The sequence below is a fragment of the Neofelis nebulosa genome, chromosome 9, assembly GCF_028018385.1.
Source record: "Neofelis nebulosa isolate mNeoNeb1 chromosome 9, mNeoNeb1.pri, whole genome shotgun sequence".
In the NCBI taxonomy this organism is placed as follows: domain Eukaryota; kingdom Metazoa; phylum Chordata; class Mammalia; order Carnivora; family Felidae; genus Neofelis; species Neofelis nebulosa.
The window spans coordinates 10900323-10972411 of NC_080790.1; the positions used below are offsets into that span (position 1 = coordinate 10900323).

General features: G+C 40.4%; 2 long non-coding RNA genes across 3 annotated transcripts; one reads left to right on the forward strand and one right to left on the reverse strand.

The window, feature by feature from the left end:
* Nucleotides 1-8318: 8318 nt before the first annotated feature.
* LOC131484376 (uncharacterized) lies at nucleotides 8319-16656 on the reverse strand. Its single transcript, XR_009248203.1, has 2 exons — nucleotides 15949-16656; nucleotides 8319-8513 (listed from the first exon to the last, which is right to left on the reverse strand). It is a non-coding gene; the product is annotated as an uncharacterized LOC131484376 (long non-coding RNA).
* A 1021-nt stretch (nucleotides 16657-17677) lies between these two features.
* On the forward strand, nucleotides 17678-25524 carry LOC131484377 (uncharacterized). Of its 2 annotated transcripts, XR_009248204.1 has the most exons (3): nucleotides 17678-18848; nucleotides 24296-24471; nucleotides 24761-25524. It is a non-coding gene; the product is annotated as an uncharacterized LOC131484377 (long non-coding RNA). The 2 variants fall into 2 exon arrangements; XR_009248205.1 differs by lacking the exon at nucleotides 24296-24471.
* The last annotated feature ends 46565 nt before the right edge of the window (nucleotides 25525-72089 follow it).

Below are 72089 nucleotides of genomic sequence, written 5' to 3' on the forward strand. Positions count from 1 at the left end.
ACCCTCTCTGGGCCTCATTTGACACATGCATAAAGGGGGACTTTGGATAAGATATCTGCAAGATCCCTCTGGCTCCACTACTCTTCAAGTTCATAGTGGTTTTTTTTTTTAATTTTTTTAATGTTTATTTATTTTTGAGAGTGAGGCTGGGGGCAGGAGGGAGTATGAGCAGGGGAAGGGCAGAGAGAGGGGGACAGAAGATCTGAAGCAGGTTCCACGCTGACAGCCTCAAGGCAAACGCAGGCTCCAACTCACAAACCTTGAGACCATGACCTGAGCCGAAGCGGGGATGCTCAACCGACTGAGCCACCCAGGCGCCCCTTGAGTTCCTGTTCCCTTGAGTTCCTGTTCCAACAACACTGTAGGTTGACATAAAATATTCAATTGCCTGATTCAAACAAATGGATGTAAAACAGCATGATGTGTTATTTTTGCAATAACGTTTGACCTGATTCATTGAGGATTACGGAAGTATCAGACTCGATACACGGAGTTTTATACCACAAATTGTTTCTGCTTTTGGAAGGACAAAGGTAAACATTACCTCATGTTCTACGGTTTATAAAATCCGCATATATTATGGTTATTAAATCTCCATAAGTATTTGAAGCAGACGTTAATGTTCCCAGTTAAGATCACTAAGACCCAGGAAGTATAAATGAGTCTGCCCAGAGGGACAGAACTAGTAGGTGGCAAAGCCAGGACTGAAATCCTTATCTTAACCCCAAATCTCATGTTCCTTACATATGTACACTTTTCCTTAAGATTAACAATAAATAAATGCATTTTTACCCTACAACAAATGAAAATTCAACATGTAGGGGCACCTGGTTGGCTCAGTCTGTTTAGCACTGACTTCAGTCCAGGTCATGGTCTCATTCATGGTCCGTGGGTTCCAGTGTTGGGTTCTGTGCTGACAGCTCAGAGCCTAGAGCCTACTTTGAATTCTGTGTCTCTCTCTCTGTCTCTCAAAAATAAATAAACACTAAAAGAAAAAAATTTCAACATTTACCATCAAAGGCATCACTAGATCTATTTAATGGATCTGTTTGGAATATGGCAAAATTTCTGAACAGTTTGAGGTTAATTCTTTATGACAGAACCCTAAATTTGCAGCTTTTCATTCTATAAGAACAAAGATGAGGAGAAAAACAAAAAAATGGAATATCTCCACATTTTGTCACTCAAAAGCAAATCAGTTTTTAAACTAGTGGCTCAGTAAGTGCCCAAATGCAAGCGTGACTCCATTCTGAACCGTCAAAACATGTTTTCCTGCCCAGAGCTAAGACCATTTCAAACATGGTGGCCAAATTGACAAACTTTTCAAGTTCCTCTGTTGTTTGAATAAAGCAAAATGATTTCCTGAAATCAAAACAAAAAGCATTAAAATGCTAGTAAGCCCATATGTCCCTGAGGGAAGGAGAACGAGCCCCTGGGGAGCTTTAAATGGGTACCATTTCCTACAATGGAGATAATTCTTAGTTATAGCTTTTCAACCTGTTAAGGTGCCCTCCAGGGGAGGGTAAGAGGTTGCACAGGCCCTGTGTGACAGGAGTGGGGAGCAGTGGTGCTCTCTTGGGAGCTCCTACAGCTGGCTGGAGATGGTGGCCCCATGCTGTGACAACCCAAGAGAAGGAGCAGACTGAAGTCTGGTGTTCTGAGTGGGGTCAAGCAGAATCAAGACGGACTCAGGCCTTCCCTACCCTGTGCTCCTCCACTTCCTGTAAGTTGGAGTGCACGCCCGGCCACGGAGAGAGCCTGGACCGCCTGACTCACAGGTAGGGAGAAGACCAAGGCTGGGCACGGCTCACAGCCAGAGGGTCACCAATGCCAGAGGAGAGAACTGGCCAGCTGAGCCTCCTGCAGAGACAGGGAAGCAGCACCAGGAGGAGCTGAACTTCAGGCTGGGCCTTCCGGGAGCGGGCATCTACTCCAAAGATCCTCTTGTCCCTGCCACAGACCACAACACCAACCACGACCGTGTCTGTGGGGGCTGATGCAATGAGCCTTCGGTCCTGGCTGGTGACTTCAAGCCCGGTGACATTAAACAAAGCTCTCGCTCGGGTTTCTTAACCGCGTCATGGGGAAGAGATCATGTGCTCACTTCCTTTTCTGAAATCTTATGAAAGTGCCCTGGAAATGAACTGGTGAAAATGTTTGAAACGATGCAGACAGACCAGGACCATAAACTTGAAGCTTCAAAATAAAAATACAACATGTAATTCAGTGATGCAGTCAAAGTTTATGTAAATAAGGACGCTGTTTGAAAGAAAATACAGAAACCTTGAAATCAGGGCTTCTTCTTCTTCTACTTGGGGACAAGAGTTTCAAAATGCCGGGCTGCCGACCTCACCATTATCAATTCAGAGCATAAGCTGCTTTCATAAAAGTTCCCTTTTGAGTGCAGCAGGCGCTGAAGCCCCATGAAATGTTCTTTAAAGGTTTAATAGACTGTGAGTAGGTCCCTGGGGCAGGATTAACCAGTTCTCTTAAAAAAAAAAAGAAAAAGAAAAAAGAAAAAAGAAAGGAAAGAAAGAAAAAAGAAAGTAAGAAAAAGCCAAACATGTGCATTTATAATAGAGTCTTACATCCAGTCCTGATCTCATGGAACAGTTCTGAAATTTCCCAGAGACAATGACCAGGATCATGATAATAATGTTTAAAAATAAAACCTCTGTCGTTTTCTCCTGCTCCTAATTTTATTTTCCCCTATTATGTCCCTTTAGGAATTAGCAATCAAAACTTCTAATTGTATTCCTCGGAGACAGAGGTCAGAGATCTTAATTCAATCTAACAAAAGTTGTCTGAAAGCTCTTCTGAGTGGTTTTCTCAAAACAAGAGCATACTGGATCGTTACAATCTTACTATTCTTGTGGGCTAATTAATAGCAAGTACACTGGGCTTACTGAGCTAAAATGGGAAACAGTTTCCAAACCAAATACGAAAACCATGTCGCATCCCTGACTCAGTCAAAGCCTTTTTTATGTCAGATTAAGGAGTATCTCTCAAAACAGTACGAGCTGATATTCCTGTGTGTGCCCCAAGCCTTCTGCGAATGTAAGGAAAATCTCTCTATTAAAAGACAGAGAGGGAGGGAGAGAGAAAGCCATTGCTAATAATCTGTACAATATATAAATTTACATATTTAGCTATAAACATATATTTATAACTAACGAACGAATATATATATATATATATATATATATATATATATATATATAAATGTTTCATATCCATTCCACAAAAGGTTTGAGGCCAAGAGAATGACAAAGTTAACTCAGTATTTTATAATTAACAGTGTTTAAATCTAGCTAAACTCATGTGATCTTCAAAGCAATCCTGTGCTTTATTCTCCCACATTCTATTCATGGGGAAACCAGTATTCAGAGAGGGAACTCACATCACCATATCCCACATGAGTAACTTTGAGCCAGGAAAAAAAAAAAAACTCAATGTTTCACTGAGTACGTCCCTACTCTTTTACTCTTGCTGTACTTCTTTGAGAAGACTTCATGCCTCTCGTCCCTCAGGGAACACCTGGCCCTTGCACGTAGCAGCCACAGTGCACAGAGGTACACGCTACATTTAGGGGCCCGTGAAAATATTTTTAATTTCTTTTAAAATCAGAAAATAAGTGAATACGGCGTACCCTGGATTATAGTCATCTTTATACCATTACAGTCCTCTATATGAGAGGGGAGGGGGAAGAGAGAGAGGAGGGGAGGAGGCAGGGGGAGGGCGGGAGAGAGGGAAGGAGAGAGAGTTGATGGAGGAAGGAGCCCTCTGAAGAGAAGAGTGTGTAGGATCCACAGAGGTCATAATGCAGCACAGACAGCACCTTCTACCCCTTCTTTCCCTGGTTGTCTCCTACTCATCACTTTGAGACTCAGTCAAGGGCATGGGGCACCTAGGTGGTTCAGTCAGTTACGCATCTGACTCCTGGTTTGGGCTCAGGTCCTGATCTCACAGTTTTGTGAGTTCGAGCCCCACATCAGACTCTATTCTGGCAGCGTGGAGCCCGCTTGGGATTCTCTCTCTCTCCCTCTCTGCCCCTCCCCTGCTCATGCTGTCTCTGTCTCTCTCAAAATAAATAAATGAACTTAAAAAAAAAAAAGACTCAGTAAAGGGGACAACTTCTACAGTAAGACTTCTTTGAAATAAGAGAGGGAAAGCAAGCAGAACTTAAGAACTAGTCATCAGAAGTATTAGATGACTCAAGTCAGAATCACCTGCATGGGCACCATGAAGACAGAGTGGGAAGCTTCAGCCCAGGCCAGGCTGTCAGGAGAGGAAAATACAAAATGAGCAAAGCTGTGTACCCAGGCGGAGTGAAACCCAAGTTACTTTACAAACATAATGAGGAAGGAGAGAAATCTATAGAATCTCATTTCCTCCCCCGGGTTATAGAGAAACGCTTTTTTGCCAATCAATTCTAATAATTGATTAGCTAATAAGAGACTGCATTTACAGCTGTAGGCAATAGTGGGTTCACTATCACTGGAAAAGAGCTTTCTCACAGGGAACAAGAAGCCAGCAAGGTGTGGGTGGCAGAGGGAACATCCCTCTGTCCAGAGATTCACTTGAAGAAACCAACACTCCCTATTTTGTTATGAAAAGGCTTTCAATTTTTCAGGAACTCAGACTGGTCTCTTTGCAACTCATCCCCATCAAGAACGTTGTCCTGGAAATGCAAAAATAGCACTACTTAACATTGTGAGTTCAGAATAGATTAGTTGCGTCTGTATTCAAATTTCATCTTCTCCCCAGAGATATGTACCTCCTGTCATTTTCCGTATTTGCATCAGTGTGAAGAAAGTTGATACGATCAACTGACCAGAGAAGTCCAAATGCAGATGAAGAAAATTATTTTATCTGCGTTTCTTTTCTTTTCCAGCTCAATGGAGATATAATGGACGTATAACATTGTGTAAGTTTAAGCCTTACAATGCCGTGATTTGATACATGTATACTTGTGAAATTATTATAATAAGGTTAGTTAACACGTTCACTGTCTCACATAACTACCTTTTTGGTGGTGAGAACATGTAACATTGAAGATCTATCTCCTCTTAGCGGTTATTAAGCAATAATACAATATGTTTCACTGTAGTCACCATGCTGTACATTAGATACCCAGAACTTATTCATCTTATAACTGGCAGTTTATACCTTTTAGTCACTATCTCTCTCATTTCATCTATCTGCCTGTCAGCCCCTGGCTATCACCATTCGGGGACCTGTTTCTACCAGCTTGGCTTTCCTCAATTCCAAAGGTAAGTGGGATATTACAGGAGAACTCTATTTTAAAGTTGGAGCCTTTGCAGTTGAAGAGACAAAAGCTTTGACAGTCCGTATTGATATGAACACAGCCCAAAGTAGGCTGTGTTCAGGCCACAGAAATAGACCGGTAAAGCACAAAATCCAAATGACAACAGAAGAAAATTAAAACCAGAACAGGTAAAACTCAACAGTTGTCCTCAACTAAAGTTTTCACTAAAACCCTGATGTGGAGGATTTTGAGTTGCAAGGATATCATGGATTTGTGTTATTTAATAGACTGAATAGAGCTCATTTGAGAACATGAGTTCTTTCTGCACCAATATTTAGTTGACCTTAAAGCTTTTAGTTAAAAGAACCACCCACATACTGTAGAAGACAGACAGGTATGTTTACCATCTCTTTTCTTGTTCACAATGAGTTCACAGGTAAGAAATGCTTCTTACAAAATTGGAAAAAAAAAACAGGACCAAACCTTGCTCTGTTTGAAACATCCCTAAAAATAAATACCATGAGTTTAAACACTGCATAGAGGAGAAGGAACATTTTTAGGCATACATTTCTCTGTTGGTGTTTTGACATGAGATTCCCTGCGGAACGTGCCTGTTTTCTACATGTCTGCTTTTTTTTTCCTTTTTGTTTTGTTTTGTTTTGCAGTAACTCATGTTTCAGAGGTGATTTGTTTCATCTGTGTTTACAACAGGCTACAAACTCGTTTGGTACAATGCTTTGTTTCTTATAATTTATTTGTAACAAATCAAGCTCTAAAACCCTTTTACTCCCTACCATCAAATTGGTTCAGTTTGTTTTAGGAAATATTTTGAAATCTGTGCTTGAATCTCTGCTGAAATTATGCTGCATTACAGTTTAATTAATGTCATCCAAGATTACTACTAATTTAAATGGTTTCACTCGAGGTGAGTTTTAGAAACATTGTTTCAAAATCACTGGTGCATTTTTTTTTTTAAATCAAAGTCTTGCTTAATCCCCAAAAGTAAGAAGAGTCACGTTTACTTTTTGTACACAGTTCAGTTTGGTTCTCAGTGTGATTCCTAAAAAAAGAAAAAAAGAAAAAAAAAAAAAAAAGAAAAAAACACCATTCGACAGAGCCCTCAAATCAATGTGGCTCACTTCAGGGAATGCTTTGTATTCATGTTACCTTTTGTATCCAGTTACAAAGTCCAGCTCGAATTTCTACAGTAATCATAACCCTACAGAACAATTACATTGACAGTACTGTAGATGTAATTAGGTAGTTTCAATTTCAAATGCAAAATTACAATTTGCACTAAGAACTAATAAAAACTAAAAGAACAATACTTTCAAAAAATAACCAAAGGTATTGTGTTTCACTAAAATATCTTTTTAGTTATTACTTCCCAGTCAAACAAGGGAAGCAAGGTGAGGTTTTTAAAAAGGCAGAATGACTTGGTGAGAAGGGTATTATCAAAATTCAACTTCACTTCTCTTGGGCAGTCACATATAAGGGACACAACTCTCTGAGCCTTATGTGTAGAATGATGGGCCTGGTCTAGGGGACATCCCACATTCCTTCTGTTCGTGGCATTTTGTGAAACTAATGACATTTTGTAATTTTTACTGCAAAATCAAAATCGTAAATTTCTGGAGGAGGAAGAATCTTACTTAGTCAGGTCCATATCCACTGCTTGGCATAAATATGCTGTTATGTTTTCTGAAGTTGTGATTTAAGAACATAATGTAGGGGCACCTGGGTGGCTCAGTTGGTTAAGCATTAAACTCTTGATTCTGGCTCAGGTCATGATCTCACAGTTTGTGGGATTGATCCTGGCGTCAGGGTCTATGCTGACAGTGTGGAGCCTGCTTGGGATCCTCACTCTCTATCTCTACCCCTTCCTTGCTTGTGCGCTCTCTCTCTCTCTCTCTCTCTCAAAATAAATACATAAATACATAAATAAATAAATAAGTAAATACACTTAACATAATGGAAATTTAGAGTAGATTAGGATATTTATTAAGTAAAATGCATCAGCCTGTTATGGCAAGACTTTCTCTGAAAATAATAGGGCTCCAAGCAATTTTTTGGAAGCACGCTTTCCACCTACATGTAGGATGGAGCTTCTGGAACAGCGGTCTACCATGGGGACACCGGTGAGCTCAATTAGTGAGAATGTGAAAAGCACTTCCTGCAATCCCTTCTCTGTAACTTCCATCAGCTACATAGTAAAAGCTACCAGAACTATGTTCTCCCATGGCGCCTTTGGTAGTTTAGAATGTTCCCTGGGGCAGTTCATGCCCTGCATGGCCCATGTGAAATTCACATACATGTTGCTAAAGTAACATGGTCCGTCTTTGGGGTCACTTTGCCTGTCCTCCCAAGATCTTTCTCATTGCTCTTTGTCACCGCTGCTGAATGATGGTTCCCTTGTCTTTGGCCTGCTCTTCTCCCTGGAGATTTCCTGAAAGCCCACATCCTGACTAGACTCATTTGCCCATTGCCAGGTCTGGGCTCCCCAAATCCTCCCTGACAGCCCTGTGCAATTTGTAAATAGTCGCCCTCCCTTTATCACCTTTACCCAAAGCTGTGCATGTAATAGATTAAATTCCAGTTATCTCTTCTCCTGTGCCCTTCCCCTAAGCCCTTTACTGGTCTGCATTGCCTTGGTCATATTTATTTTTACCATTATCAACTTCCTTCTCTGTACATGGGAAATGGGAACGGAAACAGTGCTCAGGTGTGGCAGAAGTGGCTTCGTACACAGGGGCACAGCAAGAGACATGGACAGGAAGTCAGGACACCTGGGATGAGGTCAGAGTTCCCCCCAACTTCCTTTGTAACACTGGACAAGTCAGATACGTGCTACCAGCCATGGTCCACTTAAAACCTGTGTTCTCTGAAAGAGGCATGACCTCGAATTCTCATCCACTAGAGAGTTTCAGATAACACATGGTGGAATGCACACACGTGGAAATCCATCTTGGGAGCTCACTGCAGCCATAGTCGTCCATCTTCAATATTTAACTTTCTTTTTAGAAACGGCCGCATCATAAATTTCTCCATATCACAGTTTGCTTGTTTATTTGGTCTGATAATTAAGGTAACTTTGGCATCAGCATGCCACTTCCTTAAGGAATGGAACGCAAGGCAGCTCACGGAATGTGGAATCATCCTCTCCATCTTGCTTAAGGCCTTCACGCCGAAGAAGGGAAACACAGAGCTCAAAAGCCGTCTTGGAAAGGTCAGTCGGCTTCTGTTTCTCAAAAAAGAAAAGAAGAAACCCTAAAGCACAATGAAAGAGAAGGGAACCGTGCTGCCTTATGGATTATTCAAGGTTGTTAACCAAAGCCTTCTTACCTGCCTCTAATCGCTGCCTCCCCCGCACACCCTCCTTTTTCCAGGCATCAGAGGAGGGCAAATTAGATCATATATTTGAAGCGCTTGGTCTCCTTGTAGGAGAGGGGTCATATAAATCTTCAGTGTTGTCACTTTCTATTCTCTCCATGCCTTTGACCTTAGCTCGCTGAAAATAATTTATAACTGGTTGTAAGGCACCTGAGAACGGCTCCATCCACCTCATGAGTAAAGAGCCTGAGGCGGGAGCGCTTGGCAGTCACACTCCCTTGACCAGAGAACCCCCTCCAGCGCTTCAGGAGACAGAAGTATACGGACAACAGCAGCTGTGACATGCCACATGGTGGCAGCAAGTAAGCCACCGGCCAACGAAGTGGGCTAGAAGTCAGAGTGCCGCCTCCCCCTGACTCAGGCAGGCCTCCCCTCACCTGCCCAAATGTACCAGGTGAAAGGAAAGTCAGCTTTGTGACAAGGACCTGTGGATACTCACGGATACCCGTGAGTCCTGCCCACAGTGAGTGTAGCAGCTCCATTGGAAAGTGTGGCTGCCATGTGTTTTCATTCACTGAGTACCAGGACTCAAGAGGGAAAACAGATGCTGACAAGTCTGAGACGACAGAGAAAATAAATAACAATAAAGAATTTTTAAAAAGCAGGTCTACTGATGCCCTGTCTCATTTAGTGTCATCATTTTCTCCCAGGGATCCAGGTCATGAAGTCCCATCTTCTTTGCAACCCACACGTAGTTACAACTGAGTGTCACTTGTGTCTCCTGAATATTCCCCATCACCCGTTCGTCTATTTCCCCAGACCCAGTTGCCTGTTTTCTGTGGCTTCTCTGAAGACTTCTGTGTAGTAGGATTTCTTCTAGTGCACCTGTCTGATCCATCCCCTTGTATACTTCGAAACCAGAGAAATTCTAAAAGGTGATGTGGGAACAGAGTGGTCTGGGGGTTCAGGCCAGCAGATGAGTTGGGGACAGTGAGGAAGAGGAGGTGAAAGCTGGAGCGCTTCCTGCTGTCACAGCTCTGGGAACTGGAGTGAGCTCTGCATCAGCCTCCTGGCAGGAGGTGTGAAGCGTAATCAGTATTCATACACCTGCCCGAAGTTTTTCCATGGCTCTGAAATGTGTCTCATGAGACGCAGTCGCACTCAGGAGCTAATCCCTAAATATATTTTCAGCCTTATCCTTTATTTCTCCCACAGAGTCACCCAACACTCAAGAAAATCGAAAGTCTATGGTCTTCATGACTTTTATGCTCACATCATCATCATTCCCAGGATTACTGATTCGCTCATCCAACTGGGAAATTCTACTTGGTCTCTAGTTTCATGAAAGGACCACTTCCTGTTTTGAAGTCTTCTTTATTATCCACAGGCACCCTCCTCTACACATCTATTTACACCTTTTCATCTACATGTTGTGTTTTTACATGACTCTATTTTAATATTTTGTCTATATTTGTTTCCTCCACCAAAGTGAGCTGTCCCTCCTAGGTTCATTGATTATTTTATTCCTGGCATCCAGCACCATGACTGGATGCTACTGGAATACTTGATTTTGCTGGAAGCAAATTACATGTCTGAAGGATTACAAAGAGGCAAGTGGAGAAGAGCGGAAGCAGGCATGAGCACTTTAAGAACAATTTCTTTTCCCCACTTTTCCATGCTGTGAGTTTATGCCGCATAGCGGGGCGCTGGGACACGTGATGTGATGTTGAGATCTCGTCCTCGGAAGTTAAGCCAAGTACCTTCAATATACGTAAATCGTAAATCGAAATGCCAACATCTTCACTACCCCCGCCCCCACACCTCGCACAGGATCTCACCAAACGAGTTTGAGCATACGTGGGTTCAAATCAGGTAATGCTGAACCCAAGGTGATTGAAAGCACCTCACCAACAGGTTCCAGGGGCAGTGTTTTATGGGGAAGACCTGGAAGCAAAGCAAATAAATTTTACGACTGGTTGAAGCATAAGCAGCTGTCTTACCTGGGAAAGTTTAGTTGGTTATTTGTGGTTGCCTGTTCTTAAGTTTCTTTATCAGCTTTGAGTGCATTGACTCAGTCTCAGGTGTCAGTTTGCTTATATAAGCTGCCAAGGTATTAGAGCCACCCCAGTCTAATGGCTCCCTGTTTAACGACTGAGAGTGCTCTGTCCTACATTCAGTCTAGAATTATCTCTCCTTTTACTTCATTTAATGGATTCACCGCAATAGAATTATCTTAAGTTTATAAGGTACTTTATAATTTGCCAGAATTCAAAAGATCGTGGGAATAAAAATTTCCCAAGGCCAGTATTTAAGCTGGGTGGCTTTAGTTGGCTTTACCATCCAATCGTATTCTTTGACCCTCATCTCCACTATTTGAAGTATCCGCCACAAGTTGAAAGCATTACGCTTAATTTATGTGAAATATTTAACACAAAAACTTTAAATAATGACAATCTCAGTCTTCAAGAAAACCAAAATGCAGAAATCACTTGCCCAGTTTTGCACAACCAGTAGCAAAACGCGGACTCAAACTCAGATCGTTCCCAGCCCAAACCACGTGTTCCTGTCCTTTCCTTCTGCTGCCTTTCCATAACCAATGTCGATGCCAGGCCTTATGTCTTCAGACTTCCAAAATCACAATCATTGCCATGGTTCGATTCTGAAGTACTTCATTATTTTTAAAAAATGCAGTTTCCATGGGAAAAAACTTTCCTCCCACCTACTCCAGGATTATAATCCAGCTTTCAGTGCCACAGCACATTCTTTCTTTTTAGGCAAATTAATTACGAGCTTTGATTAAGAGCCTATGAAGACTTCCTATGCCAATCTGCACAGCAGAGGTTGCTGAAAGACTATGTGGTTGAAAGACCAGATCAAGTAAATAGTTCAGAGGTTTTAAACTACTCATCCCTTAGCCCAACTCTAAAAAGATGGAGATTTTAGTGCCTTTGCACATTTCCAAGTACTCTCTCTGCACGTTTGAGTCTGTTTTATTCACTGAGCATATATTTGAGCTATATGGACATAATTTCATTGCCAAAGTCAGTGGACTCTAACTTCCCCTATCTCCATCGCTGTGGACTTAGTTCAGGGCCTCATCTCTTGCACAGGCAACTGCATTTATCAATCATTAATGTAGATGGCACCCACAATTATAAGCCGGCTTCGTGTCAGAAATTTTCATACAGGCTCTCCCATTTTGCTTTCAAACCATCGTGGGAGATGTTCCCCGCTCCCACCCACATTTTACAAGCCCATCAGAGCCAGAAAATAACTTATCCATCATCACTCGACCTGGCAGAGGCAGAGCAAGATATGAAAATGAACATTTTCTCCTGCCTTATTTTCATACCATGCAGCAGGGGGCCCTGAGCTTCTGGCTGGGGGGAGAATCCATGCAGTGATGAAGGGGAAGAAGGGCTAAGACACACCCTTTGCTGTTGACCATAGGCCGTAACCAGCCACCACTTTCTTAGGTGGTCTCCATATTCACCCTCACAGGCACCGACCGTCAGAGACCAAAATGGGAAAGATTTCTGAGGGCAGGGAAGCCGAGGCCATGAAGGGAGGATAAGACTCAGAAAGGTGCAGAGAACCTCAGAAGGGAATACGGTTTGATGGGTGTTGACAGAGGGCAGGTGACATTACTGTGTTTGTGATCTTCAGAGGCATTGTGCTAGACACTTCCACTTGCATTACTCACAGATCTACTATGTTATCTGTCCCACTTCACGGATGAGGTAACTCAAGATAGGAGAGAATAACTATCTTGCTTCAAATTATACAGCTCATAAGTAGGAAAAGCAGAAGCAAATCTGAATAATTGAGTGCCTACAGTGAGTCAGTTTCTGGGTACTCAGGAGAAAAAGACAGTGCTATGAAGCTTTGTGTAGGTGTTGGGGGTTGGAGGAAGCAAACAAACACTCTCAAAGAAGCACACAGAGTTTGTTAAGAAAACACGGAACGGGGACTCCATCAGACTGAAGAGTCATGAAAAGCTCCTTTGAAAGCGTCCGTGAAAAGAAAGAGGTGTCTGAGCCCAGCTGAACACAACACATACAGTAAGTATGCTGGCTTGGGTGAGGCAATCACACAGATGCCCCAGGAGCATTAGCAAACTAGTTGGAGCAGTTTCTAGAGTTTTTAATCTCTAACCAGGAAGTCTGGGTGTCATTCCATAGGCAGTGTGGTGGCCCAGACAATCATAAGGTAGGAGAGGGCCTGCATCCATCAGGTTTGCCAATTCAGTATCTTAAGGGGCAATGTCACTCTTGCAAAATGGAGGCAGGATTCTAGGATGCAGAATTCAGTGACACATTTCGGACTCTGATTATAGGGCAGGGGTACATGCGGTGACCAGGATGGGGCTGGACGTGTATTTTTTTTTAACGTGCCTCTATATACAGCACCAGTGCATAATTGGTGCTTTATACATATTAAGATGATTTGGGGGGGCCTGGGTGGCTCAGTTGGTTAAGCGTCCGACTTCAGCTCAGGTCACATTCTCGCGGTCCGCGAGTTCGAGCCCTGCGTCGGGCTCTGGGCTGACAGCTCAGAGCCTGGAGCTTGCTTCCGATTCTGTGTCTCCCTCTCTCTCTGCCCCTCCCCCGTTCATGCTGTGTCTCTCTGTGTCTCAAAAATAAATAAATAAATAAATAAATAAATAAACGTTAAAAAAATTAAAAAAAAAGATGATTTGGACAAAAATATGAATAGGATTCATCTTAGGTTGGATTCTCTAGGAGCAGAGGAAGAAAATAGCGTTCTTGTTAAGTGATTGTGGGGAGAGGCTCTGAGGAGAAGGGAGTGAGGGAAGCAGGGCAGGAGAAACAGCTCAGCAACGATATGGGTTCCATGGGAGATGGGCTTTGGTCTGGCTCCACATGGAAGCACCTGACCACAAACCACAACAGGTATTCCACCCACCTGGAGGTAGGTGTTTGTGTTAGGCTAAGGGCAACAGAAGGGTCAGCCATGACTTGTTGGCACCTAGGAGAGCAGAGCAGCTGGTAAAGGATCTGAAAGGCAGGAAGAGCTTCCCCTAGAGCAGGGATGTTCAGGGCGCACCACACTGGGAATATCTTAGAAATGCGTATTTCTCAGATATGCATCTCAGGCCCCACTCACACGTGATGAACTTGAAACTCTGGGAGCAAGGTCCAGGCAATTGTTTTCCCATGCCCTCTAAACGACGGGGATCCCTGTAAAGTTGGAGGAATACCACACTGCAGGATCCTGGACTAGGTTCTCTCAGACTCCTCCTCCCCGCTTGGTGATCAGACAACTTCCTGGTCATGGAGCCCTTGAAAGAACAGAATCTGACCTTGACCTAACATGGCAAGGGAGGAATGTAAAGGAAAGGAAATGTCACTGTAGCACTGGGTATACTCAATGCTTATGAATTTCTGGATTTCTTCCATAATAAAATCATTATAGAATTCAGTCAGATTTAGGAGCCTAAACTTTACTGGTAAGAGAGAATAGCTTATTCTGTATAACTTAGAGAACAGCATAAAGTTTAGGGGATAAAACTTTGGCTTTATATAAGAAAGACTTTTTTTTTAATTGAGGTAACTATATATAGTAAAATCAATGCAGTTGCCATGTATTGAGGACCTACTATACATCAGGAACCTAATTACATGACACATTGAAATCAGGGCCTCAGCTGGATTAGAGAAAGGAATTCATTTACCTACAGTTTTAAGTAGGTGTCAGACCGTGGTATGAAGTTTTTATTTTTTTTTTTATTTATTGTTTTTAAAATGTTTACTTATTTTGAGAGAGAGAGAGAGACAGTGAGAGAGCGCAAGTATGAGTGGGGGAGGAGCAGAGAGAAAGGGAGAGAGAGAATCCCAAGCAGGCTCCATGGTGTCAGCACAGAGCCTGATGCAGGGCTTGATCCCACAAACCATGAGGTCATGACTTGAGCTGAAATCAAGAGGTGGCTGCTTAGCCAACTGAGCCACCCAGGCGTCCCTCTGGTATCAGGTTTTTAAAAGACTGGATTCGGGGCGCCTGGGTGGCTCAGTCGGTTGGGCGTCCGACTTCAGCTTGGGTCACGATCTCGCGGTCTGTGGGTTCGAGCCCCGCGTCGGGCTCTGGCCTGATGGCTCAGAGCCTGGAGCCTGCTTCTGATTCTGTGTCTCCCTCTCTCTCTGCCCCTGCCCCGTTCATGCTCTGTCTCTCTCTGTCTCAAAAATAAATAAAACGTTAAAAAAAAAAAAATTAAAAGACTGGATTCATATGAGCAGAAGAATTTGCCAGGAATATGCACTGTATCACATTTGGGGTGCAGAAATTTACAAACAGGTCTTTGGTCTCAAAAGAAGATCCTTATGATATTGGGCCACAGGGATGATGTGCCAGGCCTCTAGAGAGAAATAAACAATGGGCAGAAATAACCTGGGCAGAAATAACAAAACCCTGCAAAATTAAAAGGGAATTTTCTACCTAGAACAGTCTGAAAACACCCATAAAAAGACCCGGATTCCAACCAGTGATAGACAGCAGCTCAGGGCCAAGGTCCAGAATGAATGCTGGGCAATGAGAATCCAGAGCTGGGAGCTATATCCAGGAGAGATGGGCCACTAAGGGAAGCATATCAAAAACCCAGGAAGGTCTCCGTGGCAGAGTCAGTGGTGATAAAAAATTCCCAGGGGACTTGAGGGGTTAACAGGAGACTGGGTCCACCAAATGGGCAGGGGCTAATCTCAGCAGCTCTTCTGATGGCATTGGTCAGAGTTTCTGCCCAAGCTGACCGACAGCAAACAATGATGGGGAAGGCTCATGACACTGGACCACAGAAGAGAACTGCACAGGTGCTTAAAATAGCCCAAGTTAGGGGTGCCTGGGTGGCTCAGTCGGTTGCACGGCCGACTTCGGCTCAGGTCACGATCTCACGGTCCGTGAGTTCGAGCCCCGCGTCGGGCTCTGTGCTGACGGCTCAGAGCCTGGAGCCTGCTTCAGGTTCTGTGCCTCCCTCTCTCTCTACCCCACCCTACTCATGCTCTGTCTCTCTCAAAAATAAAGGCTAAAAAAAAATTTAAAAATACCCCAGGTTACACAGGAAACAGCCCCAGGACTCACAGGCAGACTCCAGGAAGGAGGAGGACACCTCTGAATGAGGCCAGACAAGGCTCTCTATTCTCCCCCATGAAACTGTGGGGCTGTAGTTACCTGGGTATACCAAAGTATCTCTAATTCTTAAAATAGTCATCTACAGTATGTGTTGTTAATCATCTCTCCAGATTAAGGAGGGAAAAGCCAAGGCTTTAACAGCTTTATTTCTGCTCACAGCCATACAGCTAGTCAGGATTTAGCTCACTCAAAATTCAAATTAAATTTACCTGGACTCTTCTCTGTGTAAGTGTTTCTCAAAATATAGCCACTTGAACACCTATGATTGAATGGCCAACAGCATCTCTAGAGCTTGAGTCCCAGGAATCTGAACCTGCAGCAAGTTGGGTGATTTGTGTCATGCACACATTTCTGAGGACACCTCCTCTCTCCATGTTGCCTCTCTATCTCCCACAACAAAACTAGGATCCTGCAGAAGTACGTGCACCACGGAGAAGCATTCCAACCTGGGATGGATGACCACAGTTCGCAGATGTCTGGGAGTGGGCTGCTGCAGGGCAGGTGCAGAGCAGGAAGTGCTTGATTCGATGACCTCACAATGGCCAGCTGCCATTGACTTTCATAAGTCCAACCTCTCAAACTTCCTAGAGAGCTACCATGGATAGAATTTTGTGTTCCAGAAAGATATGTTGGGTTCTAACCCCCTGTGTCTCAGAAAGTGACCTTATTTGGAAATAAGGTCATTGCAGGTACAGTTAGTTAAGATGAGGTCATAGTAGAGAAAGGTGGCCCTTAACCCAATATGACCCATGCACTTATAAGAAAAGGGACGATATGAAGACATACACACAGGGAGGACACCATGGAAGGACAGAGCAGAGATATAAATGATACAGCTGCAAGCCAAGGAGCACCCACGATTGCCGGCTACCATCAGAAACTAGGCAGAAGCAAGGAAAGATTCTACCTAGAGTCTCAGAGGGAGCATGGCCCCACTAACTTAACTTAGGACTTCTAGCCTCCAGAACAGGAAGAGAATAAATTTCTGTTGTTTTTACAGCAGCCCTTGGAAATTAATTCCTTATAGCAGCCCTAGGATATTAGTATGACAGCTAATGACAGGGAAATTTAGTGCTTCCTCGCCTCCTCTTTTGGAGCTAAAATTAGATTTATTTATTTTGAGAGGATGGGGGAAGGGCGGAGGTAGAGGGAGAAAGAGAATCCCAAGCAGGTTCTACATTATCAGCGCAGAGCCCAACGCAGGGCTCAGTCCCAGGGACCATGAGATCATGACCTGAGCCAAAGTCAAGAGTAGGGATGTTTAACCTAATGAGCCACCCAGGTGCCCCAAACTCTTTTTGTTTCCTGACTAAGAGAGCCTAGACTTGAAATCTCTGAGACTGAACATACGCTATGAAATCAAAAGTGTCTGTCTTCAGAGAATGTTGATGAAACGTTTGAATCCTCTGGCTTCCCCTCTTCTGCTGTCACCACACGAAATCTCTTCCAAGGATGATCTCTCTCTCTCTCTCCTACTTCTGTTACTGTGAAGAGAAGTTCCAAGGCACAAATGCCCCTGCTGTAATCTCCTTCCAACGGTGCTGCAGACCATACCAAATTGCATCAAATCTAGCAATTTTTGGTACAAGAAAGGTTATCAGTTGTTGGGGGAAAGAAAAAATATATATAAATATATATACATTTTATACAACATTTTAAAAGCACTGCCTCTGAGTCGTTCCTGCCAGTTGGAAGGGCCAAATCTCAAGGCCAGCAGCCTTTTGATGTTGAAATGTTTGTGTTGCCTGACAGGACCCAAACATTTGTAAATCGGGGACTAAAGCTAATACTGATCGCAGGGGGAAGGCAAGGCCAATCTCCCACTTCCGTCAGCTCAAAATAAATGTTACTTCTTCTAAAGGCACATTTAGAGCCTGAATCCAGGATGAATCAGACCGAGTGTTCTTATTTAGATAATAGTGAAATCAGGCCTTAGAGAATTGTTAGTCAGCAAAACTTAATTTTGGTAAACCCATGCTGCGGGAAAGGAAATGAAGGGAGATGGAACCGGATTTAGACCTGCCGGAGACCAAAAACAGCGAGGTACAGAGGAGAAAGATCAATCTGATGTTCCTCTTGCTTGAGGAGAAGCTGGGGTGAGCTGCAGGAAAAGGAGTCGCTCACTTTGCAAAGTTGGTGAGCTCCTTCCAGCTACGAGATCAGCCTGGGAACACTGTCCTACAGTGGCTTCTCACGGATACCGCTCCACTCAATGGCCTTCCTCCTCCTTGGCCACAGCTCCTCCAGCAAGGCTCCTGCTCATCCCCGTGGCTGTCGCCCCTCCCTGCATGGTCTCAGAAGCTGCGGCCCATCATGTCTGGACAACCCTCTGGGACCTCGGGTGCAGAGGTATTTCCCCAGCAGAGCCCTTGCGAGGTGGGGGCTGTCACTTCTCATTCTGAAGCGTCTTCAATATGATGATGGATTAAAATGGCTCTGGGCAAGAAAGACAGTCTGCCCATCCTGTCCTTGTCAGTCACCAGATGTGGGACAAAAGAAAGTTATAGCAAGAAGTGTTCCTCTGCTTTTCTCTCTCACACTTCTCTCAGTCTTCTAGAGTAATTCCAGGAAGGAATGAGAGACATTAATAGCCAGCGGATGGGAGCACTAATCTGCTTTTAAAAGTACTTCATTTAAATTCTTCCTGGTCCTATGACAGATTTCTTTCAATCTGGCCTCATTTCGTCTGGTGCTGTCCTCAGCTTAAAAACTCACAGAACTCACTAAGCAAACCACAGGAACCTCGGAAGTTAAGTACATTCACCGTGGAAGGGTATAGCACATCTCGTTCTCTCAAGGAATTGAGGTAGTCTATATCCCACTTTACTGAATACATCTGAAAAAAGAGAGGAACCATAAAAGATCTAAAATGATTTTCATTCTGTTATTCTCCAATCAGGGTGCACCAGTCTATGGGAATAAAGCCATGGAAAATACCCTCCATTTTCCCTTAATGTGCAAATATTCGTGGAAGAGAAATACAGCAAAGAGAAAAGGCTATTACAGAAAGAACCATAATAGACGTGAGGAGAGCACGCAGGGAGGATAAACAACGCTGCCCAAAGATTTGCAAAGACGTGTTCTTGCAGGAAGACTGAAGGTTCGCCAGGTATTGGCACATAAGAGGAGGAAAGTGGTGGGTGGTGCCTGTTGGGTGGTGGGGGGCTGGGGGGAGACAGGGAATGGCAAGGAGAGAGGTTAGGTCCTTAGGGAGCAAAACCTATGATGTTTGTGGAAGGCAATAAGGAGTTCAATGGGGATGAGCAAAGATACAGACAAGAAGGAAAAAGAGATTGGATGAGTGCTGGAACATAAAGACTATTGCAGAATAAAAGTAAGTTTTCTCTGGCAATGGAAAGTCATTGATGGGTTTTAAACACAGGACTGAGGATTGGATAAAGTTTTGACAATTTCTCTGGCAGTAATGTGGAAAATGTTTTAGAGGGAACAAACCTAGGAGTGGGGTAGGAGGCTTGTTAAAATACTGTTGCCACTACCTAAAGAGCAGAGAATACACGTTTGGGATATAGGGTCAGGGTCTGAAGAGGCAGTGCCATAAGCCTGGCTCTCTGCAAACTATGTACACAGTGAACTAATCTGGAATCAATCTGTTAGACAGACAAAAAAAAAAAAAAAAGAACCAAAAATAAAGATATCTTAAGAAAAATAATTTTCTCACCCCCTACTCCTATCTAAGGAAGCAACAACACCATCATGAAAAGAAGCTAGAATTTAAATATATATATATCTTGGGGCGCCTGAGTGGCTCAGTCGGTTAAGCGACTGGCTCTTGATTTTGGCTCAGGTTATGATCTCATGGTTGGTGAGTTTGAGCCCCACGTCGGGCTCTGTGCTGACCGCTCAGAACCTGGAGCCTGCTTCGGATTCTGTGTCTCCCTCTCTCTCTGCCCCTCCCACATGCTCGCTCTCTCTCTCTCAGAATAAATAAAGAAAACTCAAAAAAAAAAATCTTGATAGCATCCAGACCATTTTTCCCATAGAGGGGAAAGATTGTTTTAAATATTAACTGATATATTTTCCTGCGTTGTAATTTTTCCTTACCTGCCACCATTCTACCATTAAACTGTTTGAGGGTAAGACTAACAACCATAAAAAAGGGAGGTCGCAAAAGACTCCGGCGAGAACCACCTTTTAAACCCTTGATCTCCTAACCCGGTCTTGGCACAGAGGCAGTAACTAACTCAGTAACTCACTCACTGTTGCTCAGCCTGTAGGAAAATGTTGTATTCCTTTCCAGATGTATTTCTGGCTCTTTGATGACAACTCAAGCAGATCTATGACTTTATGGCCACTCTTGGTTTTAAGAGCAGGTCCTGTTTTCAAGACTAGTGCTCCCTTTTTGGTACTACAGATGTCCCTTCGAGCATACAGCAAAAGGTACTTTGTCTCATCCAGAGAAAGCTTTATACTCAGGCCATCCCTAACCCAGCCTGGAGACCTAGACACCTTGGACACCTCCCTCTTCCCATTGAGGCTCTTACTGAAAGAAGAGTAGGAATATACAGGAAAGGGGCAAACATTCTTCTCACGTATTAGGTTTGGTTCTAGTGGCCCTCTGTAGTTATGCTGACTAGTGATGTCCTCCATGCGACAGGTATCACATGCTGATTCTTCCAACGGGTCCAGAATCCATTGTGTGAATTTCATCCCTGCACAAATTCCTGACATTGACAACTGGACCATTAGCCAATCACTCCCTTTTCAATTTCTGTCCCTGGGAACACTCCCACAGATGTTGGCTTCCCCTTGCCCCTGAAAAATACCCTATTGGATAGCTAAGAGATGGTTCAAGTTTAGCTACTTTCTGCACCATCCATTTGGGCCATTCTCAAACACCCTGCTGCACTAAACACTAGGAGCGCAAGCAGTCTGCCACTGGATGCCCTGTTTCCCCACCCTGCTGTCACAGGGGCTCCAGTGACCTGTTGCTTCTGGGCTAGAAGCAGGCACGCATTTCTATGTTTACCAGGACGCGCGTATTAAGCTCCCTTAAGAGTAACCTGTGAGTGCTACACTCTGATGGGCTTCGTTGCAGTGACCTGTGACTTTTGCAACTCGGCAATATCCACCTGGGGAGGGTGGTCCCAGTCCCTTTCTTTCTGACCTCAAAGAACTCTCTGGATGATTCTCTTGGAGAACCCCTTCCCACTCCCAACCCAAGGAAAAGGTAAAAGCTTCAGACATGACTGCTACTGTAAAGTTTTCTTGTCCTGTAACCAATTCCCTTGGAATTGCCAGTCTCCTGTTTGCATAGGTTGTTTGGGGAGGGGAGGGTGGGGGATCAGGAGCCTGGTTTGGCAACCTTTTCACTAGCACTGGAAGTACTAACTGGCAGCAACTTGGTGCTCTATTTAGAATGTCACAGTACTTACTGTTCCAGGTTTGGGGCTTCAGCCAAAATTCCAGGACAATAGGAAAAGCCTCATTCAATATCCTATTTTAACAACTTTGAAAACTGAAGAGGACTTTTGTCATTGTCATTGTTGTTGATTTTAGCTCTTCAAGAACTACAGTGCTCGGAATGTAGAGTTCAGCTTCAACTATGGAGAAAGGAAGAGGCAAGGCTGACCTAAGAGCTGTGTAGCAACTAGACAAGGAAATAAGAAAGTAAAGTTGTGTACTGAACATGGGTAATGGGGAAAGCTTTGGGACGAGATAGAAACGTGTCTGCACGTGTGAAGGCTGGTTGGGAAACCACTTCTTGATCCGCTTTTGGGGTCAAAACCTTGGGAGGGAAGGGTGGTTGACAACTTCAAATAACTTTGGAGGCTCTCAAAGCAGAGAGGGTTTATCTCTCTTGCTGTGGGGGAGAGCTCTTTGCTTTATAAAAAGCCAGAGGGTGGAACAGAAACAGCTATAAGGAGACCCAGAGAAGGCCCTGTGGAGAGTCCTACAGCCCTGTCATGGAAGCATCTAAGAGTATCTGAGAGTGCTAGCCAATAGGAAGAGCCCTCCAGGCTGGAACAAGGAGGAGACAAGGTGTGTTACATCTATAGGCACCTATAGGTGAGTCCGCAAGCAGATGATACAGTCCCAGCAGGGACAGGGGTGCGACCAAGACCTGGAAGAATGAGATAACCTCAGCGGCGGCCTGTAAGAACACATAATGGGTTGAGGTTCTATGCTCACCCCACCCCACCCCAACCTGGAGCTAGCACAGACTTTTGCACCTTGATTCTTCCCCAGTGGAAGAGAAGGAAAGGGGAGGGACTGGGAGAAATGGAATTGATGTAGTAGCTACCTAAATGAGATTGGATTTTATTTTTTATTCATTTTTTTAAAGTTTTATTTGAGAGAGAGAGAGAGAGTGTGCGCTAGTGGGGGGTGGGGGCAGAGAGAGAGGCTCTGCACTGTCAGTGTGCATCAGCTGGAGCTCAAATGGTGAGATCATGACCTGAGCTGAAACCAAGAGCCAGATACTCAGCCAACGGAGCCATCCAGGCACCCCTGAGTTTTAAATAAAAATGACTGACTTACCTTAATTTGCAAGGTTGAGTTTTTTGCCTTAGAAAAAAAAAAAATAGGTGGGTCATGAGCTAAGTTGAACTCAGATATGGAGAAACATAAACGCGTCCTTTGTCCACTCCAGACTGTATGGCTAGGCAGTGCCACCTCACACTCGGTCTTAAAGATGGCAGATTGCAACTGGGTTGTGGTGAGGAGTGGGAACTGCCTTAGAATCTAAACAGAGTTTGCAACGAAGCCAGATCTCTATCCTGATCGTAATCATTGCCTTACACCAGAAGGGGTAATTTCTACAACCACAATGGGCTGATTAGGAGCATTTAAAGAAGAAAATATTTCGCTAACACATTTCCTTTGGATGTGATGAATCCTGTCCTGCCACAGCCAAGCTCTCCAACCAAGCCAAAATCCAAATCTCTAAATAATGTGTTCCTCTCCTTAATCCCCATCACTTGGACATGCATCCATGTTCATTAAAATTGGCGTCAGAATACCTGGAAGGTTTATAACCTTCATTGAAGCAATGGGGGAGATACTGATTAGGTACAGAGGCAGAATATGTGCTTATTTAGCAGGGGGGCTCTAAGAGTCAGCATGCTGGGGGGTCAAATCTAGAGTCTGCAATTTACTCTATGCGCAACCTTGAGCAAATTGCTTAAATGTTGTGTGCCTCAGTTGTTCCTTGTGTAAAGTAAGGATGATTACACTAGTTCTCTCAAGGTCTCCTAAATCGAAAGCCAACATAACTACTTACAGGTGAATGTGTATAGGAGTGAGTTCTCCGTCAGGTCAGACATTCAAGTTCAGGCTGGATAGCCACATGGTGGGGATGTTGCGTTGGACTGAGTAACTGGTGAGATCCTTGCCAGCTCTGAATATCCTTTGAAAAAGAAGGCTCAGTGCCAGAGAACAGCATCCACTTTGAGATAAACCTAACTGGCTCTCATTTGGAAAAGGAGGCCAAAGACACACAATCTATTTGAAACTAAGATAGAAATGGGCCGAGTCCCCTTTGCTGTTGACTCAGCAACGAGAGAGTTGTGTCAGGTGCATTGGATGTGGTCAGGAAGCCTGGGCTAGACCCCAGTTTGCTTTCAGCAGCCTGTCTTGGGGAAGCCAAGTAATAGACACGGACTGCAGATTCTTCACTTGTAAAATGGGTGTAAAAACTGTTTTTTTCTCAAAAGGTACTCATGAGGATGAAATGAGCCAATGTGAAATTGCTTTGAAAATGGTAAATCACAGGATGAATATAGGTATTATCATTTTCAGAGCTCAAATTACACTATACATCATTAATTCTGAAAATAACATATGTAACCTCAGACTCAGGCTGTGACTAAGCCCTTATTTTAACAATCGTGATGGGTGTAGAAGTTAGAAAAACTACCATTTCAAAAGTTCTTGCATATTTTCTCTACCACTCAAGAGTGGAGACTCCAATTTACCTTCAAGGGAAGCTGTGACTTTCTGAACAAAGAAAAATAAAAACAAAAACAAAACGAAAGGCACAGCACCTGGGCCACATAGGCTTATGCAAAGATAAGCAATCTTACCTATTGTTTTTAGGAATAATTAGGTCATCCTCAACTTTAATGCTGAAGTCTTAGACCCAGTAAAGCTTTTCTCTATAAATTTTTACTCAGATATTTATGGACAGAAACTCTACACCAGGCAAATAAGAGTGGTGACAAGTCAGATACGTTTCTCATGATGTTCACAGGCTGTATCATAGGAGACAGATAAAATAAGCAAAAATGACACGAATAACATATAAAGTGCCCTAAAGGCAATGAGGAAGTAAAAAAAAAAAAAGTGCTATTAAGAATCTGTAAGCTGAGGACCACTAAATGGTGGAATTGGGGAAGTTGTCCTGAGAAAATAATATTTAAGCTGAGCCTTGAAAGATGAGCGGGAATTACCCAGGTGCAAGATGCCAGATGAGAGCAGAAATGTTTGTCCATCGTTTCTTTGAAGATAAGTGCTCTTTTCCTCTGGATGAATTTAGATGACTATGCCTATAAAGTAATTGCTATTCACGGTAAGTTTTGTGTATTCTTCTCTGGATAGACAACGTTACCAGAAGAAGCAAGCTAAGGTGAAAAGGGTTCAAGAAGGGCAAGGATATGCTGCCATATTTTATGTCTCATCCTGGAAGGAGATGTTGTAAAAAGAACAAGACTGGGCTCAATATTGACTGGACATCCTAGACTTCATGTGTGGCTTTATGGGATGTAGCCCTGTTGGTATGATCGTCTTCCTGTCCCCACTTGGTATCCAAAGTCAAGGTCCCTCACTAAGTAAGGCTGGATTTTTACTTTATGTATGTGAATCATCTCACTGTACCATCCTGTGAAAAGGTTAATCCCGGGAAAGAAAATGAAGACTCACTTTTTGTACCTTTAACCAAAGTGTAGTCTGGGCTTGAACTTGAACCTGAAAACAAGCATGACCTAACATGATTATTATGAGGAATTGCCTGTGATGTGCTTTCCTTCTTTCTTCCCCCGTCTTGGCTGTGCTCTGTTGGAACAGTGGAACTTTCTCCTCCATACTTGGGAAGGTGAAGAAGACAATCCCGTTCTGGAGCCTAGAGCAGTGGTGGAGGCCTTGTCATCCATAGAAGACAAGTATGTCTGGCATCAAGGTGATCCCACAACAGTGAGAAATGTGGCGACAAAGCTGCACTTTATCCTGGCACTGTCATCCTATAAAACAGCTGCGGCTAAGAAACCTCCCACCCATTCTTTGGTGTTCTGGGAAACAGCCTGCCGCAAAGTAACATCCTTCTCCAAATGACCTAAGTAAGACTCGCAGACGCTCCCTTGTTTATATATGGTAAGACCAGACACAGAACCTCCACATTTCCATTCTTTGTCTCATACATGATCGCCTATGATGATTGCTCCCCCCGCCCCCTACCCCACAATCAGAACAAAGTGCTTATGAATCCAATTCTGGTTAAGTTTCTTTTCTCTCTAATCCCTGAATTCTGACCTGAGCCTGAGCCAGCATCCAGCCTCTCCTTGATTCCCATCCACTCCCCAAGGACAGGCTGACCTCAGAGTATAACTTTCTGTGATGTGATCAGCCACCCTTTCATCCCTGTTCCACACACATGGTTATTTCTGGTCTTGTTTATTTTCCTCAAAAGAAAAAACTCTCTCTGCCTAAACCTTGATCATAAACCTTGCTGATCTATTATTACAATAGAACTCTCTGACCACATGATCAGAGAAAGAATCCTTGAAATGATCCTTGAAACAATCCTTTCAAATAAAGTCTCTCTTTACTAAGTCCAGATTTGTTTTTTATTTGACAGTGGTGAGATGGAAGTAAGCCCCAAGTGGAAAAATATGTGGGACTCCATTCTGAACACACGTTCAGATGAGTTAGCATCCTGGAGAAACGTCAGAAAGAACAAGAGAAAAGTATAAAGAAGGACAATTAGGTCAGAAGTCTTCATGGGGTTATAATTTTGGTATTAAATATGAAATGTAATCTAATTTTGGGAACAGTTTTTGGAAACCAGATGATTAGGTTACATATAAAATAATTTTTTAATGGGAAAAACACCCCAGGTGGCAGAATCCAGCCAGCTTACAGCGAGCAATTCTTTCCCAGGTATTGGAAATTGCTCTAGCATTAAAATCTAGCCTATTATGAAGAATATGCAGTTAAGGAATAAAGTCCTTATCTTCACAGGCAAAGACTCTGCCTTTGGCTAGGAGTAATTCCTCTCTCCCTACCTGCCAGGAAATGCAGTCCCTAAAGTTTTTCTCAAAGGTGACCCCAAACACCTCTAAGAAAGTTAAAGACACAACAGTTCCTTCTATCATTGCCACATCTTTGTTCTGACCTTCTCCAGAGATTGAGGTTTCGTCAGTCTTCAATAAAAGCAGAATTATTAACACCTTAACTCTTGTATTTACTTATCAGTTAAACATATAATCCTTTAAAGTAAGAAATGGTAGGAACAGGGAGGAAAGGCTAACCTTTAGAGTCAGACACACTGAGGTTCAAATGCAAGCTCTGTCACACATTCGCTCTGTGATCTTTCAGGGCAGGTTAATTGAGCTCAGCAAGGTCATCACTAAGTGGAAATAATAGCTCTCATGATATTAGAGCATTATTATTAGGATTGGTAATCACTAAAAACATTAGGATTATTACGATCGGTAATCACTAAAAACATTATGAAAACATTCTTGGTCTTGAGTAGAGGGTGACTAAATCTTATTTTTCCCCCTCAATTCATGCTGAGCACATTTGAAGCCAGGTCTTCCATTTTCCCTCTCTCAAGTCCAACACAATGACTGGGTTTCATCACTCATTAAAGCCGATTATTTAACCAATTTTAAAATTATTGTGAACATAGAAAAACTAAGTTCAACACTAACTCGAAAAGATTTATAATGATTTTTCCTTTTTTTTTTTTTTTTTTGTCTTCTTCTTTCTATTTGGTTCCCATTCCTTTCCTTCCCATGAATCATCCAGGTTTGCCAAGCTTGGCAAGGCCAGGGTCAAAGAGGCAGCCGGGGCTACTGAGGCACACAAGACCCAGGCCAAGAAGGTGACTGAGACTAAAGGAGTGACCAGAACTTGTGGGGCTTGGGCGGAGAAGGCAGCCAAAGGGGTCGATATATTGATTATAAAAGAGGGAAATGAGCAAATAAGAAAATAGGAACCATGTTTCTCATTGGGAAAGGGAGTTCAAATGACACAGCTAGAATAATTTGATATCTGAAAAAAATTGGGGTGGGATTCCATCATGCCTCTGTAGTTGGGTTACGGCACTTACAATGGAGAAAACAGGTAGGCACCACCTTAGCAACATGATCTAATTTCACATCATCAGTGATAGGGTAAATATCACATGCCTTCTGCTGTGATGAACAGAGAATGACACGTTATTTCTGTCACAGTCTTGCCAAAAATGCATAACCTCCATTAATTATAAGGAAATGTCAAATGTAAAGGGAGGGGAACTGTACAAAACAATTGGTCTCTAGTCTTCAAAATATCACCATGAAAGACAAAGAAAAGATTGAAGAACTACTCCAGATTGAAGGAGATTAAAGACATAAGTAAATGCAGCCTGTGATCATGATTTGTATCTTGGACTAGAGGAAAAATGGTTTTTGTTTGCTAGTTTGGCTAGAATTGTCTCATTATTTGGACAATTGATAGAATTTTCACAGGGTCTGTGTACTGGATAGCAATATATCAAATTCTTGATTTAAATAGTTTTTCCCCCTGTGGCTATATAGAAAAGTACACTGGTCTTCTATAAAATACACATTGAAGTAAACATAAAGAGACAAAAAGAGAGAGAGAGAGAGGAAGAGAAAATGGCAGAAGAAACACACATGTGCTAGAATGTAAATAATTAGAAACTGGGTAAGAGTTATAGGTGTTTTTTTTTTTTTTTTTTTTTTTTTTTTTTTTTTTTTTTTTATTTATTTTTGGGACAGAGAGAGACAGAGCATGAACGGGGAGGGGCAGAGAGAGAGGGAGACACAGAATCGGAAACAGGCTCCAGGCTCCGAGCCATCAGCCCAGAGCCTGACGCGGGGCTCGAACTCACGGACCGCGAGATCGTGACCTGGCTGAAGTCGGATGCTTAACCGACTGCGCCACCCAGGCGCCCCGAGTTATAGGTGTTTTGGTACCATTTTTGCACTTTTTTTGTAAATTACATTTATTTCAAATTGAGAAGTTTAATCTTTACTAAATAGAAATTTAGCCTCATCATAATTCCCAATTTCCAGAAAATGCACTATAATTAAGTGGTCTGTAAGACCATGTTAAGCAAATATTTGTTAAGCAGGACCCCAAAAGCATAAATCATGAAATGAAAACGTGATATAACCATGACTTTAAAAATTTATTTTTAAAGTTTATTTTTGGGAGACAGAGAGAGAGAGAGCAAGGAGCAGGGGGCTAGAGAGAAAGGGAGACACAGAATCCAAAGCAGGCTCCAGGCTCTGAGCTGTCAGCACAGAGCCCAACAAAGGGCTCGAACTCACAGACTGTGAGATCATGATCTGAGCCGAAGTCAGACGCTTAACCCACTGAACCACCCAGGCACCCCCACCATGACTTTTTTATATTAAGAATTGCTCATCAAAAGACATCAAGAAAGTGGTAAGTCAACATACTGAGGAAAAGAGAGTCACAATATATATCTGACATGAAACTCATATCCAGGATATACAATTAATTCCTACAAATCAATAACAAAAAGGCAGAAAGTCCAATTTTTAAAAATTGAGAATTTGAGAAAATACTTCACAAAATAGAATATCCAAATGGCCAGAGCTCATTAGTCATCAGGCGAATGCAAATTAAAAGCATAACTATATATCACTACCCACCTACAAGAATGGCTAAATACCAAAGACCAACAATATCAAATGGTAACCAAAGATGTAAAGCATTGGAGCTTTCACACATTGCTGGTGGGAGGGTAAATCTGTCCACCCCTTGGGAAAATACTTTTGCATTACCTACTAAAGCTGTAAACCTACATCTGTCCTATGACCTAGCAATTCTATTTTTAGGCATATACCCAAGATCAGTGAGTGCACATATCCACCAAAAAACAATAGAAGAATGTCTGTAGTATCTTTATTCGTATCACCAAAAAGCCATAAACAATCTAAATGTCCATTAACATGAAAAACAATAAGCATGGTACAACCATTTAAAAATGAACAAAAAAAGAATAAACTACTGATATACACAGAAACATAGATTAAACACAATGATATCACATTGAAAATAAGCTAGACACAAAAGAGTACACACCGTGTTATTCCATTTATATGAAGTTCAAGAATAAGCAAAACTAGTATATAGACAGATGTCAGAATATGTGTTAACTTCTAAGGGGAACTTGACTTAGAATGAGCATAAAGAACCCTTCCAGGGTGATGAAAACGTGCATATCTTGATACAGATGGTAGGTGGTAGTAACAAGGGTGCTTACATTTATAAACATTCATTAAGCTGTATGCATAAAATTGCATACACCTCAGTGAAAAACATAGATGGGCTCAGGGCTATCTATTTTAAGGGCTACTGGTTAAATGGAAACTATTTTGAACTTAGAAGAGTCTCTACTATGGCTTTGACCATATTTAAATCCTTCTTTAACCCTATATATCTTCTCAAAATGTTATAGGAGTAAAATCAAGTCCCCACTAAAGATTGAAAATTCAGTCATATCTGGTTGGCAAGACCTGGTGTGTCTGTATTGAACAATCTACATTTATATGTGTCATGCATGACAACAAAGGAAATGAAAATAGGCTAGTTTATTGCGAATCCCCAAGTCAGAAGGTGTCTAGTTAAAAAGGTAGCAGAAACAAAGTTGAATTGAGCCCTCATGAATCCTGGACATCTGTAAAAATTGATATATTACGAGATGGAAGAGTCTCCTGCAAACTGTCTCCTGCCAGCATCTATTATTAATTCTGTCCCAAACTTGGTGTACATGAAAAGCCTCCAGCAACATTTGGGTCAGGAGTCCCTAGCATCTGGAGAGCTTCAGGTGAACCCTGCATGTCCCATTCACCTCCTGGCCCAGCACAACCCAGTGGGATTGTACCTATTTCTCATCTAGGATGAAAGTCCCCTGCTAAAGCCTTTAAACCTGACCAGCGTCTGCCAGTTCCTCCCCTGGGGGAGAAAGTCCCTTCCCCCATCATCTTGGATACTAATGTCATATTTAAAATTGACATATTACCCCCTGACACAATGGCCCATTTTTCCTCCCTCACACAACCAGTAAGCTCTGCTGCCTGCATTGCAGCTCTATCACTCAATAGGTTGGACTTCCTTGGACAAAAACCCTGGCCTCCAAAATAGAACGCCCCTCAATAAAAGTTATTGAAGTATTGTCAGGACATAGCTTTTGAGGATAGATTCTGTAGGCAAATCATTTTTCTAGAGCCCACACCACCCAGACTCAGCCACTTCCTAGTCCTCATCACACTACTGGTTGGCATCTTAGTGTTCTTGGGTCAATGCTTACTCTACTTACTAGCATGCCCAAAACATCAGAAAATCTGGAAAGACCAACGATGATCTCTAGGAATCCCTCATACCAATTACATGACTAGGTCAAGAGTATCTACTGTCATATGACTTGTAGCCTTGCAAATTTTAGAATAAGGTCTAGACTAGCATTCAACAGCTTCGTACGCTGGAAGTCAATATTCTGTTATTTATTCTGTTATAAGCTGTAAATGGAGAGAAAAGGGGAGAGAATAATAAAGCTGATCACCCACATACATGCTAATGGAAGGGGACTGCTGAGTTGTGAATGATGTTGAAAGCTGAGTGCAAGTGGGAGGAGTGAAGAGGAAGGGCCAGCAAAGTGGCATCTCAGAGTGGGTGGCGTAAGGAATGACTCCATGTTCTTCAGTTCCACTTCCATTTTTGACCATGTACCTTAGATTGCCAAACTTGCCAAACTCTGGTCTAGAGTTGATTAATAAGAGGCATTATTGCAACTAAAATCCTTTATCGTAGGTGCAACAGGGAAATGGTCCAAAAGGTTATCAGGTCCCTAACTGGCAATTCAGCATCCAATCTATTATCCCTATCTCTCAGATCAGTAACCCTTTTCCATCCCTACTGTTTTGTCTACATTAGAACCTAATCATCTCTTATCTGGAATACCGAACCAGTCTCCTAGCTTTCCCTCTTCCCAGCTTTTCCCCTCAAAGCCATATTCCACATGGTACTCATGTTGATCTGTCTGAAAACTAAAATATGACCGTGTTATCCTTTTTATCTGCATCCTCCAATGGTTTCCAATTGTTTATTACACCCAAGCTCTTCAGCCATGAAAGGCTCTCTGTAATCTGGTCCTCCCCAGACATATGCCCATATGAAAGCTTGACTCACTAATCAGAGCCCTTACTAAAGTATGTACATACTCTGTAAATGTTTGTTGAATGAATAACTAATGAATAAGTAAATATATAAATGTCATTGGGGCACCTGGGTGGCTCAGTCGTTTGAGCATCCAACTCTTGACTTTCAGCTCAGGTCATAATCCCAGAGTCATGGGATCAAGCCCTGGGCCGGGCTGTGCACTGAGTGTGGAGACTGCTTAAGATTCTCTCTCTCCCTCTGTCCCTCTCCCCCCACTCATGCACGCTTTATTTCTCTCTAAAATAAAAAATATATATGGTCAGAAAAGAGAATTCAGATAGATAGATAGATAGATAGATAGATAGATACAAGGGGAGTTGAATATTCGAGATAAGTTTCAAATCAGTTTTAGTTCCAACAGAGGGTTTGGAGAACAAGCAACTCCCTTTGACTAGATGTGTGCTCCTACATTCAGCATTCACACGTTTTGTTGGGAATGAAAGACTATCCTGCTGATATGTAGGTTTCCAACCAGATGTTGGCTCTGGAGAAGCTTGAATAATAGAAAATCCTTGAGGCTAAGTCTGTTCCTTAAGTTCCCTTTGTTCATATTTACATCTGGACAGAGACAAATATGCCTATTTCCCACGTAAGCATAACTCCCAGGGAGCAAATGTCCACTGCAATTGATTTCAAACCAGCTATGGAGAAACTATACAGTAGTTCATTAATGTAGTTTCCATCTCTCCCTTACTCCCAATACATCTTACAGACAGTAAAATTTATCTTCCCATAACACTAATCTCCCTACCTCCTCCCTCATCTTGCTTTATTTAATATGCTCCCTCCCAGTTAACATGTTAGCATTTTAATAGCGGCATGCTAGCATTTAACAGGAACCTTTAATTTTTAGCTGACATTAGGAATGAACAATGGTGAAATTTTAGGGACCGTGTGTACAGCAAACTGCTGTAAGAAATCATTAGAGACAGGGGCGCCTGGGTGGCGCAGTCGGTTAAGCGTCCGACTTCAGCCAGGTCACGATCTCGCGGTCAGTGAGTTCCAGCCCCGCGTCGGGCTCTGGGCTGATGGCTCGGAGCCTGGAGCCTGTTTCCGATTCTGTGTCTCCCTCTCTCTCTGACCCTCCCCCGTTCATGCTCTGTCTCTCTCTGTCCCAAAAATAAATTAAAAACGTTGAAAAAAAAATTAAAAAAAAAAAAAAAGAAATCATTAGAGACAGAATGGTCAGAGAAGGGAATTTCTGTGCCAATCACCTTGATCTTCATTAGTTATTCTTAGCATATTTAGCAATTTATGTGCAGCAAGTCTTCTCTGCAGACTGCACAGGCGGTACACCCTCGTTTCACACTACAAATGGCGTTAACTTTGGCACCCCTGCACAACTGATTCCTCCCCGCTAGAATATGAGCCTGGTAATAAAAATCCTATGTTCTTGGCTATTCAAATTCTCTCAGAATGCTGGCATTTGTTTTGAAACCATCATTCTGAATGTATCCAGAGCTGCTATGTTTATGTATAACAGAGAGTGAGAGAGGTAATAAAGCTAAGATCGATTGCCTAGTAATAGCCATGATTCCATAGACATTAAAGGGTATTTGTAATTTAGGCTCCATAATATGGCCTAATGCCCCATCTTGTGTAGCTATTGATTTTTCAATAATAGGACAGCCCCAGAAAACCTGCCAGGGCTCCGTCCTCCCTGCTACATCCAGCAAAGAACAAAACCCAGTCTTGTTTATAGGAGCCCAGCCTAGAGAATTGTCTTCTATCCTGGAAGCTAGCAGGACTCTGGCTTATGAATCCGTTTGCCAGTGTTGTTCCTGCAAACCTCTCTTTGTCCATCTCTTCAAATATTCAAAACAACAATAATTTAAAAAACAATGTTAAGAAGAGGATTTTTATGATTTAGTAGTTAACAAGGAGAAAGCCCTGAAGAGAAGAGCCCCCTACCAGTGACTTCTCTGACCAGAAATGATGTCCTGAAATGACCCATCACTTTTTTACACATACCGAAGACTTTTCTGGAATGGCCCTTCCAGAGACTCAAAAAGCAAGAGGACAGACTTTGGCTTTATTGCAGTTCAAATGTTGCCAAAGGGCCGCCTTTCAGACAAATATATATCTCCTTCACTTTGCTATTCTCAAATAGGGAATGAGTTCTTTGAGAGTATGCCTGTTTGCTGTCATTTCAGGGTCCCAGGTCATATCCTTGTTCTGAAAAGATTTTACCTACCCTTGAAAGACTGGGTTTAGCTCTATTTTCTCCTCTAGATATATAATCACAGAACTCAAGCTTTTTGGCTTCCACCTTAAACTGTTTGGATAAATAATATATTAAGAGTTCAAGGTCAATGACTCAGTAATAAGTAGCTCTTACTACTACATCCATGCTGGCCTTGTTTTGTGTTTCTCTAAATGGGCCCTTGTCCTATTTTTGTATGATTAAGCTTTCACTTTTCCTAAACCGTACAAGAAACAAAACCACAGAAACAGCATAAATTCACATTCTGATATTATTACTGGCCAACTCTGTGACCTTGAGTATGCCCTTTTAACCTTGATGAGCATAATCTCCTCATCTGCAGTGAACATTCCTCTGCATAATCTGAAAGGCTAAGGCAGTGGGTTCTCAAATATTTGTTCTCAGGAAACTTAAAATCTTGTTGACCTCAAATAGCTTTTAATTTCTTTAAATAAGGATTTTATTCCTTAATATTAGAAGTCAAAACAAAAAAAATTTAAAAAATATATATTAATTCCTTTATAAATAAGAATTCCATTACATGTTACCATAAGCATTTTTGTGGACATAACTATATTTCAAAAAACTTAATGAGAGAAAAGCACCATTATTTTACATTTTGAAATAATCTTTTTAATTCCTGGCTTAAGAAAAGACAACTGAATTCTCATATTTGCTTCTGCATTCAATCTGCTGCAATATGTTTCTTTGGTTGAAATACATGAAGAAAATTTGGCCTCTCCAGACATATAGTTGGAAAAGGGTGGAGTATTTAAATAGCCTTTTCAGATAATTATGGACATTCTGCTTTTATTCTACACTAAAATTGGAAGAGCGGCAGCTGCTTAAAGGTTGGTTACCATGCGGCATCTGAAACCACATCAATGAACTTTTTATAATCTGAGGAGTTAAAATCTAGTTATCTGCACTTGAATAGATTTGTGCTCGCACATTTTTTGCCACACTGATCATTTTGGAAAATATCAGTTCATGATACTATGCAGATTTTCAAAATGTTGACACATTCCAACATACAATATTAAAAAAATCACACTTGTTGGGGGCCTGGGTGGCTCAGTCAGTTAAGCGTCCGACTTCAGCTCAGGTTATGATCTCACAGTTCATGGGTTCGAGCCCTGCACTGGGCTCTGTGCTGACAGCTCAGAGCCTGAAGCCTGCTTCGGATTCTGTATCTCCCTCTCTCTCTGCCCCTCCCCTGACCACACTCTGTCTGCCTCTCTCTCTCAAAAATAAATCAACATTAAAAATTTTTTAAAAACCACACTCATTAATATCACTGCAGATTTCATTAGAAGAGTCTTTAAATAAGGAAAAGCTTCCAAACTCACGATGGTAGATACAAGTTTTACAATACTAATATTTATCGCAACATCTATTGGATATTGAGCAAAACACTACATACGACAGGAAAGAAGGGTGACGGCCAGTGTGACTCCAAGGTTTGAACAACTGGTAGAGTGAACAACACGTATATCCCATCAGTAAGTATTTGACATTTATGAATGACATAACATTACTGCTTTTTTTCAGTTGATATGTTAAAACTAAACTGTTTGGGCATACTTACTTAGTGAATAGAACTGGTAGTTTTGTTTATTTTGATCTAAGGGCCACCATAAAAAAAAAAAAAACAAAAAACAAAAAAAACAAGAAACCAAAACCAAAACCAAACAAAACAAACATAAAAAACAACAGCCCTGGGCCACTAGTGGAGAAACCTTAGGAACCTGAGTTTTATATGATCACACAGTATTAAATGGCTATGTACTCAGAGGTTAGATTTTAATAAAAGTAATATTTCTTACCATTTAATTAAAGGAGGTCTTAGGCAAAATTGTTTGTTGTTGAGAGTGCATGGGGGTGAAAATGACAAGAACTACTAGAATAGTTTTGGGCCACGGCCTTGATTCCGGCGAGGGTGCCAACAACTTTACCCGCCATTGCCTTTGCTCTACCAGTAAATGCCAACATGGAGAAGAAGGCAAATGATTTCTCAGTGCTGTTATGAAAATAGTTTTGACCTTATACACCCATTGAAAATGGATCCCCAGGGACCATACTTTGAAAACCACTGGGTAAAGGAACGATCAGATACAATCAACGTGAGGATGCTTTCTGTATCATAAAATGCTGGACTCATTCTAATTGCTACTGGCAACGTCCCTGGTTTTCTGTATGTTTCTATATGCTTGTCAATTTCAGACTCTTGTAACCAGATCCACTGAATGAGGCAGAAATCTTGATAACAGGATATGATCAAACAATATACAGGTTAATATAAACAAAAATAAATTCATTGAAAGGGAATCGGGTCACTCATAAAATTGACTAGAGGTCTGTCATGGCAGGCTCCCACATCAACCAAGGGAGGAAAAGTAGAACCAGGCCATTCCCCAGATAACAGCACTTGCTGCCTCTGGACGCTCACTGTCTCATCACTGAATTCTTGACTCCGCTGTGGCCGCTAAAGATAACCTCTGCTAGACACTCCACCTGTGTCTCATTCTTGCAATAGTCAACTTCCTGTGTGGGGGCAAGTAATTGACTGTCGTTTAGTCATGCACCCATGCTGTCTGGAGGCAGGGAGTGGAACCCTCCCCTTTCAGCTTCCGACTCCCATCTAGTTAGAGCTCTAAAGGCGTTTGTTGCCAAGCAGTTAAATTGACAAAGCTCGACACTGTTCAGCTCTTTGGCAAACAAGATCCAAACACAAACTTCTTTCTAATCTGCAACTTAAAAATATATTTACCCCTTGACAAAATTGCTCCACAAGGGAAGACATTTCAAAAATATCATCAGTTATTCCACCCAGCTACAAGTTCAATGTACCCCGGCGATATCTATTTCTCCTATAGGTAGTTCTTTGTGATTTTTCCCATAATATTAACTATCACCTTCATATGCTTCATCAAAAGGTTGGGAGAAGGTGAAGGAAAAAGAAGAAACTAAAGTATATACTTATGCAATTAACCCATAAGGAAAGGAAATGTAAGTATATGCTACAGTATTTAAATGTGCAACTGTTCACTATCTTGTTATTGATGTGTATAACTTTTCATATACTTTCTTTATGTTTTTCAAGTTCAGCAAGTATCTTGGTTCTTTAAAGGCAATCTGCAGTTTAGTTACTCAAACCTTTATGCCTAATGGCTCTGAATATTTAGGGTCCTAACTCCTAGTAATACTAAGAGATATTCAGTGTTCTGGGGAATCTCTGGGGAATCTCTGTACTGTGCATACTCTGTTACCCGCCATTCATTAGCAACAACTCTATTTTCCCTAGAGAGCTAGATTCAATCACCCTAGTCAATACCGATAACCCCTGTTTTAGCTTGTTTTCTTAGTGATGAAGAGATCCTGACACGGTCTGTAAGAACCATTGGAACTGTTATTGGATCCCCTGGTGAAGCTTTCTTCCCTTGATACTAAAATCTGTAAACCAATAGAAGCAAGAGTAGCAAGGATGGGAAGCAAAAAGTATGCAAGTGGTTAATTAGAAGGAATTATGAAAGCTGCCATTCTCAAAATCACCTCTTACTTACCCGCTCCATAGTTTATAGCTATGGAAGAATCAGCACCACATATTAAGGACTAATTTAGAACATACACTGTATCTAGAAGGTAAACTGTTTTTCCGGCTAGCACTGTCGCTTATATTTAATATCCCATTCCACAATTATACAATATCAGGCCCTTCAGGATGATGGGTTTAATAATGCTTTCACTCAACATCTTTTTTTTTACCATAAATTTGTTGAAAAAATTTTATATAATTTACCATGTATGGGAGACCATGACGGTACAAAAGGCATTCAGTAGATCCTTGAATTATAGTATTGTTAGAAACATGGGAACTAGGGAAAGCAAATCAAAAGACAGTTAAATGTTTATTCAGTGAGAACCACCTTTTCCATGATTGGGGTCAAATACCATCAGTCTGCTGCTAGGTAGCTGACTAGTCCTGCAAGAATATAATAGACTACCTGGGGCTCAGGATAGGTTGGTGCTAATGAAAGGCTGGGCACTCAGCAGTGGAAAAAGATAACTCTGTGTTTATGAGGTAAAATTATGGGCACATAAACAGTCACCATGCCTGCTACTATAGCCACTTAGTTGAACCCATTGGTAAACCACTTGGGTGGCTGGAGAATGAGGATAACTCACATCTATTCCATAGGGATGGTGAATTCCCTTCCAGAATGTTTGTTGTTTTGTTGGTTGGTTAGTTTTATTTTGGTTTTGATCAGCATTCATATGGGACATAAGTATTCTTACATTTTAAGCCTATTTATCCATATATCTACTGGTCAGATGATTAGCCATTGTCGATTAATGGCTGTGGGTTATGACTTCATACCATCTCTTCTTGAAGAAAAGTGAATATTGAGATATTCTTCCAATGTTCTCAGTGGGGAGAATCTCTCTCCCCTCTTTTCTCTGTCTTCCCTGAATGAGGTTAAAACACTCCCACAGTCCATTTCTGGTTATACCAGTCATTTGTGCAGAGCCATGCGTAAACCAGACTTGACTTATTTCCCTTCTTAATTAGGAATTTATGGTTAACTTGCCAGAAGGCCATAATTGTGAGCTGGAGGGAGACACTCGGCAGATACATAGAACATTGGAAATATGAAAGAGTTCATGCGATTTACTTGCAAAATCAGAACCTGTGTGATCCCATTTCTGTAGGCACACTTCCAGTTGATAATGGAGTGCTTCTATGAACTCCCAATTTTATGCCAAGGTGAATGAGATAACACCCAAGACATGATGGGAAGTCTAGGTAGCCTAGTTAGCATAGTTGCCTCATGGCCCATAACCAAGCATTTAGTCAAGGAGTTGGCAAACATCTTCTGTAAGGGGCCACATCGTATATATTTTAGGTTTGGTGGGCCATACAGTCTGTAGCCTCAAGTTAACTCTTCTGTGGCAAGTGAAAGCAGCCACAGACGGCAGGTAAGCAAATGAATATAATTGTATTCTAATAAAACCTTCTTTATGGACACTGATATTTGAATTTCATGTAATTTAACATGTCACAAAATATTATTCTGCTTTTTATTTTTGTCCAATCCTTTATAAAGATACAAAACCACTCTTAACTCTTAACTTTATACAGAAACAGGCCGGAATGGCTTGCGGGGGCAGGGAGCATAGTTTGCCGGAACCTAATCTAGGCTCTACCAAGGCCAAATAAGAGTCCAACTGCTACTTTGAAAAGGAAAGCAATGATTTGTCCAAGAAGTTACAACTTTACTGCAAAATCCTAGGAGACTTTGCTATAATTCAACCTTCAAAGGCTTGTCACAGATACAGGCAGCTTCCTAGTCTGCATATTGGATATGCAGGCTCACAAAAGCAAAAGTGTGTGAGCAGTTCTGCAGCAGCTAAAATCAGCTAGAGGGTCATTCTCCCATATGAGCTCCTCCTAAAAACTGGCTGCCTTTTCGGGTCTCCTGGTAAATTGGTGGGCAAATCACACCCAGTGACAACTGAACTTCCAAATAGAATTCACTCATTAAGACTACTACAAACAATTGGTAATAAGTCACATTTTGATACCTTTATCAACACATGATATTTTAATGTTTTTTCTTATGAATCAGGTGGACAAAATACGATGTTCCATAAATATTTCACATTTTTTAACTTAGATTTTTTTAATCACAGAAATTGACTATTTTTCATGTTTGCATTCTTTTTTCTTTCTTCTGGGAATTTCCTGTTCATATCATTTGCCCATTTTTCCATTAGTTTTTTTTTTAAACATACCAATTTGTTTAAGCTTCTTTATTCCAGATATTAATCCTTTCTTGTTAAATATATGGCAAATATTTTTGTCCAGTTGTTTACTAGTATTTTAACTTTCATAACATGTCATTTGTTGTATAAAAGCTTTCTTTTTTTTATATAACATCATGTGTTTTCCTTTTCCTTGATAGATTCTGGCCTTATGTCTCACATAGGGATACCTTTTCCATTCCAAAATTATAAAAGAAATGTTACATATTTCCCTAATTCCAAGAGATCTGGTTTTGTTTATTTGTTGTTTTTATAGATATCTCATCAATCTATCTGATATTATTTAGTTTTTGGTGTGAGGAAAGAATATATCTTTATGGTTTATTAAGTAACTTACTAAATAGGGAGTCCTTTCCCCACAGATTTGAAATACCAACTTTATTTTACACACGATTGTCTATTGTCTTTTCTTAAATATATGATTATTTATATATGCTTTTACATTCATTTTTAATGTTTACTTATTCTTGAGAGAGAGACACACAGAGCATGAGCAGGGGAGGGGCAGAGAGAGAATGGGAAACACAGAATCCGAAGCAGGCTCCAGGCTCTCAGCTGTCAGCACAGAGCCCGACGCAGGGCTTGAACTCACGAATCATGAGATCATGACCTGAGCCAAAGTCAGACGTTTAACAGACTGAGCCACCCAGGTGCCCCTATTTTTATTTAACCTAACTATTAACTATTATAATTAACCTAACTTTTGGTCTATTTAAAATCCTGTTAAAGCAAATCCCTTCCTTTTTCTTTCAAAATTTCCTTTGCATTTATAATCTATTAATTTTTCATATAATTTTTAAAATAAGCTTCTCAAACTCTATTACAACTTGTTTTATTTTAACTGGGATTATATCAGGGTTTGTATGACACTTTTATGAAGACTTATTTAATATATTCAATATTCTCATTCAGGAACCCAGTATGTTCATCCTTTTATTTACTGTTCTTTGCTCCCCTTAAGTAAAGATTTGTAAGTAATTTAAACCCCTCTGTATTTCTTATTAGGTTTATTCCGAGGTATTTTGCAATGGTTGCTGTTATTATGGTGATAATCATCTTTCATTGATATCTTTTAATTTCTTTAACGCTACTATGTTAAAGAAAGACTGTTGAATTGTATAACTGATTTGTATACTGCCAAATTAGGGAATCTGATTATTAGTCCTAAAAGTTTCTATTTGATTATTTTGAATTTTAGGTGTAGAAAATTACATTGCCTGCAATTCACAGCAGGTCCACAAATCCTTACCATTATTTATGTTTCCTACTTCTTTTCTTTACCTGTACTTTAATTAAGTTCTCCAGTGAAATATTAAGTACAGAGTAGCAGATATGGCAGTCAACTTTTACTGCTAATTATAAATTCCTATAGTATTATGAGAGATGGTCTTTATCAGGTGAGGCAGTTTTTCTTACTCTTAATTTTTAAGGATTTAAATTTTTTTGTAAATTGGTTTTGAATTTTATCAAATGACTTCTTACATATATTGTGACTATATTTTCTGCTTTCACATTTTGAAATAAAGAATTTATTCTTTATTGAACAAATTTAATCATGGTGTGTTTTACATAGGCAATTCTTGATAATATTTTTGGATCTTTGTATCTATATTCTAGAATAAAATTTGTCTGTAGTTTTCACTTTTCAATGAGTGATCAATATGTGTTTTTTTTTTTTTTTTTTTAATGATTTTGCCCCGTTCACAGAACAAATGCTAAAGTTCCACTGGAAAGTAGATCATGTCTCTTATGCTGATTAATAATCGAAATAACTTATAAACTGTCTAGCCATAATTAGGTTAATAAATAAGTTCCTAGTGAAATACTCTGAGCCTCATTTCCCTTTGTGTGTTAAGTCTCTAACGGCCTTTATTTTTTCATCTTCTAAATGGTTATTGGTCTATTTAGGTTTTCTATCTCTTCTGGAATCAAATTTTATATTTTCATGACAATCTTACATTTTATTATGATTTTAAAAATTATTTACATGCATGGCACAAAGTGTTCTGTCACAAATTTTTGGAATACATCATGTTCCTGTGATTATATTTGTTATTTCTTACAACAATTTTCACTCTATTTTCCTTTTTTCCTCTTTTATCAGACTGACAAAAGAATTGCCTATGTAATGACTCTTTGCCAATAACCAGCCTTGGTTTTCATTTATAAACCTATCTTTTATATGGAACTGTAATTGCAAGAGTGTAAAAGTTAATCTTACACTAGAGAATATAAAGTGAACAATCATTCCATTCTATGTGCTTCCCAATCCCCCACTTCTCCCTGGTGGAAACTATTGCTAAGAATTTGGATTGTATTCTTCCAGAGGTTTCTAAACATTTAATTGCATCTAGAAAAGGTGAACAGATTCATATAGTACTGATTGTATCTTGACTAAATTTTTGTTTAAAACAAATCCCAACTTTCAAGAAAACACAACCTTTACAATTAGTAATAATCATTACAGTAAAACACTCATGAAATATTATAGTCTTATATCAGTAATGGCTCTGTCACCTGTTTACTACTTATTGATAATATGGACATAGCCAGCAATCTACTGAAATAAAACTCAAATACACATAAGGCCAATGATTTTGTTCATTAACTTATATTTGCTGTACATGCAAACCTGTTATGAAGATACTTCTTTTGCAATTATAAAAATATATACTGTTGCATTTACAGTTTGCACCGCAAATGTCCCTCATTAATTCAGTTGTCCAAGAAACACATACTGATGCTGACTTTGCCACAGGCACTGTTCTAAAAACAGAGGATACACCCAGGCAGATTAAAGGAAATACCTTCATAAAAACTCATAGTTCCTACTCTACTCACTCTTTATTATCTTTCATATTCACGTGATAATGAACTCCATTATCATTAAGCCTACTTTTGTTTTACAACCCATTTCCAATAACTTTGGATGTTGTTGTCCATGAACATGATTCTCTTAACTTTATCACTGCTTTCTTTCCTGTCTGACTACTGGTGTTTTGGTTTCAATGTAATGGCTTGCTTTTCCTAAGCCTATAGCACAGTACAAATGAGGAAGAAAAATAATTTCCTAACAACTTAAGAAGACTGCACACAAATAGAACCAATGGACACATAAAAGGCAAACAGATATGAGAAGCTTTAACTACTCTAAAAATATGCTAGAGAAGAGAGCATAGAAGAGAGGTGAGAATCCAAGAGTCATTAGAAATTTGTAAAATTGCTAAGTGTCCAAAAGGGAAGGTCATTTAAATTTTCAGTCATATCTTATCATGGGGGAGGGACGGATATCAGTTGGAAGTTTACTTACATTATCTAAACACCTGATAGGCATTCACAAGTCCTCATATTTTTGTTCATGGTTCTCCTTTCTCTGGGTAGCTCTCCCTCCCCTTGACTGTTTAGCAGATTCTTATATATCTTTCAAGAGTGAAATTATCACTTCCTCTGTGAAGTCTTTCCTAACCTCCCAACTCACTCCCAGGTAAAATGGACCATACCTTTCTTTGCACCTCCCTATACCCTGGACCTTGTTTTCTTATCTGAATCCCTCTGTGAACTCTAGGTAACTTCAGTATGTATTTTACCCCTCTATAATCAATCCATGTCTAGCACAGAGTGTAGGTCCAACAAATATTTGTCAAATAAGAGAGAGGTTGGTAATGTCCCATTCTCCACTGAACCTACTGCCTGATTGTTCTTGGGTTCTCATGTGTTCAAGATTCCAAACTGACTTAATATTTTCTCTTCGACTGCAAGAACAAAAAAAGTCTACATCCCCTCTCAAATCATACCCACTCTTGCCTACACCACTGAACATTGTATACATTTTTTCCTTGTCACGTAGGCTAAATGAACATAAGTAAAATCACGCTGGACTATGACTCATTTATTTGTGGACTACTGGAACTTCAAGCTGAGTCCACAGGGCAATGAAATAAAAGGGAAGATAAAAATAATGGTTTCTTTATTTTTTTTTAAGTTTATTTATTTAGTTTCATAATCTCTACACCCAATGTGGGACTCAAACCCATGCCCCTGAGATGAAGAATTACACGCTCTTCCGAAGGAGCCAGTCAGGCACCCCGTGATGGTTTCATTAATTGCTTCTTCATCTTCTTGTTTAACTAAAAATTTAAAGGGAGAATCTCAAGCAAAAACATAAAGATATTGAAGAAGTTAGCTATGCAAATCTGTGAGAAGAGCTTTCCAGGCAGAGGGAACATCCAGTACAAAGGCCATAAGGCAGAGGCATGCTTGGTATATTCAAAGAACAGCAAGAGGGCCCGTAGGGCAGCAAAGAGCATAGTGAAAAGAGTGAAAAAAAGGAGACCACTCTGGTTCTACTATGTTTCTGGGTAAGACATGATGGTGATGGTTTAGATGATAACAGTAGAGTTGGTGAAAGGTGGTTGAATTCCGAATATGTTTTCAGAGCAGAATTTACCGATGGATTTGAGCCTGTGTACAAAAGAAAGAGGAATAAAAGCTGACTCTGATTTTTAGCCTGAGTAAGTAGAAGGATGAAGTTGCCAGCAACTTAAGTGTGAGTAGATTTTAAAGGAGCAAGATCAGAAGCTCGGCTTTAGGTACATTAACTCTGTTATGTCTTTAAGACATCAAACTGGAGATGGTGAGTGAGCAATGAGATACATAATTAAGTCAAGGGACAGGTCTGAGCTACAGATAGAAATGTGGAAGTCGCTGGCTTATAGGTGGTTCTAAAGGCCAAGAGAATGGTTAAGTTCACCAAAGGAACGAGGGCAGATAAAAAAGAAGAGGTAGCAGAAGCTCTAAGGACTGAGCCCTGGAGACAAAGAACCCTGAATTCAAGTCACAGACACCTGACTCTGAAGCTGTATGAATTTCCAAAGTCCATTACGGTTTCTTAATCTGTAAAATGTAGACCACTTGAGGTAAGGATTTGTGACCATATTTTTTAGGCATTAAGAGTAATGTCTGCCTCCTGGTAAATGCTCATTAAGTGGTAATTAGTTGCTGTCGTTGTTGCTGTTGTTAAAAATAACCAAAAAGTGTTTTCCAAAGGGTCCCCTCACAATGCAATCCCTATTTGGAGGGGATCAGATTATAAAAACCAATCTGGCAAGAATAGTCCATTTTTAAATAGTCTTGCCGAGCCAGGAAAATGACAAAAAGGAGGAGGCATGAAGTAACCAAGGTTGTCTTGCTAAATTCAAAGAATTTTCTCCATTCTGACCTTTCCCTCTTGGTAACATGTGACCCTGCTGACAAGTCCCTTCTTCTGGGAATAGGTCTTCCTTTAGACTTCTCCAGAGTTTTTTGAAATCTCCATTTTCACTTTCACTATTATTTAATTTCTGGTGTTCTCAGAATTTTATTCCATGTCCTCTTCATCTCTCCTTAGCTTAGATTACCCTCTAAATACAGACGAACCCAAAATATTTACATGTAACCAAGATTCTTCTCATTATGTTTGAACTCAACATGTTTGGCCACCTACTACTTACTGGACATGCTCCTTCTTGTTGCACATCATATATGTTATTCCTGCTGTCTAAGACTTATTCCTGAATCTCTGAACCTGCTGAATACTACCCCTCATTGAGCTTGGAAGTCATTTACTCCCAGTAACTGTTCTGACACCTCAACTGCACTTTAATGCCTGTTTGTGTCTACCAACACACCATACATCAGGCTAGGGGTACCCCCCGCCACCTTCAGTATTCACAGATAGTGGAGAGAAGTCTTGAAATAAGGAGAAAATTTAACTTCATGCATCTGAAGAAATTTTGCATTCTCTACAATTATTGCATGAGCTATGGAAGAAAAGGGAGAGTCTATGATGGACCAGGAGATATCTGAAACACATAGAGAGATGATAACAGAAACAGCCAAAAGCAAGCAAGCAAGCAAGCAAAAACACCAAGAATCATTTACCCAGTTAATACTAGTCCGTGTATTTTTTTTTATAAGTACTCTATAGAGATGAAATCGGTAATCAAACATTGCAAGCATATAGCTGTATCGGTTTATACGGCTACGTGCACGGCTACCGACAGAAAACTAAGAGTTGAACTATTTGATTTCTATGATAATTTGGGCGCTTATTTTCAAAATAAATCTTTCATTGCCTTTCTAGATTCTTTAATTAAAAGAATATATGTAAGTACATTTTTGAAATCCTCAAAGAGAAATGGAAGATAGAGCTTATGGAGACCTTTTGGGATAGCATATACGAATAGTTTATACTATCTCTTATTCTAAGAGGTCCTATTCATCTCATTTCATACAGATATAGATGCATGTGTGTAGCTCCCATTACACGGTGCTAGTTCAAGTGTTATTTGGTTTTAATGTCAAAGAATACAATTTTCTGAGGTCCTGCTAGAATGAAAGAACACTGAATTCTATTACCCTCCCAGCCCAAGCTAAGCAATAATGTACAAATAACTCTACGACTTTAACAACCACAAGAATTCACAGAGTAATTAAAGGAATTTAAGCTTTTAATCACTGCCATCTGGTACCAACTGAGCTAATCACATTTAGCAAAGCTTATCACTAACAGGAAGATCATCTATTGTTTTCTGCGCCCAACACAGGGGCTTTTCTGTGCCCTTCTCCCAGGGACAGCATGGCTCTCCTGGGAACTGTGCCTCCCTTGGAAGCTGTGGTCCTTCCACAACTCCAGCTGAATGATGCAAGAGTTAGCTCTTCACTCCAGCTTTTCTCCCAAATATTGGGTCTAAAACGTCAAGTAGCCCATAATCTGTTAACACTTCAAAGCAGTTGGCGACCATGGAGAACAAAAGGGCACACTGAAAGAGGCAGGAATGAGGGCTGGGGACAGAATCCTAGCTTTAGGTGTGGCCCTGCTCCTGAGGGCTCCATCTCTCTACCCTTCTTGTACCTATTGTTCAATCTTTCCTTCAGTCCTTGAGCCAATGGAAACATTTGGCTTAGGCTTGTTGAAGTTGTGTTTCTGTGTTACAAAGAGCCCCGATTAATAAACCAAACACAGTAGGCATTTATATGGCCTTGTGTAATTTATAATTTCTATCTAGACTTTGATTTCCCCATCTAAATAAATCAGGGATTAGAGAAGGCGACATCTAAATATCGCTTCAGATTTAATATTCTATGAGACAAGGGCACTCACAGAACTAATCTTAATTTTTCTCTAGAAAATATCCTCTCCGATATGCACACCATGCTCACTTAAGCAATAATCAACATGGAATTGAAAAAAATGAGCATCTACTTGTAACCTGAAATCCTTTGAGATATACCCCATGGAGCATCAGACAGATTCAGCAGCTTTTACATCAGAAAATAAAATGGAAACAAGTCTGAGAAATATAGAAAGGAATAGGCAGCTATTAAAATACTTCTCAGCCAGCCATTTATTTATTTATTTTTTTTTCAACATTTTTTATTTATTTTTGGGACAGAGAGAGACAGAGCATGAACGGGGGAGGGGCAGAGAGAGAGGGAGACACAGAATCGGAAACAGGCTCCGAGCCATCAGCCCAGAGCCCGACGCGGGGCTCGAACTCACGGACCGCGAGATCGTGACCTGGCTGAAGTCGGACGCTTAACCGACTGCGCCACCCAGGCGCCCCTCAGCCAGCCATTTAATGACCTAAAATTTTCAAACCTACTCAAAACACCTACTACTTAATCCCTAGTGATTTAAGGAAATTGGGATATATGGTTCTTACAATCTATTTGAGGATTTCTAATTATTATATAATTACTTCAATTTGATTAGCATCCACCAGTAATGAATTCAAAGAACACTGAGACTCCAGTTATAAATGCGAGGTAAATTTATTTTATTTTACTTATTTTTATTTTTAAATGCTTATTTATTTTTGAGAGAGGGAGAGAGAGAAAGAGAGAAAAAGAGAAAACAAGTGGGGGAGGGGCAGAGAAGAGAGGGAGACACAGAATCCAAAGCAGGCTCCAGGCTCCGAGCTGTCAGCACAGAGCCCGGCATGGGGCTCAAACTCACAAACTGTGAGATCATGACCTGAGCTGAAGTCAGACGCTTAACCGACTGAGCTACCCAGGCGACCCAGTGTGAAGTAAATTTTTAAAAGAAAGAAAGATGTAAAGGAAGGAAGGAAAGGGGGGAAGGGAGGGAGAATGGAGAGAAAGAAAAAGGCATAAATATCAGAGTAAAACTGGAAATTTCAACCTCTGCGGGACAGAAGCTGAGAAAACTGAAAAGAACACAGCAGGCAAATAAGAAGATGAGAAGGTGCATGGAAGCAGCTGAGATTTCCTGAGCAGTGTTGCCTTGGTTCCAATTTCACTGGGAAATGTTACAGTTTACTCAGAACCCGTAATATCCCACCTACTGAAGTGTGCATTTAGCTTCCATTTTCAGTCTCCAAGATCCTCATAATGTACCACTAGGTAGGCTTACTGGTCTAGTTCCTAAAAGAAGAAGATTCTGAATGTCAGGGAGTTTTGTCCATAACTTCAGTGAATAAGGAGAGGCTCAGGATTTCAAATCACTTCTGTTTATGCTCCTTCAACTATGCTCTTTATAGCTCTATATAAAGTCCTACAAATAGCTCCATAAATTCTGAAAGAAAAGAATGTGGTCAACCAGAATGGGTGGCCCCTCTGGATGGAGGATCTTCTAAAGCAGTGGTTTTCAAAATGTGGTTGTGGGACCAGGACCATTAGCGTCACATGGGAACTTGCTAGAAATGCAAATTCACTCACTCCCATCCACAAACCTACGAAGTCAGATCTGAGGAGACGAGCTCCAGCAATCTGTGTGTTAAGAAGACTGCAGTGTGATTCTGATGTACACTCAAGTTTGAGAAGCACTGTTAAAGATCAGTGGTATACTAAGACCCCGTGACCTTTCCTTCCTTTTTTTTTTTTTTTGCCGTTTAGGGTAACTCTTGGGTCCGTTCCTACAACTCTACCTCCAAACTTGTAAAATGTGAAGTAATTTTCTTACCCAAGAAATCCCGTGATAATCTTTAAAAGCCCATTATGCACTAAGCTTTGCAGTAGAGTCCAACAGATACAAAAGTAATAAGCCTCCAGTTTTCAACAAGTTAAAATCTCATGAAAGAAATAAACACAGAATTAACTTTAAAACAAAATAGGCTGTGATAAATATTCAAGCAGGAGAATATAGTAGTTTTAAAACATAAAGCTGAGTAAATAATTCTAACTGGCGGCAATACGGAATGGCTTTTCATCAAAGATGTGACCTTCGCATGGTCTCTGAATAAGCAATAGTATCTGAGCAGAATCGTACCGAGGGGAGCCGGGGTAGGAGTGCATAGAGAGCAACGGTGGTACGTGCAGAAGGAACAATGTAGGAGGAAGCCAATTCGATGTCTCTATATGCTACCCTATGTTCTCTTTCTTCCACGTCTCTAACATTGTCACTTCTATGAGAGGCATCCTCTGGCTATACTGCAGTGGATAAATTCCCCCTTTAAGCTCATTCTACGCCCTGAGCTTTCACGTCACTGCAATGATTAAAATGGACATTTCTCTAACTTTAAAAATCTCTTTTCATGTCCTGTGAGACTACAAGCTCCTTAGGACAAGGACCACCAGGTCTCTTTTGTCTACCTATATGTACCTAGCCCATAACACTGTGCCTAATCTATAGCATGCACGTACGGTATTTGTTTAGTAAATGCACAAGACAAAAACCTGGGTGGAATACTTGCCATGAGGGTGAAAAAGATGTTTTTTTGGAATCAGACAGACGTAGGTTCAAATCTTGAATCTGCCTTTCTTAAACCGTATCATCTTTGGCAACTTTCTTAACTCCTCTCTTCTCAAGGTTTCTTACTTTATTTTATTTTTTTAACGTTTACTTATTTTTGAGACAGAGAGAGACAGAGCATGAATGGGGGAGGGTCAGAGAGAGGGAGACACAGAATCTGAAACAGGCTCCAGGCTCTGAGCTGTCAGCACAGAGCCTGACGCGGGGCTCGAACTCACGGACCGTGAGATCATGACCTGAGCTGAAGTTGGACGCTTAACCGACGAGCCACCCAGGCGCCCCAAGTTATAGTTCTTTAAAACACTGCTTTAAATATCTTCTGAGCCAGTGGCTACTGATTTGCATCTCTACACCACCTACTTGGAATATTTTATGCCTACTTGGAAGACCAAGAAAAGAAGAAAGTTAATTTGGTAGCACAGAGCCCGACGCGGGGCTCGAACTCACAGACCGCAAGATCATGACCTGAGCCGAAGTCAGCCGCTTAACCGACTGAGCCACCCAGGCGCCCCAAGGTTTCTTACTTTAAATAGAGATGAAATTTAAATGTTATGAAAGCTAAATGGGAAAAGTTAAATGACAATATGAGTATTTAAACTACTTGGCACATAAACAACAGTTAACAAAATGATAATATTTAATGCCACATAAAAGGCAATACCTGTAAGACAGATAAGATCTAATAAAGGTTATTAAAGAGAGGGGGGAAAAAGGGCGTTCAGGAGGATGAAGTGAGCTATAAACCCCTGCCACCCCAGTCCCTACCCCCATCCAAATAACTGTCACGATCCTCAGCTGGTAGCTCAGTGAGGAAGGGAATAAAGGAACAATGAGAGGAAGCAAGGAGTTGAGTAGGGAGATTGGAGAGAGGGAAGAGACAGAGACATGGAAACAGGAATGAAAGAAAAAGGGTTCTTCCTGTAGAGCCCCTGCCATCAGGTCAGTAGAGGTTTTCCTTGTCGAAGGATACATTCGGACCACTCCCACTGCACACTGGACCTCTATTCCTGCTCGTTCCGTATCCACCCATCTGCTCTTTACCTATCTGTAAGTGCTAGATAGCCAACTCGAGACAAGTGACTGACTGTGGATGCTTACACCCAGACACAGAACTGGAAGGGAAAATCCCACCACCAACAAGACTAAACACAGCAAAGAAGTAGAAGATAATTCTTGGAAATTAAAAATGCCCACTAATTAATAAAATAGCCATGTCTAGATATTGAGTTTCTGAATATATAATTGAACAGAAGTGCCTCCCTAAGAGAGACAAAAATAAATGATGAAAGAAACAAAATGGCACAAAAGAAAAATCCAGAATTTAAATAGTCATCTAAAAGGAGGAAGAAAGAAAGAAAGAAAGAAAGAAGAAAGGAAAAGAAAAGAAAAGAAAAGAAAAGAAAAGAAAAGAAAAGAAAAGAAAAGAAAAGAAAAAAGAGAAAAGACAGGGAAGAATTAAATGAATTGCCAAAAGGGTTGATCCTTTTGATCATGTAAAATTGGAAAGATCAGATCACGTTGAAAAGGTCTACTGGTACAGGGGCGCCTGGGTGGCTCAGTCGGTTAAGCACCCGACTTCCACTCAGGTCGTCATATTGTAGTTCATGGGTTCAAGCCCCGCATCAGGCTCTGTGCTGACAGTTCAAAGCTTGGAGCCTGCTTCAGATTCTGTGTCTTCCTCTCTCTCTGCCCCATCCTTGCTCATGCTCTCTCTTTCTTGCAAAAATAAAACATTAAAAAAAATTTTCTACTGGTGTTAAGTGGAAATAATAAAAACATAACCACAGTTAGACACATGCCAGGATGACTTTTTGAAATCTAGGGATAAGGGTTTTTTGGTTTTTTGTCTTTTATTTTTAATTTTAATCCCCAAATTCTCTGGAAAAAAGTACAATGTACATAGAAAATAGAGTCTCGTACTGACATCACATTTTTCATCTGCAAAATGCATACTGAAAGACAATGCAGTAATATTTCAAACTTCTGAGAAAAAAATTATTTTCAAACTGAAACTCTAAACCCAGAAAAGTTATCATATCATCCCTATGCCTACTATTTTCCTACAAGTGGGAAAGCAAAATTACATTAAAAAATTAAGGAATAATTACTACAAAATTTTTATATTATGTTAAAGAAATAGCTCTTAATACAAGAACCAGAATTTGGAACTATTACTGTAAAGTGGACCTCCAAAATCCTCACGATATTTGGAAGACAGCTTGTAACAGAAAACATTACATGGTATTTGCTGATGTTCTAAATAATTGGAATTCATTTCATTCCAAGAGCCACCATCTCAGGCATCTTAGCCTCCACTTGTTAACAGAAAATAAAACAGGAGCAGAGAGAGCCCAGGTAACATGCCTAGGGTCCTACAGCTCACCTGTTGAATTCGCAATTCAAATTCAAGCTGATAAGCAGCTTCACTATTTTCTTATACGTTACTTAGAGACAGTGCTTCATTCACAAGATGTGCATGAAATTCCAAATTGGAACCACCTGTTACAAATTCAAGGCGTGGCGCCTGGGTGGCTCAGTCGGTTAAGCCTCTGACTTCGGCTCAGGTCATGATCTCGCAGTTCCTGAGTTCAAGCCCCATGTCAAGCTCTGTGCGGACAGCTCAGAGCTTGGTGCCTGCTTCAAATTCTATGTCTCCCTCTCTCTCTGTCCCTTCCCCTGCTCGTGCTTCTCTCTCTCTCTCTCTCTCTCTCTCTCTCTCTCTCTCTCAAAAATAAATACACATTAGAAAAAAAAGGTTCAAGGTAAGTCAGTGAAGAACAGATTAGGTCTAACTTACAAGTTACTTGATGTAAAAATAGTAACATGGTAACATTATATGATTAGTCCAGTAAATACAATAAAAGGTGAAAGGACAGACAAAATCATCACATACAAAGATAATAAAATGGCGAAGTAATTCTCAACATATCAGTGATAATAAAAATTATAAATGGTTACATTTACTTATTAAAAGTAAGATTTTCACTCAAAGAAAATCAAAATTCAGTTTTATGCAATGACACACTGAAAAATGCAAAAGAAAATTTGAAAATGGGCAAATATATGCAAAGGACACACACACAAAACAACTCTAAATTGAAGTGGATTCATTCATGTATTTTACCAAGCATTTAATAAAGATATTATCAAAGTCTCTCACAGAATCTTCCAGAGACTTAAAAAGAAAATAATTCAATCACAATTATTTACAAACTTTGTATAACCTTGATTAAAGCCTATGGCTTTACAAAAATAGAAAATTATAGCCTAAAATCTTCTATAATTATAGACGCAAAACTTCCACACTATATATCAAGCAAGCAAAATGCTACTGGATTATACAACTGTAACAATACATCATAGCTCATATAATAAACATGAAAGGTTAGTTTAAAGCTAGAAAATCAGGGGCACCTGGGTGGCTCAGTTGATTGAACTTCTGACTTAGGCTCAGGTCATTATCTCAGGTTCCTGGGTTGGAGCCCCACAGCAGGCTCCCTGCTGTCAGAGCAGAGTCCACTTTGGATCCTCTGCCCCCTCTCTACTTGTGAACTCTCTCAAAATACACAAACATTCAAAAAAAAAAAAAAACCTTAGTAAATCAATGTAATATATTACATAAACAAAAGACAAAATCATATGATTACTAATTGCTACAGAAATGCATTCAATAAAATCTAATACTCATTACGATAAAAATCCTTAGTAAACTAGGAATATAAGGGATTATCCTTATTCTGTTGAAGGGTATCTCAAAAAACAACAACAACAACAAAATGATAGCAAAGATCAGACTTACTGGGAAAACACTGCTTTTTTCCAGAGATTGGGGAAGAGACCATCGTAACTTCTGTTAATCAATTCTATTCAATATAGAATAGCCAGTTCAATAAAACAAGAAAAAGAAGTGTAATTTATAAGAATTTGAAAAAGAAAAATGTAGTAATAGATATTCACAAATGGCATGACTGTGTTTATAGAAAAATTCAAAAGAATTTAAAGAAAATAATGAGAATAATTTAATGAAATCTCTATACACAAGATGGGGGTTGGGGAACAACCTCAGGGATACTAATCTTTCCAAGACAACTTTCACACAGTGTTTGTCAAACTAACTGATATGTTTGGATCTTATTTCTAAAGCTTACTTTAAGTCAACACTTCATAAATTAGAGTACATTTTCCCACAAATATATAACAGTAATATGAATAGCTGTATTTATGGACTGGACATAACCTAGATATGAATATACTAGGGTACTCCTTTCTTGACCTACATTGGTATTGTGATGCATAAATACAACTGAGCCTTGGCACTCTCCATGTCCCAAATCCTAGATAATGACCTCTCAGTGGATTGCCTAGTTTTTGAAACCCCGCATCTGGAATATAGAACCTCATCTTAAAACCCAGCCATGATCTAATCTCTTAGCAGGAATATGAGCCATATTCCTTACAGAACAGGCAGGGGATTAGCAGAACTGCTTTCTATCTTGACCTGGCAAGTCTTTCATTGTATGATTTATGAAATTCACCTAAGTTTCCTAAACTTCAGTTTCCTCATAGTTCCTGTTGAGGGGAATATATCTGAGGTTCACAGTCAGAAGACAATTACTTTTGTGTGGCATAGAGTCAACATATTTGAAATATTCAATTCTAGACCATAACTACATGTTCATCTCCTTGAAATCACTGTTAATCATATTACAGAAAAAATAATTAACACAAAACAGCAAATATTCTATTTTAAGACCACATATAAATACCAAAATTTCTTTCAAATTCTAATCTTTATTCTTTTACTTATTCACTGGGTACCAATTATGTGTCATTTATAAGGAGAAGGCTCAATCCTTCCCTTCAGAGAGTTCATGGTGAAAAGAAATGAGACCAACGATGGAAGTACTTGGGGAACACCCTTCCTGCATTTTCTCTACTCATGGTCATTGGAGGGACAGGGAATGCAGACCGTGAGTTCCTCAAAGTCATGGAATACATCTTAAGTACCCAGCTTAGCACATCACCTGGCTGACCCTTGATCCCTGGACACTGAATCAGTGGAAATCCTACAATCCTCTATGTGTCTGCACACTCTGTCCTGGGAAAGCTGTCAGACGTTGCATCCGCCCATCTTCAAACAGGCCCTCAAGCAAAGTGTTATTCAGCATCCCTCTAGGACCCGCCGGGGATCTCCTCTGTTTGTGCCAACTTCAGCTGTGTTTTCTGCCCCTTTGGCTGCCCTCAATTTTGCTTCTCAACTAAAAAAAAAATGCATTGATACAATTGAAAGAGGAAGATCCTACCACTGTCTCCACAGCACCATCTGATGTGCTTTCTCATTTTGTAAGAGAATAAATTCTTATCAGCATTATTTTTCATAAATCAGAGCCATAAAACCTGGCTTACTCTTTTATAAATAGGCCCCCAACAAGAAATTGTACCATATTAAAAAAGAATGTTAACTGAATAGTGTCGCAGTCTATGAGTCTGGAGTTCTCTCTTGTCCAGCAAGAGAGCGGATGCAGAATTGAATATGAGAGAAGCTAATGTCCAGGAGGAGACAAGAGACCCGAACAGGGGTTTTGTCTCCATATTTATTGAGATCACAAGATATTGCCCATGCAGTGAATGTGAAGAAAACAAGATCTTACACACATAAACGTGGAGAAAACAATCAGACAGTAATCATTAACTTGTGTATGTAAGAGGCAATGGGTCTGGGGGACAGATGGAGTTTGTGATCAAAGTACAATAGCATATTGGTGTCAGATGGAAAGTAATTTCCTGCAGGGGATATAACAAGTTACTCATGATCCCATTATGATATCTCACTAGCTAACCTTGGGCACTTTCGCTGCATGGTGGTAAGCTTTTTTCTAACCCGTTTACGTAAGTAGAACCTATTTCCCCACAGAATAGTTTTAAAAATAGAGAAATTTGCCTGAGACCCAAATCTTCTCTTGTGGCTTCCCATTTGCTCTTGGCTCCCATAAGGCACTCCCTGGGACTATTACACGAATATGGACATTCTCACATTTTGGCTCTGAGCCCACCAGTAGTTGAGAGGATCCTGCCCAAGTTCCCAAGTTCTGTGATCCAATCCAAAAACATAAGCCCTTTTATGGGTAATTAAGGGTACACATCTATGGTAATTCATTTTATTTAAAAGTAAGTAAATTACAAATAATCTATTAAGTGAGTAAAAATATGGTATTTCCCAATCAAAAGTAATGTCTTTAGAGTTTCATGAGGGCTCTAAATTGAGTATTCTACCAAGAAATATGGCCACCTGCCTGGCAAAGTTGGACAGCTCTTACAGCCCAAGTGTAACATTTGAGGTTCCTACATGTGTGGGGAAGGGTACTTTGTCAGATATAGATCATCAAAACTGTTACAAATTTGTTGTGCTTTTCAATTACAACTATTCTTGCTTTAAAAAAAAAATGTTCATTTATTTCTTAGAGAGGGAGAGAACAAGTAGGGGAGGGGGAGAGGGAGAGAGAAAGAATCCCAAGCAGATTCCACACTGTCAGCACAGAGCCCAACACGGGACTCAAACTCACAAACCGTGAGCTCATAACATGAGCTGAAATGAAGAGTCAGACGCTCAACCCACTGAGCCACCCAGGTGCTCCATTCTTGCTTTTTCATTAAAAAATTGCTCTTTATTGCCTTCTGTTATGTCAACGTTTGCTGTGGGTTATTTGATCAATCTATAACATATGGTGATATACTTTAAAAACAATTACTGTGTATTTATTTTTGAGAAGCAGAGACAGAGAGACAGAGTGCAAGCAGGGAAGGGGCAAAGAGAGGGAGACACAGAATCCGAAGCAGGCTCCAGGCTCTGAGCTGTCAGCACAGAGCCCGACACGGGGCTCGAACTCACAAACTGCGAGATCATGACCTGAGCTGAAGTCGGATGCTTAACCAACTGAGCCACCCAGGCGTTCCTGGTGATATACATTTAAATCAAGAATAACTTCGGGGCGCCTGGGTGGCGCAGTCGGTTAAGCGTCCGACTTCGGCCAGGTCACGATCTCGCGGTCCGTGAGTTCGAGCCCCGCGTCGGGCTCTGGGCTGATGGCTCGGAGCCTGGAGCCTGTTTCCGATTCTGTGTCTCCCTCTCTCTCTGCCCCTCCCCCATTCATGCTCTGTCTCTCTCTGTCCCAAAAATAAATAAAAAATGTTGAAAAAAATAAAAATAAAAAAAATAAAATAAAATAAATAAATCAAGAATAACTTGGATTTCACTTTGTCTAATGACTGGATTTTAAAGCACTACTTTCATTGTGCTTCATTCAATCACAAAATGTTTCCCCCAGCACTCGTGTGGGGGAGCCTGTTCGGGGTGTGGGGACACAGCACTGAGCAAAGTAAGACATAGTCCTTGCCCCTTGTGGATCACTTGAGTCATTCATACCCTATTGTTACAGTAAATATGTAACAATCTCTCCTAAGGTTTGCTTTTATCTTGACTTCATTTCGATAACTGAGTTCTTTTTCAAGTGGAGAAAGAATGGTATAGGTGATGTCCAGGGAATTTTCCCCCTCAAGGTAAAATACAATCAAAACAGTTTGACACTTCAGCACCAAATGATGTCTAAGTTCCTATGATTTCCTTCTTCCCTAATGCTGCTCAAGGAATTCCATTTTGGACAAGTACTAAAACAGTGTTCTTTAAATGGTTTCAAGCTAAAAACCACAAAGGCTTCACTACCTGCCTAAATCTGCTAATTTGGATCCAAATTCCGCTTAATAAATTTAATTCAGCACAGCCATCATGCAGTCCTCTATCAGCACTTGAGACTCAGACTCCCCTCCAAGTCTGTGTCACCTCCCTCTCTCCATGACCAGTATGGGCTTTTATTTCCTGCTGGGTACTTTAGCTGAAGCCTCACTGCGTGTTTTCTGGGCAGTGAATACAATTCCAACATAGGCAAGCCGGCTCAGTGAAAATTACTCCTGGTTCAGCATGTGCCGTTTGCATAGCAGAGGAATAGGCTTGGTAATCATTCCATTCATTGGTCTGAGCTGAACTTCTGATGGGAAATTGTAATGAGACTGAATTACTGCTACTCTCCAAATAACCCATACATCTTATAGATGGGGAGAAGGGGGGGGTTTCCAAAACCACCTCATTGTTTTATGTGCGTGTCTGTGCATTTTAATTCCCAGAATCCATTTTTTATTAAGTCTCATCCCAGGAAAAGAACACAAGCTTTTAGGCTGGTCATACCTTCTTTCTATCAAGGTTCCACCTCCTCTTGGCTGCTTGAAATGAGCAGAGGCTCCCAGAGCTGGATGTGGGGCTTGAACCCACAAACTGCGAGATCATGACCTGAGCCTAAACCAAGAGTCAGATGCTTAACCAACTGAGCCACCCAGGAGCCCCAAAACATACATTGTTTAGTAAACGGCAGCTTTCTGCCTCTTTGTTTCTGAATTTGTGTCAGCTTCAAGTCTGTTCCATTTATAATAGAGCAATATTTAAATATGCCTCGCACCATTTATATGTTTATGTCAAAACTCAGTGAAGAATGAAAGGAGCTTCACAGATTAGCTAACCTCATGGTTTAATTTTTTTCAATGTACAGGATGTTTTCTTGAAATGAAAGCTTCTTTGATATTCTGATATGGACAGATAAAAGATGAGTTTTGCTGGCCGAAACAGAAGACGAAGCCTAACACTGCATCCCCCTCCACCATGAATTGAGCCAGAAGGATTTCACTGAACTTCTTTGACTCCATTAAAACTAATTGGAAAGCTACTAGCCACATTTTCCATAGAAAATGATGATTACCTATAGATGAGGTAATGTAGAACCAGCATAGAAAAAAGACTTTCCCAAGATCACACCAATGCCAGCTAGGATTAGAATCGAAGTATGCAACTCTGGGGCCAAAGTTTTATATTCAGCTTATCAATTTTATTCATCCAAGAAGTATTTGTTGAGGAAACACTACTGTGTCAGGCATTGTCCCAAGTTTTGGAAGGGTTAAAGGTGGCAAAGCAGTTGACCACACATCTCTAAGTGAGTTCAAGATGGAATAGGGTGAATTCTGTTAGAGGAAGCACAAAATACCACAGAGAAGTGAAAAAAGGAGTAATTTGTTTTGTTGGAACATGACGTTGGAAGCCAAGAGTAATTGCTTTTAAAGAGAGCCTTTAAAGAATGGAATAATCACCAGGCAGAAATACAGAAAGAACATGCCAAGAGTAAGATAGAAGATGCACAAAGGCATAGAATCAGGAAAGCATCTTCTAGGAATAATGAATATTTCAAGTTTGCTGGACCGTAATTACACAAGGGAAGTGGTGAGAAATACAAATTTTATTTTAATTTTTTTCAGTGTTGTGCAGGGTCTTGAATGTCTGTCCAAGAGGCTTGGACTTGATCCTGTAAGCAGCGAGAAGCCATTGAGAGATTAGGAGGACTTGAAGGAATTATTTGTGTTTAGAAAGATTGCTCTGATGCTAATTTGGAGCAAACTCTGCATTTAAAACCTGTAAATATTTTTTCTTCAGATACAGAATTATTAATGAAATTTAAATAGAATTGGGTTATTAAACCTTAGTTTTATACTTAGAGAAAAATCGTGGAAATAGTATAGAAAGTTCTATATTATCAGTATATTCTGTACCTACCCCTATTGTTGATATCTTTAATTAGTAATACATTCTGGATACTTGACTTCTAACAAATATATGAATTACAAATATTTTCTCCCATCCTATGGATTGTATTTTCTTTTTTTTCATGGTATCTTTTGGTATAAAAGATATTAATTCATACAAAAAGATTAATTTTCAAGAAATCCAATTTGTGATTTTTTTTCCTTTTTTTTTTTTTTTTTTTTTTTTTGCTGGTGCTTTTTATGTCTTATGTAAAGAACCCATTGCCAAATCCAAAGTCATGGAGATTTACTCTTATGCTTTAAGACTTTTATAGTTTTACCTCTTAAATTTAGATCCATTTTACATTCATTATTGTATATAGTATGTGGTAAGGATCTAATTTCATTCTTTTGCATGTGGATATGTGGGAAGGACCATTTTTTTTTTTCACATTAAATTCTCTTAGCATCTTTGTTGAAAACCAATTGAGCATAGATGAGTGGTCTATTTTTGGACTCTCAACTACATTTATCTATATGCCTATCCTTATGCCAGTACCACACTCTTGATTATTATAGCTTTGTAAGTGAGTTTTAGTGGGTTTTGAAATATGGATTTGTAAGTCCTACAAATTTGTTCTTCTTCAGGATTGTTTTGATGTTCTGAGTCTCTTGTAATTCCATAAAAATTTTAGGATCACCTTTTCTCAATGTTCATGAAAGGCATTTGGAGCTTTGGTAGGGATTGCATTTAATCTGTTGATTGCTAGGGAAAGTGTAGCCTTGTTAATTTATTTAGGTCTTTATTTTTTTCCAGCAATGTTTTATAATTTCCAGCATACAAGTCTTGTACTTCCCTAGTTAAATATTTTCCTAAGTTTCTTATTGTTTTTGATGCTATTCTAAATAGAATTGCTTTCATAGTTTCATTTTCAGAATATTCATTGATAGCGTATAGAAATAACACTTATTTTTGTATGTTGATCACATATTCTTTAACCTTTCTGAATTTGTTTATTAATTCAAACCGTTTTATATGGGAATTATTTAGGATTTTCCATATACAAAATTATGCCATCTATCAATAAAGATGTTTGCTTCTTTTTTTCCTATGTGGATACTTTTATTTCTCTTTCTTCTTGATTCTTCTCTGGTTAAGACTTCTAATACAATGTTGAATAGTAGTAGATAAAGAGGGCATTTGTGTCTCATTGTTGATCTTCATGGACAGTTTTCGGTCCTTCATCATTAAGTGTGATGGTAGTTATGGATTTTTTCATATATGCCCTTTGTCATGTCATCTATTTTAATACACACATCCCAATGGGTTAAATTCCCAGTGGTCCTATCCCCTGTTCTCTACCAAGTAATCACTAAATATGCCTTTTTCACCCCCAATCTGGAGAGAAGAGAAATATACTACTAGTTATTGAGCATTTACTATCTAAAAGGTATTATTAATTATTTTATCATTTCTCAATGTGGGGATTATAACCTTGGCTTTCAGATAAGGAAACCAGTGATCAAATACCTTTTCTAAGTCACACATTAGTAAGTACTGGATAAAGGTGAGAGGTCTCAATGTGACTCTAAAATGCCTGCTTCTGCTCTGGGTGAATTTCTAGAACAGCCTACGCAGTCAGTCACACTGGTATAGGGCCTCTCTGGGAACTGAGAATGACCTGGGGGCAGGGAACAGATTTTCTCTGGATAAGGAAAATGTTTCTTTAACAGAGGTTAGCAGGAATACTCGACAGTGCCAGTCACTAGAAGATTCACACCCTTCAAACCTGTTGAGGCCTGGGAATATATTCAAGCGCCTGAGGATAGGAAGGAAAATACATGTAGCCAAAGTCTGGGGAGGCTTGGGAACAAAACAGAAAATAGCCTCCAGGGAGATGCACACAGGGAGACTAAAACTCTAATTGGTGAATGCTCTGGGAAAAAAAAAAAAAAGTTTGCTCTTACTTGAGTCTGGAACACAGTGTCTTCTGCTAATATGGCCTGAGTCAGTCTGTTCAGGGAAGGGTTACTGCATTTGAGTATCGGAGACGGAGCGGTACTTGGATTTAAACCCATGAAAAGAGAAACATAAAAGCTCACAATCCAGTACCACTTCTTTCTCATCTCATCCAACTCCTCCCACAAGCAAAATTTCATCTATATCGACAACTTGCAACACTGGAATGTAAAAATTTTCACCTTAGCCAGAATATTCTCAGTATCTCCGCATGGGATCTTCATGAGATCAGGAACTATCAATTTTGATTGCCTGAGTTTAAATAACAGCTTTCATACTTGCTAGTTTGATGATTTAGGGCTTAGTAATGAAGTTCTTTTGTTCTCTGTTTCCCCATCTGTAAAACAGTATGCCAAAACTCTTTGTTCTACCTAATAGAGTAGAAGTTTACACTTAAAACAGCGACTGACACATAATATGCACCATATATTTACTATTATTTTATTTGTATTATTATTGCCATTAATGATAAGATGATGATGATAATGATGATGTAGTCTGAATGCCCAGAAAATGACCGCAGGAAATAGGTACTAAATGGTATTTGTTGAGTGAATGAATGGATTAATGAAAATCCTACCAAGGTAATTTATACCAAATTAATTTCTGCCAGAAACTTAATTAATTTCTACCAGAGTAATATCAAACCACAAAGATCTCACATTTGATTACTCACAGAGGCAAAGCTAAGCATTCAGTATATCAGGATTCTTGGTACTCAAGGTGTAAGGTGATTAGCATTCATATTCTTCAGGCCCTCTATAGAGCAGTGAAATCAAAAGTGAAGTTTGGGGGTAAGCACCACAAATAATGTTTATTCTATACAACACTTGAAGATTTATTCTGATGACCAAAAAAAAAAAAAAGTATTGATTTAGCATTGTTAATTAGAAACAAAACCCTTAAAAAGCTTTCTTTCTTTGGGGCGCCTGGGTGGCTCAGTCGGTTAAACGTCCGACTTTGGCTCAGGTCATGATCTCACAGTCCGTGAGTTCGAGCCCTGCGTCGGGCTCTGTGCTGACGGCTCAGAGCCTGGAGCCTGTTTCAGATTCTGTGTCTCCCTCTCTCTCTGCCCCTCCCCCGTTCATGCTCTGTCTCTGTCTCAAAAATAAATAAACGTTAAAAAAAAAATTAAAAAAAAAAAAAAGCTTTCTTTCTTTGACTCAGCTGTTCCACTTATGAAATAAAATAAATGCAGTCACAAAAGAAAAATATTTTACGCACATATATTATTTACAATAGAAAAAAAAATTTCAATTAGTTAAACATCTAAATACAGCAAGATGAATAAACAAGTTGGTAAATATACCATGAAAGGAACAGATTTTTAAAATGCTACACGCAAAGAATGCTGGTCATGTTACACAAAGTTCTCTTAGAAGATATTTGTATCAGCATGTAGAGATGACTGCCAAATTCCTGAGGGAGAAAAGAAAAAAAAATCCACATATCTAGAACATGGTTTATTTAACCTAAGACTTATGAAAAGATCCAGAAGTTCGTTGAATCTTCTGAATTTTGTGCAAAACTCTATATGGTTAGTGTCCATGATTTATAGCAAATTCTACATCCGCATGTATGTAAAGCCCTAATGCCTGGGAGGCCCTCTAAGTCCAGACTGATGCACCACCAGGAGATCAGTTACAAACCTGTGTATTAAGACAAAATATATCTGATACCAAATCTACAGGCATGCTACTCAAAGACTCATATAGGGTTAAATTATGGCCCATGAACCAAACCTGGCCCATGACTGTTTTTTGTACAGGCTATAAGCTAAGAATGGCTTTTCATTTTTAAAGAGTTAAGGGGGTAAAATAAGGAAGAAAAAGATACGAGACAGAAATCCTATGTGACTCACAAAACCTAAATATTTATTCTGACCCTTTATAGAAAAAGTTTGCCAACCTCTGTTATTAGAACAGTGCCAAGATGCAAAAGAATTTCAACAGACAAACCTCACATCTGTTCTTTCCTTTTGCACACAAACTGAAATTTAATATTTTTTCTCAAAATGGTTTGAACTTGTTAACTAGGCAATTTGTAAACAGAACTTCAGGACTGTCATTAAAGGTGGCTAAGTTGTTTGAAATTGAGTGTTTCCAACCTAAAGTTCGCTGAATCTTAGATCGGAAAACAGAAGGGAGACAATGAAGAGCATGAATTCTTTACACAAATATGAATGTTTCTAGATACAACCAAATTGAGTCTTTGGTATAGACCTACTAGAACCTTCATTAGGTAACACTGTAAGAATGCTGAAAGCTAGTGATTACATACAATTGAAAAACTCAAGAATTTTATTTTTATTTAAAAAATGCACCGTACAGATTAATTTATCACTTAGCAAGGGATTTGAGCCTAACAAAACATTGGTGCTAGAGTTCAACAGATTGCTATGCATGCGTCGGCACACTAACAAAGCCCATCCTAGTTTGTGGGTCAGTTTTAGTTTGGCTCAAATGTCTTATTTTGATAAGCCTTCACTGATTCACTCAAATGAACAAGGCCTTCCTGTATTTGGCTAATGAAAGGTCTTTGCAAAGCCTATGAATTCTACTCCACTTGTCAAAGGTGGCCAGAAGATTCCTAACAACGTCAAGAGGGAAAAGAACATCATTCGATGGAACAATTTGGAGGGAATTTCAGGAGAAGGGAGTCTACCAGAGCGCCGGGGAAACTTTCGAGACTGTCGCAGACCCAGGGCTTTTCTCGGGTCTTTGTCCATTCCTGGGTGAGCCAGCATGAGGCCCTGGAGAGAAGAAGTGCTCCAAAGCCAGCTCTGTCTCCATCTCCTTGAACTTGAGCTAAGCACTTTATTGGACCTCAGTTTCCTTAAACATAAACTGAGGGTGTGTTTGGGTGGAGTTAAATGATTTAACAACATGTAAGGATTCAAAGGTCCTTTGTTGTTTAGATTCTGAGAGGAGTCTAGAATCTCACAGGAAACTAGCAGCAAAACCAGGACCAGAATCCTTTCTCCGGTCCCAGGCCAGGTCTCAGTTCTACCTACTGTTCACTACATAGCACTGTCTACACATCAGAGCTGTGGCATTTTTCCACCAAGGTGGCCCCCTACACCAATCCTGGAGAATGTCAGATTTGGCTGTACTCCTTGCTGTCTTTCTCCACTCCACTCCAGCCCACACCCATTCTCTGTTTAGACTTATCCTGAGTTCTTTTACGGATGTCAAAAACAGAGCTGATCGTTTCATGTATTCATTCGTTCATTGTAGTATTTCTGAAATACCAAATACTCAGTACAACGTAACCAGCATTCATTTTTGTCTCAATAGTTACGTACAAGGCTTCTGAAGACTTGAGATCTGTCCTCACGGTCACCTCAAGATCAACAGAACCCGTATCAATTACTTGGCACCCACTTCTGTACCCACTTTGGCCCCAGACAACCAGACCTGCTGCACCAGGTAAAATTCCCTTCCTTCGCACTGAATTAACATTCTATCAAAGTAACTTTATACCGAAATATTATTTGAAACCTTGCAATTACTCTCCCCTGTGACTCTCATCCTAGGTTACTGCACATATTGTCGGTGCTAAAAGTCAAATACACTTTCTTCACATTGTTCTATACTTCCCTGAACCTCCTTCTTGGGTTCTATTTGATTTGAAGGTGCATTTTTATGGTGAAGCTTACCTACATACGTAATTACTCTGCTATGCATCTCGTCTGATCTAACCACAGCCTGGCTAGCCCTGAGAATTCCACTTCCCCCATAGAGTCCTCTCCAACAAAGGACCATATAAGGTCCGCATCCTTCTTTCTCCCGTACGGTTCCAGATCTTCCTACATCCTTATGTAAAACATTCTCCAATTGGAAATCACGCATCTGCCTCCAAACAGATCCCATGAAATAACAAATAGAGTGCATTTGCTTTTAACTGGAGAGTCACACACAGTTCTGCCAGAAGCACAGATTAGTGATTTAATATCCCTTTGCTAACACAGATACAGGAATACGAATCATTATGTAAACAACAAAGTTTGCTTGGCAAAACTTTAAAAACAAAGAAACTCTGGGGAAAACAACCTAACAAAAAAGGCTCTTAGCGGTGAAAATCTGGGAACTGGAAACTTCCATTTCAGCATATTTAACTACTCCAAAACCACCTGAGTGTATAAAGATCTATCTACCCACCTAGGCAGAGTGCTTGAGCCTTAGAAGGGCTGCCAAGAAGTTTGGGCAGAAGCCAAACAAGCAGCCAAGCTGAGATTCCAGGAAAGATATCAATCAGGTCAAGCCCACCTGGCTGCTTTATGAGTTCTGGAACCTTCCAAGACTGATGCTCAACACACAGACCCTCGGACACAACCACCACACCTTTCCTTGCCCAGATATTTGAGAGTTGGTGAAACTGTAACACTTATTTAAAGCGACTTTACCGATGAGGAATTTGATGCATAGGGGGGAGAAACGGTTTGTTCGCTATCACAACGTCAGTTTGTAGTAGAGAAGAACTAAAACTCAGGCTGCTTGTTTTCGCATCTGTTTCTGTTATGCAACGTGATGATGGGTTGAACAGGAATTTTAAAAATATCACCATGGAAGAAACAAAAAAAAAAAAGACTTAATGAATTAGATAATGATAAATGCTTATAAAATACATATTATACATAAATATATGCATCACATGTAAGACATATAGGATACATACAATAAATATTATGCATGAATAAATGTTAAGTAGTAAATTTACTAAAAATAACAAAAATTCACTGCAAAGATATTTAAGGCTATAGTAAAATACTTAGGTCTGAGATTATCCAGTTTTTTTTTTTAATTTGTTTCCTGTCAGTAGGTGCTCGCTTTACACACTGAGTCAACACTAAACCTTCACAACAGATCATCCACATTAAATTCACATGCCCAACTGTCTGCTCATTGTAATGGAATCTACTGATTTTGCTTTTCTTGTGAAAATTTTTGAAATGCTTAGCGGTTTATTATACCATAGATGTAGTCAGAGTTCTTGACTTATGATTCAGTTAACCATCTGAAGATGCTGTATTAGGATCTAGAACTTAGAGAAACAGATTAAAAGCAAAAAAAAAAAAAAAAAAAAAAAAAGGAGCAACAATCCCTGCTTTCATAGGCTTCTCAGTCTGGTGTGGTTGAGAGAGACAAAATAGATCATTCCAGTAGAAGGCTGTCATTGCCAGGAGACAGGACATGAATAGCTCTGGTTGTACATGTAAGAATAGACAACACCAAGGTAATAAATAAAGGAAGAAAGGAAAGACAGAAAAGAAAAGAAAAGAAAAGAAAAGAAAAGAAAAGAAAAGAGAAGAGAAGAAAAGAAAAGAAAAGAAGGAAGGAATCAAAAGGGAAGAAGGAAGAAAGGAAGAGAAAGAGAAAGAAAGAAGGAAGGAAATGGGAAGGAAGGAAGGAAGGAAGGAAGGAAGGAAGGAAGGAAGAAAGAAAGAAAAGAAAGGAGGAAGAAAGAAAAAGAAAGAGAAAGAAGCAATGAAAGAAAGAAAGAAAGGGAAAGAAGGAAGGAAAGAAAGAGAAAAGAAATTTCTCTTCTATAAAAGAAATTATAACCTGCCTTTCAGAATTTCACAAAGGAAACACGATGAAACACATCTTCCCCAGAGTCCTGGAAAAGGAGAAAAGGTTTCCCATGTGTCCTAGATCATGGGGACCACAGCTATGGAATTCACTAAGATGATGACTTCCTTAATAAACAAGAAAAGAATCCCCTTCTTCCTACTGAGAGAATCCATTACCCTCCAAGCTGCGATTCCCTTTTCCCAGCCTTTTGGAAAGAGCGGAGGTGGCTGCGCCGACTGTGTCCGTGTGTCTGTGAGGAGGATGTGGGCTCTGTTGTTGGCACTTGTGATGTGGGGGTTGACTCAGGACAGGCGGTAACTTGGGGCTCATGATCTCCCAGCAGCCTGATGAAGTGGAAAGTGCAGGAGATTTACAGCCAAGAAAACTTCTACAAAAATAGTAGTCTTTTGACTCGAGGCACATTAATTATCCTACTGCCCGAGCTTCAGTTTCTTCATCTTTAAAGTAAGAGTAACAGTATCCGCAGTATCGCCAGAGGGTAAAATAGGATCATGCCTGGGAGACATCTGGCACCTGGTGGCCCACTCACTGCTTCTCATGCTCTCTGTTCTCGCTGCTGGACCAATCAAGCGACATTCCAACTGGACACCACACTCCCTGACCACCCAGCCCATCTTGTTCACTACTAGTGCTCATTAGCCAATGCTTTGAACCTGCCATTACCGGGATTTAAAAAAAAAAAAAAAAAAAAAAAGACAACGTGTCAAAGCTGCTTTTACTTGTAGGACCAGGCAGAAAGGCTTATGAGAGCATTCGAGGCCCTGCCTGCCTGTCTTCCCAATCTCTTTTTCATTCTTTCTATGAAAAGCCTCAACTTCCTCCAAGCCCACGCAGGAACACCTGCGGATGGGCAGTCAGCAGCCCTGTCTCCCGATCACCTTTGTTTTTCTCCTTACCCTTTAAATCTTAGTAATCTCTTTCAAGTTCAGCCTGACATTCCCATGTGATTTCGGCTCACAGTGACAGCACCCTCTTTGGAAATATTATGGCATGTATTGTTCATGCCATTAACTTAGCAGATTCTCTTTTATAGCCAAATAATTTTCAGGTCCTTAAAGTGTTAGTCCTCAGTGGAAGGTGCCTTAAAAAGCTCTGGAGTTTCCACATGTGAAAGTCTCCTCTCCCCAGTAAGAGGACAAGTGTCGCAATGGCAGAAACCAGTTACCAAATGTATTTACTATCATCCACGGGATGTATAAAGTGGTGTTGTCTACAGAAAAAACAAAACAAAACACAACAGTATTCTTGCTGAAACAGTATTCACTTAGGTTTTGAGTACATTTAATTAGAATTGTTCATTTGGGGGCACCTTAGAAGGGGCTCCGCTGGTTAAGCGTCCAACTCTTGATATCGGATCAGGTTGTGATCTCATGGTGGTGGGCTCGAGCCCCACACCAGGCTCTGCACTGGGCATGGGACCTGCTTGGGATTCTCTCTCTCTCTCCTTCTGTCTCTGCCCCTCCCCTACTCACACTTCCTCTCTCAAAATAAATAAATAAAATTTTCTTAAAACATAGTTTGCATGAAGGAAGAAATAAATGCATGAATTTTCTCACCTCCGGCTTCTTGGGGATAAACTGTATGGGGCAATCACAAAGGATAAGAATCTGTTATATGCTCCTTTCTTGTTCACCACCTTCCCTTCCAGATGAGTGTGCACAGCCTCAGAAGGCAGGCAGAAACCCAGATGGCAATTTACTTTAGCAGAGTTTTGATAAGCTGTGGTGCTTACCACCCTTGTCAGTTCCCACTACAGCAGTAAGGTCACCTGAGCAATGGACTCGAAACACAAATGAAATAAACAGAGTAGATGGTGAATTTCTAGCCTGACTGCTCATAAGCCTATTCTTTCTTGGCCTCACTTTGAAGTTCTGCAAAAATAAGGCTGATGAAGGGATTCTTTCATGCTTCCCAGGCCTCATGAAACCTACCATAACACCTCCCACATTCTGTACATTTTCAGAATCCGCCTAAGGAAAGCAAACACACACACATGCCCCCTAGAGTTCTCTACCACTGTGTGGGCCTTTCATTTCACAGTCCTCTTGAAAGTGTTATTTGTGAGGCTTAAAATATGTGAGCTTGCAGGGGGAGGAGACAAGTGCTCTGGAGAAAATAACACGCTAGGATAAGCCACATCACATTGTTTCTTCTGGGACACATTTTGTTCTGGGAAAATGTCCTAATAGCCTCTGATTTCAAAGTTACTGTGTATCACAGCACTGTGCCTGGGAAAATACAATGACATTTTCTATGATGATATTGTAGTGAAATAATAGCTCTTCAGTCCCATAAGCAGCAGACTGACGTGCAACATCTATTAGAAATAGTGAGCGCTGAATATCGAATCCATCAAGTAGCTCGGGGGACAGGATTGGTTTCATGGTGGGGGCGGGGGGGCAGATTTCATAAACTAAGGTGTGATACAAACTTTAGCACAACGTCAGCTGCTTTTTTATTCCAAAATGAAAAACAGAGGTGTACCTTGTTAGAGAGTACCATATGGTGTGCAAAGCACCGGCTTGGATGACAATGACCTAAACCCTGGCAGAGGCACCATAATTTGAATGTAAGTCCCTGGGCTTCTCTGTTTTAGTTTCCTAATTTTAAAAATAGGTATAATCCCACTTCATAGGAATTTTTTCTTTCTTTTCTTGGAGAACCAACGTACAGCTCCTGAAACATACAAACCATGTAATGGTGGTTACGATTGTCGTTATCTGATGAACACGTTAACTGTGAAGTCTCTCTCAGAATGTAGGCACAGCATCCTTTCCTTGCCAGCACTGAGTCATCTACCCTCACGCACAGGGAAAGCACTACGACAGACTTCGAGCATTTTCATGACCAGTGAAGACACTCTGGCTTTCTTTAAGTCTGCTAAGATAAAGGATGAGAAACACAGAAGCTACTGTGATTTACGCACCACGAGACTTCACGAGCTCCTCCAGAAATCTGGTTCCCTACTTTACAGGCAGTTTTGTTTTAAAAACCAATACGATTCCCTGTGACCAGAACTCCAGACTCCTGGCCATCAGAAATTCAATTTTTTTCCTTCATTTGTATATGAATTTTCTAGTGCCTCTGTAACAAATTACCACTGGCTTCAAACAACACAAATTTATTACCATATAGTTCTATCAGCCAGAATTCTGATGCCTGTCTCACTGAACTACAAACAAGGGATCAGTAGGATGGTGTTCTTTCTAGAGGTTCTAGGGGTAAATCCCATTTCCTTGCCTTTTTTTTTTTTTAATGTTTATTTTTGAAAGAGAGCACAGAGGAGGGGCAGTGAGAGACGGAGATAGAGGATCTGAAGTCTGCCCGGTGCTGAGAGCAGAGAACCCAATGGGGGGCTCACATTCACAAACCACGGGATCAAGACCTGAACCGCAGTTGGACGCTTAACCGACGGAGCCACCCGGGTCCCCCCATTTCCTTGCCTTTTAAAGCATCTAGGAGCCACTCACATCCCTTGGCTCACGGCGCCCTTCTTCCACCTTCAAAACCAGCAACATTCCAGCTCTCTGACCCTACTTCTCTTGTCCCGTTTCTTTCTCTGACCCTTCCTCTTTTGCCCCCTCTTCCTTTTAAGAGCCTTTGTGATTACATGAAGTCTACGTGGATACTCCAGGATAATCTATTTTAAGGTCAGCTAATTAGCAACCTTACTTGTATCTGCTACCTCAATTTCCCTGTGCTGTGTAACCTAACATATTCACAGGTTCTGAGAATTAGGACACGGACGTTTTGGGGTAGCCATTATTCTGCTAGACACAATTTGACTTCAAATCTTTTTCCAAGAAAAGAAACAATCTCAAAGAACCAAGGTTTTCCATCAGTGAGAAGGCAATCTAAACATTTATTGAGTGCCAGTTATGTGTCAGTCACACTGCACATTTTTTTTTTAACTCAAACCTCAGGACAACACGCTCAGGTAGGCTAGCAAAGGACCTTCTTCCTCCCCACCTCCATTGCTGTGGCACTAGAATAGACCCTTACTGCATTACATATAAATCTTGAGACTCCAGAGAAAAAGAACGTTCTAAGAGAACAGCAATCAGAGAGTCTGTGACAGAGAATTTCAAAAATGTTTCCTAAATGTGATATATTACTTCTGATATCTATTGATCCACTTATATTTACCATTCCCTGGGCTCAATACCTCTTACTTAAGCATAATATTACTTAATTCTTACCCAAAATCCTAACGGGCAATTATCTGTATGGTAAGGAAAAAAGATTTCAATAGTTAGGGAAATTGTTCAAGGACACACACTAGCAATTGGCAAGAATTATCATTGGAACGCAGTTTGCCTGACTTGAAAATGCATGTGTGAAACCATTACACAAACTGGTTCTGGTATGTTGGGTCATAAGGCACCTAGTGGAGACTGAAGCTAGAAAGGATTTTAACTTGAATTTGAGACAATGTATTTGAGACAATGTATTTGAGACAATGTATTTCAGCTGTATCAGAATCTGTGTCTGACCTCCAACGCCGATTGCTTTGAAGGAGGAAATATTCCTTTGGAAAAGTAAGCATAGGATGTCCCCTTGGGGAAAAACAGGACCTTAGCTCAGCAAAGAGGGACAGATACACATTTTGGAAGGTATGATGTCTGAACAACCAGGAAGGATATGTGCTCCAAACAAAATATAGCAAGCATAATAACACAGAGATGTCAACCTCATAGAACATGCAGAAAAAAAAAACAACATTATTTAATGTTAATACTAATGTAACATAAAATGTGAGAAAGGAAACAAAATAGGATAGGTAGACAAAGCAAAACGTTTAGGTCTTTGAATGCCATGCCAGAATTTGAAACACTTCTAAACAGAATTAACAAGACATTTGTAGTTAAGAAGAATGTGGGGCAACCATGATTAAGGGGGGAATGGGACATGTTAGGCTAATGTCAATGCCTAGAGAAGAAATGTTAAGTTTGAGTGAGGATTAGCCGGTAGTGATGGAGAGATGGAACCACACTGAGAAACATTCAGGGAATTTTGAGTCCCAGTCCCTGAATCAAGCAGGCCTCCTCCTGAGACAGTCTGGGCTGCTCCGTTCCCTGGATAAGTGGCAACTTCTGTCAGCAGCTTGGTGCCTGTGGTGAGGCCCACAGAGGTGGCCTCAGAGGCCCCCTTCGTCTCTGAGACTCCAACTGAATTTTTGAAGCGCTAAACGTCCTCTGAAGAGGTGTTAATTTAGAGGCTGTCTCAGCCTTTGCAACAGCCCTCAGCTTGTGGCGGGCGGGGGTGGGGGGGGGGGGGAGATTGTATTTCCCAACTGAAGGCAGCAAGAGCTGTTTTGGTTTTTTCACCAGGTCCCAGATAGAAACTCTGGGTAAGGTTCTCATTCTCTCACTGGTTTGCATACAATTCACATTGTCTTTTTTGTTTGTTTGTTCATTCAGGGAGAAAATCATCCTTGGATTTCCCTTTTATGAGGAGGGGCCCAGGAGGCACAGAGAGATCGACCGAAGAACATTTGCACATGTCCTTGCTGATTGCTTGACAGTGCTCCACAAATGGATAAAGATTTCACTGAAAACAAAAGGATAGGCCTGACCCGTCAGCTAAATAATGGTACCCCCCCCCACTATTTAAAAATGTCTCTGAACATGCTTTTATTTACTCACTACCTAGTTGAACAAATATTTGCTCAGTGAGCAAACACTCAGTGGTTTGGGACCCTTCTACGAATCGAACTCTAGGGAGGTATTTAGTAGTTCCATTGGCTACACCACACATGTGACTCAAGCTCTCCAGTCTTCTGTTCCTCCTCTACAAGAGAGAATATGGACTCACGTAGCAAACACAATGTCAGGCAGAAATGATTAAGCAGTGAGGCACCTGAAGCTGGCCAGGTAAAGGCTGGAAGAGGATGTCTGATGTAACTGTTT